Below are 72089 nucleotides of genomic sequence, written 5' to 3'. Positions count from 1 at the left end.
CACAGGAGCTACTACGAGTATTGGTAAGGTACACATCAATTACATGTATATCACATATACCTTTAGTGTTGCCGGCCTTCTTGTCCGCTAAGTACTTGGGGCAGTTCCGCTTCTAGTGACCACTTCCCTTGCAATAAAAGCACTCAGTCTCAGGCTTGGGTCCATTCTTTGACTTCTTTCCGGCAACTGGCTTACCGGGCGCGGCAACTCCCTTGCCATCCTTCTTGACGTTCTTCTTACCCTTGACTTTCTTGAACTTAGTGGTTTTATTCACCATCAACACTTGATGTTCTTTCTTGATCTCTACCTCCGCTGATTTCAGCATTGAATATACCTCAGGAATGGTCTTTTCCATCCCCTGCATATTGAAGTTCATCACAAAGCTCTTGTAGCTCGGTGGAAGCGACTGGAGGATTCTGTCAATAACCGCGTCATCCGGGAGATTAACTCCCAACTGAGTCAAGCGGTTGTGCAACCCAGACATCTTGAGTATGTGCTCACTGACAGAACTATTTTCCTCTATCTTACAGTTGAAGAACTTGTCGGAGACTTCATATCTCTCGACACGGGCACGAGCTTGGAAAACCATTTTCAGCTCTTCGAACATCTCATATGCTCCGTGTTGCTCAAAACTCTTTTGGAGCCCCGGTTCTAAGCTGTAAAGCATGTCGCACTGAACGAGGGAGTAATCATCAGCACGAGACTGCCAAGCGTTCATAATGTCTTGGTTCTCTGGGATGGGTGCTTCACCTAGCGGTGCTTCTAGGACATAATCTTTCTTGGCAGCTATGAGGATGATCCTCAGGTTCTGGACCCAGTCCGTATAGTTGCTGCCATAATCTTTCAGCTTGGTTTTCTCTAGGAACGCGTTGAAGTTGAGGGTAACGTGGGCCATTTGATCTACAAGACATATTGTAAAGATTTTAGACTAAGTTCATGATAATTAAGTTCATCTAATCAAATTATTTAATGAACTCCCACTCAGATTAGACATCCCTCTAGTCATCTAAGTGATACATGATCCGATTCGACTAGGCCGTGTCCGATCATCATGTGAGACGGACTAGTCATCATCGGTGAACATCTCCATGTTGATCCTATCTTCCATACGACTCATGTTCGACCTTTCGGTCTCTTGTGTTCCGAGGCCATATCTGTACATGCTAGGCTCGTCAAGTTAACCTAAGTGTTTATGCATGTGTAAATTTGTCTTACACCCGTTGTATGTGAACGCTAGAATCTATCACACCCGATCATCACGTGGTGCTTCGAAACAACGAACTTTCGCAACGGCGCACAGTTAGGGGGAACACTTTCTTGAAATTATTAGGGATCATCTTATTTACTACCGTCGTTCTAAGTAAACAAGATGCAAAAACATGATAAACATCACATGCAATCAAATAGTGACATGATATGGCCAATATCATATTGCTCCTTTGATCTCCATCTTCGGGGCTCCATGATCATCTTCGTCATCAGCAAGACACCATGATCTCCATCATCGTGTCTCCATGAAGTTGCTCGCCAACTATTACTTCTACTACTATGGCTAATGGTTTAGCAATAAAGTAAAGTAATTACATGGCGTTGAATCAATGACACGCAGGTCATACAATAATTAAGACAACTCCTATGGCTCCTGCCGGTTGTCATACTCATGGACATGCAAGTCGTGATTCCTATTACAAGAACATGATCTCATACATCACATATATATCATTCATCATTCATCACAACTTTTGGCCATATCACATCACAATCACATGCTGCAAAAACAAGTTAGACGTCCTCTAATTGTTGTTGCATGTTTTACGTGGCTGTAATAGGGTTCTAGCAAGAATGTTTTCTTACCTACGTAAAAGCCACAACATGATTTGCCAACTTCTATTTACCCTTCATAAGGACCCTTTTCATCGAATCCGCTCCAACTAAAGTGGGAGAGACAGACACCCGCTAGCCACCTTATGCAACTAGTGCATGTCAGTCGGTGGAACCTGTCTCACGTAAGCGTACGTGTAAGGTCGGTCCGGGCCGCTTCATCCCACAATACCGCTGAAGCAAAATAAGACTAGTAGTGGCAGAAAGTTGACAACATCTACGCCCACAACAAATTTGTGTTCTACTTGTGCAAAGAGAACTACGCATAGACCTAGCTCAGGATGCCACTGTTGGGGAACGTTGCAGAAAATAAAAAATTTCTACGCTTTCACCAAGATCAATCTATGAGTTCATCTAGCAACGAGAGAGAGGAGTGCATCTACATACCCTTGTAGATCGCGAGCGGAAGCGTTCAAGAGAACGGGGTTGAGGGAGTCGTACTCGTCGTGATCCGAATCACCGTTGATCCTAGTGCTGAACGGACAGCACCTCCGCGTTCAACACACGTACGGTTGAGGAAGACGTCTCCTCCTTCTTGATCCAGCAAGGGGGAAGGAGAGGTTGATGAAGATCCAGCAGCACGACGGCGTGGTGGTGGATGCAGCAGTGATCTCGGCAGGGCTTCGCCAAGCTTCTACGAGAGGGAGAGGTGTAGCAAGGGGAGACGGAGGCGCCAAGAGCATGGGTGCGGCTGCCATCCCTCTCCCCCTCTTTATATAGGCCCCCTAGGGGGGGCGCCGGCCCTAGGAGATGGGATCTCCAAGGGGGGCGGCGGCCAGGGGGGTGGCTTGCCCCCTAAGGCAAGTGGAGGCGCCCCCCACCCCTAGGGTTTCCAAACCTAGGCGCAGGGGGGCCCAAGGGGGGCGCACCAGACCACCAGGGGCTGGTTCCCCTCCCACTTCAGCCCATGGGGCCCTCCGGGATAGGTGGCCCCACCCGGTGGACCCCCGGGACCCTTCCGGTGGCCCCGGTACAAATACTGGTGACCCCCAAAACTTTCCCGATGGCCGAAACTTCACTTTCTATATCTAATTCTTTACCTCCGAAACATTCTGGAACTTCTCGTGACGTCCGGGATATCATCCGGGACTCCGAACAACTTTCGGTTTACTGCATACTCATATCTCAACAACCCTAGCGTCACCGAACTTAAGTGTGTAGACCCTACGGGTTCGGGAGACATGCAGACATGACCGAGATGCCTCTCTGGTCAATAACCAACAACGGGATCTGGATACCCATGTTGGCTCCCACATGCTCCTCGATGATCTCATCGGATGAACCATGATGTCGAGGACTCAAGCAATCCCGTATACAATTCCCTTTGTCAATCGGTATGTTACGTGCCCGAGATTCGATCGTCGGTATCCCAATACCTCGTTTAATCTCGTTACTGGAAAGTCACTTTACTCGTACCGTATTGCATGATCTCATGACCAGACACTTGGTCACATTGAGCTCATTATGATGATGCATTACCGAGTGGGCCCAGAGATACCTCTCCGTCATACGGAGTGACAAATCCCAGTCTCGATTCGTGCCAACCCAACAGACACTTTCGGAGATACCCTTAGTGTACCTTTATAGTCACCCAGTTACGTTGTGACGTTTGGCACACCCAAAACACTCCTACGGTATCCGGGAGTTGCACAATCTCATGGTCTAAGGAAATGATACTTGACATTTGGAAAAGCTCTAGCTAAACGAACTACACGATCTTTGAGCTATGCTTAGGATTGGGTCTTGTCCATCACATCATTCTCCTAATGATGTGATCCCGTTATCAATGACATCCAATGTCCGTAGTCAGGAAACCATGACTATCTGTCGATCAACGAGCTAGTCAACTAGAGACTCACTAGGGACATGTTGTGGTTTATGTATTCACACGTGTATTACGATTTCCGGATAACATAATTATAACATGAATAACAGACAATTATCATGAATAAAGAAATATAATGATAACCATTTTTTTATTGCCTCTAGGGCATATTTCCAACATGGGTGTCCACCGCCCGCGACGATACCCGTCGGGCGCTATGGTTCTAGTTGTATTAGTGATTCTATATTAGTGATAATATTTGACGATGTACGAACACCAAGAGATGATGTATTTTTGCTTATAATTGAATGCATGCTAATTTAAATACTACTTTATTTTATGATTTGGTTTTGCTTATTTTATGATTTGGTTTTGCTTATTGAATGCTCATATTGGAAAAGTTCTCCTTCATTCCCGTGTGCTAGGCAATTTGGTGTAATAATGCACTCGAGAATGAAAGAAGGAGCTACGTACCATCACCGATAGTCAACCCGTGATTAATAATAATGATCTAGTTTAATATTTGAATTATGAACATAGGCCGGAAATGTCGTACTCGGACGACGAAAACCGCTTGGGGGAGTGCGACTGGTGCCACGACGACCGAGTTATGTGCGATAGGTTCATTGAGCTGGACGAAGATCGGCGCTTCAGCATTAAGCTCGAGGAGACCTTCGATGTTCATATGGTACGCAACGACGACAATAGTTTTTTTCATAATTAAGCACGACTTCAACTATTTTAACGTGTATTTTTCATCTTTTCCAATTCGACTAGCTTATCCCATGCTATGCAAGACGCTATGTCTTGGAGAGGATGGGTTTTGAAGACCATGAAAGTATGGAAAACCAAAAAAAATCTCCTAAGGACCCATCATGGTGTGGATTTTCAAGTAAAGTTGTACAATGCTGAGAGTGTAACCCATTTTGGTTGCAAAAATTGGAAAGCACTTTACAAGATGTATGGTTTTGATGAAGGTATGCTTGTCACCATGGATCTTGTGATCCTACAATCGAGCAAGACAGACCTTCGATTTGGGTCCTTGTGGATACACCTCCAATTCTCCCCCCATGTGAGCTTAACATAGTTATTAAGTAATTTATATTGTTTATTTCAAAATAATTGACATCTTATTTTCATTGACAGCTTAATTTCATTCTTCAAAGAATGTGCGGAAGATGGTAGACAAAACCCACTACACCGATGGCTCCGAATTAACTTATAGGGAGAAAAATCATCTGATCGCATTTTGTACTGATCTTGAGAATTACAATGTCTACAATCGAACTCCTCAACATTATGGTCAATACGTGCCACTAGTGCATGTGTTGAACTACGGTAACTACCATGGAGATACTTTGGTAAGATTTTTACTATTACGACATCCGTACATCTTTTTGCACACTTCTAAAACTAGTACATCATTGCTAACTACGAAGTTATTACTATGTTTTTCAACAGATAATCCTGAATGATTGTGTGCCTCATCTGATGTATACGCACGGTAGCCTTCATGTTTTGAACATACAACCAGGTCTTCCTACGAATCTGAACTGTCCATACCGGGTTTCTAAAAGAAATGGAGACATGACAATCAAAAAAAAAGAAAAAAATGTATGGACAGTCGTAAGAAGCTTCTTGGAAGCAAAAGGCAGCGAAGCGCAAGAATTGGAGACAGGATGATCTCCATTCTTCATAATGAAGAGTCAGGGTCTATATTATTTTATGCTATTTTACCTTAAGGGTGTTTAGGTCCTACCTGATACTGATGATCATGTGCTAAGAACAATTATGTAGGGGTGGGTTCGATGATTATGAGGATGATGATCGTATGACTTATTATTAATAACGAGTAGAAGTTGTATGATGATGCATGATTAGTAGGACTTGTTATTATATATGATGATGTATGATGCGAGCATGCATGAGTTATTATATCAGCGGGTGAAATGAACATAGCAGCAGCGTTGGTAAACCAAGGACGAAGATATAAGAGAGGACACTTCTCTCTATTAGCTAGCTAATAACAACCTAAAAATAACCCCCAAAACCCCTAAATCAGCCACTTTTTCTTTAAAAAAAGAAAAACATCGCCTTTTGGTCCCGGTTGATGCCACCAACCGGGACCAAAGGCCCCCCTGCCTGGGCTCGGCGCACCGGCCACGTGGAGGACCATCTGTCTCGGTTCATGTTAGAGAACCGGGACTAAAGGGGGGAGGTATTAGTAACGACCCATTAGTCCCGGTTCATGAACCGGGACTAAAGGCCCTTACGAACCGGGACAAATGCCCCCTTTTCTACTAGTGCTAGTTGTGCACGCCCTTAAGTTCAACCAAGGAACTAGGCAGGCATGATTTCAGATGTAATTCTTTCTCCTCTAGATTGAAACTGCCACATAAAAATTTCTTGTTATCAAAGTATGATGTGGCCGGGAGGTTTAACCTTCCTTTTGGAAGAAGCAGCAAAAATAAGTCAGTTGTTATCGGTACTGCCATTATCCAGGCCGGGTATCTTACTAGCACTGCACAAAAGCTAGGCGTTGAGCCGTTGACGGCTTGGCTCCATAAACCATGTCCAGGTCCAACATCTCATCCAGAAAAGAAGCCAAATGGTTCTAAAAAAGCCAAACACTTAGGCAGTTTCTGCTAAGATAATTGAAGTACAACTCCTCCAGAAAGACCCCATGGATTCAAACAGGGCACAACAGCCCTATTTAGATTACTGATAATGGAAACATAGCAATGTTCTGACCAACCATGACATTACGAGGTCAACAAGCCGAAAACCGTATTGCTAAATCACACCAAACAACCAGCAAAGCAAAGTTCCAGCATATAGGACCGAAATATGCAAGGCAAGAAACTAAACATAGCAGTAACGGCCAAGACAGAACCACGGTTACAACCTTATTTAGAGAAACACATAAGGCTGTAGACAAACATCATGGCGGAGCACACATCTCAGGGGCCACCAGTGATAGAAGCACCCCATACTTCTCGAAACTGAAACCTGCAAAAAAAACATGACAATAAACAACAAGTTTGGCATGAAGATGGCCTCAAGTTTTATAGATAGATAGGAGAATATCATGCAGCTTGACCAAATTTCTTTTATTTCAAACAAAAAGTGGGCTTGACCTTTTTTTTGTTGACATAGAGTTACTCTTGTGAGAGCAAGACACATATGACCGACCATTCAGATGCCTCATGTGACTAAAGAGGGACTTCAGACTGACAACAGGCAGGGAGTAATAGTAAAACTGAAAACAGGGAGGCAAAGGCAGTTCTCAATTCTGAATAGATGCCAAGCGTAAACTACCAAATGGGAGCACAAATAAAGTTAATTCCAAAAAGGGAGCTTTTCCTGTCTTCATTAGTAATGAACAGTAAAAAAATAAGAAGAGAACCAAGCCCAAATAATTCTGCATGGATGACACCGATCATTTATAGGAACGAATGGCAGCATGTGGTTACCATTGTATTTGCCACCACTAGAACTTAGCAGCAATTCTCAACTCCACCAGCATGCAGTAAGTACAACATAAACAGGTTGTAAAGGGTTTCATAATGGATGCTGAATATAAATGGGTACTAAATGTACTCTTGTTAATGTGTAAGTGCAGCAAACATTTTCGTGCAAGAAGGAAAATTGCAAAATTATACGAAGGATGAGGCATGACAAAGGTAACTTACGATATGAGTGAGAACATTTTTCCTTGATGTTGATTTTCTTATCATCTACGCCAAATGTACTCAAGATATTCAAAATTTTGCGAATTCCCACATCAACCTTTCTACATTCAATCTTCACAACCTCCAGGTGGGAGCAGACAAATGATTGGTCAATTGTTTCTGGGGATGTTGTTGCTCCTACGAGGTTCTGTGAGATATAGAGAATATTTAGTAAGATCAGTTGAACACACATGATATTTCCTTTAATAACACAACAACATTGTTATATGTACATGATATACCTTAGTGTCACAAAGCTGAAGAGTGAGCCTCTCAAGAAGTGGAGAGCATCGAAGAATGCAGACTAGATCAATAGTCGTGAACCACTCATTGAGGAGCAGGGTCTTTAATGTGCCAAATAGGGGGCAACATTCTAAATCCCATTGGTAGATAAACTGAAAAAATTACAAGTGAGCAAAAAGAGAAGTCAAAACTCAAAGATAAAATAACTTAAGTTAGTAGGAACTTCAGGTTGATATTATTAATTTCGAAAGTGTAATGAAGAAAAGAGAAAATTACACCTCAAGCACAAGAAATACCACACATTATTGATTAAGATTATATGTTATTAGATCGTTAATATGAGAACCATTTGTACAGATAAAATTACCAAACAGTGGTAATGAAGAAAAGCAAGTTGCTTTTACGTGACTACGCCGGGGCAACAGTGGATATTACAAGAGAAACGGTTGGTGGCAAATAACACTAAGGGTAAAAAAGGTAGTAAGTGCAAGCGTACCATCATAGGATAAGCTATCAACTCCAAATGGACAGCATTGGACAACCCATTGAGAAGCACACCCCCCTCAGCAGGATAAGCATGACAACCACACTCATCAAAATCACAACCCCTCAGGTTCTTCTCACAGGAATCATGACATCCATCACAAAGACCAATATAGGCTGTTACTAGAAATGGCATATCCCCAAGGAAAGGGGTCGCACCATGAAAATTGCTAATTTGCAATGAGATAAGATCAGGGGCAAAAATCTGAATGTGGAATTCCTGAGGGACACTACATTGTTCTGTGATGCAGAGACGCTTTAGTGATTTGGATGATATCTTATGTGCATAAATCTCGCAATGTTCCATCTTAAGTTCCTCTAATACTTGGCAACCAGAGAAATTCAGAGCAGAGCATGTAACATCTTCAAGGTGTAAGATCTTCAAGTGACGGGAGATGAGAGGCATATCTAGTATTATTGCGCCATCATCAATGTGATCAGCTTTGAGCAGGAGCTCCTTAACTTGGCACTCTAGAGCGTAATCGATCAACAGCTCTGTGTTGGTGTATATAAAGTCGGCATGATGCGGATGATCATCAGAGGAGGTACTGATCTCGCACTTGGGGAGAGGTGAGTTTCCACGGAGTTGGATGAACAACTTCACCAACTGTTCGCATCGCTCACAATGGGTAGCATCAAAGTGCATGCTGGTGGTGCGCCTCCATAGTTCGCGCCACCTGGTGTCTAGCACACAAGTCTTGAGGGCATCTTCTGGCGGAAGAAGGGACAACACATGACGGAGGAGGTCGTCGGTGAGGTCACCGAGGCGGTCCTTGCTACCCTTTGCAGCCATCACAAACTTTCCATCGAACAGGTGATGGGTGTTGAGGGAGCGGGCTAAATAATCAGTAGACACATGAGAAAGGAGGGAACCGCAAAGTCGATCAAGGTCTAGAGAAAAAGGAACCTGAGCAGCAAGCTCCGTCCGCCAATGGCAGCATGAATAAATAAGGAGAGGAAGACGCCTCCTACCATTCCTCCCGTATTTAAACCACAAGGGAAGAGCATACGAGTCGGCGCCATCCCTCAATTCCCCATGTGCCATTATTGCCGAGATCATCTCTCGCAATCGTACTATAATCCGCTAATAATTGTCGTGATCGGAAAAAAAATCGTATCAGATAAGGGCTTTGTCCTCTAGACCCACTAAGCACATGACGTGTGTCCCCACTGATTTCAAAGCAGCCTTTTTCTACAAAGACTATGTTCCACTTTTCTCTTTCTCCCCAAATCCACAAGATCGTGGTTCAAGAAACAAAATCCAAACGATCATCGGTGCTATTTCCGCAAGATCTTCAACGGTAAGGCACTTATCGGCCAGAGCAACCTTCAGCAAGACAAGTCCGACGAGCGAGGTGTTATCATCTAAGAACCACGACCGTGTGGTCTATCCTGACATGACGCCGTTGGCTCCGGCGTTCACTGTGTGCAGCTAATTTCAACATCTCATCCAAAAGATAGTCCCGTGTCTAAAACATTTCTAGCAAAACTAAATAGAGCGAGAGATGATCTATAAAGAAATAAAGCAATACTCTGGGGAAAATAAACTCATGCAGTCAAAGGGGGGCGCACGGACCCGATTTCCATTATTTTGACCAACCATTACGACTTCATCGAACTGCAAACCATTTTGCTGAGTTGCACCACACAGTCAGAAAACATTTTCTAGCACATCACCAAAAGATAGAAATCTAGAAACTAAATGTGGCGATAACAGCCAACAGGACCACCATCACATTCTTATTCAGAGAACCACAGAAGGCTTTAGACCAACATCACACGCGAGCACGCATTGCATATCGGCTCTCAGTTGCGGTCACTGGTGGAAACTGCAGCTAGCTAGTGCCACAGTAGATGGAAGCAGCGGCTACAGAGGCTTCTGGAAACTGAAACCTACACACAACATGACAATGAAATAAGTTTAGTTCCTACTTCCAAGATCTCAACTATCAGGTGACATTGAACAGATTTTTGTCCCCTCAAAGTGGACTGACCAAATTTGTTTGTTTGCTTGGCAGTCTAGCTTTGTGAGAGCAAATATATAAATATGACCATTCAGGCGCCTCAAGACTCAGAGGTAGTGTGGTACTGTGGTACTGTGAAACTTCAGAGGTAGTGTGGTACTGTGGTATGCATGCAATTTGGCATCAATTTCTACTCATCAAACTAACAACTATCTAGGAACAAAAGTGAAAACAATGAGGAACTATACTACCCCCCATCAGTTGAAGATTCTTAGTAAAATTGACTATACCAACTGGACAGCAAAGATAAAGATAAATTTCAAGACCAGAAGAACTGCTATTTCCATCAGTAGTTAAATGGTAAAAAATCACAGTATCAAAACCAAATGATTTATCATGGATGGAACAGATTTACAGGCACACAGATTTATAGGCACAACAGCAATGTGTGGTAACTATTCTGTTGTAACCAGTAATAACTAATAACAGAGCAATTAATTTTGGTGAAACTTAACGGCCATTCTGAACTACACCAGCAAACAATACAATAAAGGATACTGATATAAATAGAATTCAGAAGGGTGTCACAACAGACATGATAGGACAAGTAGGAAGATCGCACAAACAAAGCATGAAGAGTGACAAAGGTTAATTACGGTCTGAGTAACGTAATTGCTCCTTGATGCCAATTTGCTCACGAGGTATGCCACATGTACTCAAGATCGTCAAAATTTTGCGAACTCCCTCGTCAACCTTTCTACATTCAATGTTGACAACCTTAAGGTGCAAGCACACAAATGATTGGTCGATCATTTCTTGGGCTCCTGTTGCTCTAACGAGTTTCTATGATACAAAACATTTAGTAAGATTGACAGAATATATGTCATAATTCCTTTAATAATGCAACAATGTCTTTATATATATAGGAGATACCTTAGTGTTATCCAGCTGAAGAGTGAGCATCTCAAGAATTGGAGAGTGTTGGAGAATGCACACCAAGTCAACAGTTGTAAACCACTCACTGAGTAATAGAGTCTTCAGTTTGTCGAATATGGGGCAGCATTTTAAATCCCATGTGTAGATAAACTGGACAAATAGCAAGCGAACAAAATGGAACTCTGAGACTCCACAAGACAAAATCATTTAGGGTAGTAGAATCTTAATTTCAAACTGTCATAGCAAAAGAACAAAAAGGAACCATGATACTCAAGAAATGAAATACTAATTTAAGTTGAAAGTTTGGATAGATACTTTAGTTTCAGACGTAAGTAAGTAAAGGCAAAACTGCACCTCAAGCTTTGAAAATATTACATTTACCCAATTATGCTTCTGTGTTATTAAATTGTTGATCTGAAATTTGTGAAGATAAAAAATAGCAAACTGTGGTAATGAGAATAAGTATTTGCAGGTCTAGCAATGGATGTGATACTACAAAAGAACTATGGGTGCCAATAGCAATAAGAGTGAAAAGGCAGCAAGTGCAAGCGTACCCTTTCAGATCCATGATCAGCAATCAACTCCAAATTCACAGCATTGGACAAACCATGGAGAAGCACACCTTCGCCAACGGGATAAGCATGACAGCCACAGTCATCAAACTCACAATCCTGCCGGTTACTACGACAGAAATCATAGCATTCATCGCGAAGCCCAACATAAGCTATTTCTAGAAATGGCATGTATTCAAGGGAAGGGGTCAAGCCATTAAAACCATCAAGTTGCAAAGAGATAAGACCCGGGGCAAATATCCGAACGTGGAAATCCTCAGGGAAGTAACAGAAGTCGGAAATGCACAAACGCTTTAGTGATTTGGAAGATATCCTGCGTCCATCAATGCCGCAACGTTGCATCTTTAGATCCTCTAATACCGGGCAGCGCGAGAAATTCAGAGCGGAGAATTTCAGGTTAACCTGTTCGAGGTGTAAGAGCTTCAAGTGCTGGGAGATGAGAGGCGCATCAAGTATTATTGGGTCGTACACAGTGTCATCATCTTCAACAGCAACACTGAGTAGGAGCTCCTTAACTTGGCACTTTAGAGCGTACTTGATCAACAGCATGGTGTTTGTGTATGTGCACCCCTCCTCATCATCAACACAGGCAACGATCTTGCACTTGTCGAGAGGTGAGTTTCCCCGGAGGTGGATGAAGAGTTTCACCAGCTGTTTGAAACGCCCGGAGCTCGGGAAACTGGTCTCATCAAAGACTAGGAGGAGGTCGGTGGTGCGCCTCCAGAGGTCGCGCCACCGGGTGTCGAGCACGCAAGTCTGCAGAGCATCAGCCGCAGGCAGAAAGGACAGCACGTGCCGGAGGAGGTCGTCGGTGAGGTCACCGAATTGACCCTTGCCGCTCGCCGCGGTCTTGTTGAGCATTCCGTCGAACAGGTGACGTGCCCTGCGGGAGCGGAAGAAAGAAGGAATTAGCAGAAAAATAAAAGAGGGGAATGTGGCATCCCAAATCGGGGAATCCAATAGGCAGCCTCACCTGAGCTCGAACCTGGAATCCAGGAGCAGGCGCGCACTGATCTCCGGCGCAAGTCAGCACCGGCGGCCGGCCGTAGTCTCCCGGCTCCCGCAGCCAGGCCCTGCCCCTGGCGTCCACTCCCCTCGGAGTCTTCCGTATTCTTCCGGTGCCGCCGGAGGTCGTCGTGTCCGGGAGCGAGAGGGCGGCGGCGCCAGTAGACGAGCAGTTCGAGCGGGAGAGCAGGTGTTCTTCAAAGACGGGGAGGAGCGCGGCGCCGGCGCGGGTGGATACTGGAAATGGCAGCCGAGTTGCGCTGACGGAAGGTTGATATTTTCTCCTCTCTTTTTCGGAATCGATAACTCCCGAACGGGCTGCGTTTTGTTGTTCGGTCCGAACGTCCTTTTCACCGCTCGATTTGATTACGCATCTTAAAGCAGGGGACCAGAGCCACGTCAGCAATCGATATCGTTCGGAGAAAACAGAAGTCGTCCCGAACAAACTAGATATTCGCACCACTCATCCCCTTCTCTCTCCCGTTGCTCTCCATTCCCCATCCCGCCGTCTCCCATCTGCTCCCCACCACAGCACCGCCGTCCCAAGCTCGCCGGCGCCGCCCTATCCTATCCTCGCCACCGCGCGCGTTTGCTGCCGCACCGCAACATCGGCGGCCACGTCGCCGGGACTCCGCCTGGTCAACTCTGGTTGGCAGGTGGTGGCGCGTCGGTACCGCGGGGAGGTGGTGGTGGGGGCGCAGCCATTTGTGAGCAGCAGGAGTGGTCGTGGTGGCCAGGGCCGCATCATGGCCGGGGAAAAGAGGGCCGCAGTGAGGAGGCGCCGGCGCCGACGACAGGGTGCGGAGGCGCACCTCGATTCAGGAGAAGCGCGCGCAGGAGGAGAGGTTGTTGCTTGTCCGGTGAGAGCCGACACAGGCGGCGGCGAGCGCGTTGTCGGTCGCGTCGGGGACGGGATGCCCCCTCCCCCTCCCGCTTGCTCGAGTCGCAGCGCATCGAGCTTGAAATGGCCGCGAGCTTGCTGGCAAGGTAGGGATGCGGGGTGGTGCACGCCAGGGAGAGGGCTGGGCTCGCCATCGACTATGCCTACCTCGCTCTGCAGGGACACCGATTTTTAGCAGTGTCATCGGCGTCAGCCAGATACAATTTATCACTACCCCCTAATTCTCACCCTCTAACATTTTTTCCCTCTTAATGTTTTCCGTGATGCATCAGTACTCCCTACTCGCCTTGATACTACATTTTCTGGCTGAAACTAGTTGCCATGTTGTCATAATTTGCAATCAGAATATGTTCCTTCTTTTAGCAGCAAACAAAACTGACCAAACTAGTTGTGTTTGTGGCATGTGCGTCTCCGTCTTTTTGTTAGATACATCATTTTTTCCGTGCAAACTTCTGAACTTGTTAGTTTGTTTGTTCCACGACATAAGTAAGAGATAAACGCTACAAAAACATGGCATTTTTTTACTAAAATGTTGTGGTAATTATTAGAAAACTCATATGGCAAATTTCAGAAATTCACAAGTTTATCAAAAATACTTTTATTCACACGACAAATTTTATTTTAAGTTGCCATGGCAATTTTTAGTTTAAGATACCGTGACAAATTTATTGTAAAGAGCATCGCAAGTTTTTGTTTTAAATATGATGGCAAATTTACATTTTTCAGAACATGGCAATTTTAACTATGTAGCACAATACATATATTTGTATAGCCATGGCATTTTTCAATTTATTTCCATGACAAAAGTACTCCCCTTTTGCCATGGCAAAAATCAACCCATTTTTCGCCATGGCAAATTTTTACTCCATTTTTGGCATGCCAAGTTTAGCTCCATTTTTGTCAATGTCAAAAATATGTTTATTTTCACATGGAAATTTTTTGGTTAAGTCACCATGGCAATTTTTAGTTTAAGTTGCCATTGCAAATTTATTCTAGAGAGCATGTCAATTTTATTGAAATATTATGGCAAATTTAAATTTATACAATATGGCAAATTTTACTATGTAGCATCTTAAATATACTTGTGTAGCCATGTCAATTTTTAATTAATTTCCATGGCAAAAAGTACCACTTTTTTGCCATGGCAAAAAATTAAACTATTTTTGCCACGGCAAATTTTTACTCCCTTTTTGCCATGGCAAATTTAACTCCATTTTATGCCATGGCAAACTTATTTAATTAACATGTTGAAAAACATGTAACTTGCCATGGCAAAGTTATAGTTGTTCAAAAACATGGCAAACTTTGCCATGGCAACTTACGATGTTAAAAAACATGGCAACCTTTTTCTAGATGTTCAAAAATATGAATAATATACCATGGCATTTTAAAATCTTCAAAAACATGGGAACTTGCCAACTTGCCATGGCAAACTTTAGTATGTGCCAAAACATGGTAACTTTTCTTAGAGAGTTTTTCTGGGGGTTTTTTTCGTGTTTCAGTATCTAAATGGGCCTGTTTTTCTTATGTGACTCATCCAACAGGCCTACACTGGCTTTTTGTTGCATTCGTGATAAGTGATGAGTTTCTGGAAGTGTTCGGGCTGAGAGAGCTCCTGGGCCGAACGAAATCGTTCGGTCATTCCCCCTGTCCAATGCGAACGATTCGTTCGGGGCGACCCCTCCCCAGCGCAAGCGTCAACGCGTTATCGACGTCCAGTTTTTAATACGATATCATTTGAAACTTAAGATGCAATTTTTTCATTGCAATATCCCTCTCAATCTTTATATACAAGAATTTTTCCATGACAAAACTTTTTGCATTGTCTACGCCATATCTATTTTCCAAGAATGTTGCCACGGTTTCTTAATTTTTTTCCATGACAAATTTGATCTTCCTAACACTTTACCGCTTTTTAAAACATGGCAATATTTGACTTGTATCATGGTAAATTTACTTTTCATGGCGGTGCTAAATTTAACTTAATTGCCATGGCAAATTTACTTTTACACACATGGCAAATTTACATTTACAACAATGACATTTTTACCTTTCCTTTTTTTGCCATGGCAATTTTACATTTTCAAATTTGCCTTGGACATTTTTTAACTTAATTTCCATGGCAAATTTACTTTTCCATACATGGAAAATTTTCAATTACAACATCGACATTTTTTATCTTTTTATTTTTGCCATGGCAAATTTTTTCCTTTCAAATTTGCCATGGAAAATTTATCTTAATTTCCATGGCAATTTTACTTTTACTTACATGGCAAATTTATATTTACCACAATGGTAATCTTTACCTTTTAATTTTTCCATTGCAAATTTTCCATGTCACCCCGTAGTGTAAATTTGCCATGTCAAATGAAAAGTAAAATCGGCATTGGTAATGAAAATTTGCCATGCATATAATAGTAAGGTTGCCATGGCATTTTTTGTGAAAATGAATGGACTAGCCACATGGCAAATTGTATGGATTTTTGTTTTCTCTATGACATGTCAAATTTATTTTTATTATTTGACATGGCAATTTCATGAAATTTGATATATGAAATATGGAAAAATAAAACTATATGTTTGACATAAGTTTATAATTACCATAAACTTTTTAAGGCATCACACCATGTTATTTATTGCGTGGTTGCCATAGTATTTTCTCCATGGATTTTTTGTGTTCTGTTTAAAAGGATTTCATAGTATTTTTTGCAATATGTTTTTGCCTGGATCGAACGTTGTAGAGGGGAGGTTCAGTGGAGCATGTGAATTGTATTTTATATATCATGGCAAATTATTCTTGTTCTGTTTTTGCAATGTTGAGAAATTCCTTTTGGTCTGTTTTTGGTCTTTTTTGGGCAATTTATTTCATGCACTGCAGCAAATTCTTTTTCCCTCGTGTCATGGCTGTTGGAAATATGCCCTAGAGGCAATAATAAAAGTATTATTATTATATTTCCTTGTTCATGATAATTGTCTTTTATTCATGCTATAACTGTATTATCCGGAAATCGTAATACACGTGTGAATATATAGACCACAATATGTCCCTAGTGAGCCTCTAGTTGACTAGCTCGTTGTGATCAACAGATAGTCATGGTTTCCTGGCTATGGACATTGGATGTCGTTGATAACGGGATCACATCATTAGGAGAATGATGTGATGGACAAGACCCAATCCTAAGACTAGCACAAAGATCGTGTAGTTCGTTTGCTAGAGCTTTGCCAATGTCAAGTATCTCTTCCTTTGACCATGAGATCGTGTAACTCCTGGATACCGTAGGAGTGCTTTGGGTGTATCAAACGTCACAACGTAACTGGGTGACTATAAAGGTGCACTACAGGTATCTCCGAAAGTATCTATTGTTTTATGCGGATCGAGACTGGGATTTGTCACTCCGTGTAAGCGGAGAGGTATCTCTGGGCCCACTCGGTAGGACATCATCATATGCGCAATGTGACCAAGGAGTTGATCACGGGATGATGTGTTACGGAACGAGTAAAGTGACTTGCCGGTAACGAGATTGAACAAGGTATCGGTATACCGACGATCGAATCTCGGGCAAGTAAAATACCGCTAGACAAAAGGAATTGTATACGGGATCGATTGAGTCCTTGACATCGTGGTTCATCCGATGAGATCATCGTGGAACATGTGGGAGCCAACATGGGTATCCAGATCCCGCTGTTGGTTATTGACCGGAGAACGTCTCGGTCATGTCTGCATGTCTCCCGAACCCGTAGGGTCTACACACTTAAGGTTCGATGACGCTAGGGTTATAAAGGAAGCTTGTATGTGGTTACCGAATGTTGTTCGGAGTCCCGGATGAGATCCCGGACGTCACGAGGAGTTCCGGAATGGTCCGGAGGTAAAGATTTATATATAGGAAGTCCTGTTTCGGCCATCGGGACAACTTTCGGGGTCATCGGTATTGTACCGGGACCACCGGAAGGGTCCCGGGGGCCCACCGGGTGGGGCCACCTGCCCCGGGGGGCCACATGGGCTGTAGGGGGTGCGCCTTGGCCTACATGGGCCAAGGACACCAGCCACAAGAGGCCCATGCGCCAAGAGAAGAGAAAAAGGGGAGAGTCCTAAAAGGGGAAGGCACCTCCGAGGTGCCTTGGGGAGGATGGACTCCTCCCCATCCTTAGCCGCACCCCTTCCTTGGAGGAGGGGGCAAGGCTGCGCCCTTCCCCTCTCCCTTGGCCCTATATATAGTGGGGAAAAGGAGGAGCAATCAGACCTAAGGCCTTTGGTTGCCTCCCTCTCCCTCCCGTGACACATCTCCTCTCCCGTAGGTGCTCGGCGAAGCCCTGCAGGATTGCCACGCTCCTCCATCACCACCACGCCGTTGTGCTGCTGCTGGATGGAGTCTTCCTCAACCTCTCCCTCTCTCCTTGCTGGATCAAGGCGTGGGAGACATCGTCGAGCTGTACGTGTGTTGAACACGGAGGTGCCGTCCGTTCGGCACTAGGATCATCGGTGATCTGAATCACGACGAGTACGACTCCATCAACCCCGTTCACTTGAACGCTTCCTCTTAGCGATCTACAAGGGTATGTAGATGCACTCCCCTTCTACTCGTTGCTGGTCTCTCCATAGATAGATCTTGGTGATTCGTAGGAAAATTTTTGAATTTCTGCTACGTTCCCCAACAGTGGCATCATGAGCTAGGTCTATTGCGTAGATTCTATGCACGAGTAGAACACAAAGTAGTTGTGGGCGTTGATTTTGTTCAATATGCTTGCCGTTACTAGTCTTATCTTGATTCGGCGGCATCGTGGGATGAAGCGGCCCGGACCAACCTTACACGTACGCTTACGTGAGACCGGTTCCACCGACAAACATGCACTAGTTGCATAAGGTGGCTGGCGGGTGTCTGTCTCTCCCACTTTAGTCGGATCGGATTCGATGAAAAGGGTCCTTGTGAAGGGTAAATAGCAATTGGCATATCACGTTGTGGTTCATGCGTAGGTAAGAAACGTTCTTGCTAGAAACCCATAGCAGCCACGTAAAACATGCAACAACAATTAGAGGACGTCTAACTTGTTTTTGCAGGGTATGCTATGTGATGTGATATGGCCAAAGGATGTGATGAATGATATATGTGATGTATGAGATTGATCATGTTCTTGTAATAGGATTCACGACTTGCATGTCGATGAGTATGACAACCGGCAGGAGCCATAGGAGTTGTCTTTATTTTTTGTATGACCTGCGTGTCATTGAAGAACGCCATGTAAACTACTTTACTTTATTGCTAAACGCGTTAGTCATAGAAGTAGAAGTAGTCGTTGGCGTGACAACTTCATGAAGACACGATGATGGAGATCATGATGATGGAGATCATGGTGTCATGCCGGTGACAAGATGATCATGGAGCCCCGAAGATGAAGATCAAAGGAGCTATATGATATTGGCCATATCATGTCACTACTCTATTTGATTGCATGTGATGTTTATCATGTTTATGCATCTTGTTTGCTTAGAACGACGGTAGTAAATAAGATGATCCCTCATTAAAATTTCAAGAAGTGTTCTCCCCTAACTGTGCACCGTTGCTACAGTTCGTCGTTTCGAAGCACCACGTGATGATCGGGTGTGATAGATTCTTACGTTCACATACAACGGGTGTAAGACAGTTTTACACAGCGAAAACACTTAGGGTTAACTTGACGAGCCTAGCATGTACAGACATGACCTCGGAACACAGAGACCGAAAGGTCGAGCATGAGTCGTATAGTAGATACGATCAACATGAAGATGTTCACCGATGATGACTAGTCCGTCTCACGTGATGATCGGACACGGCCTAGTTTGACTCGGATCATGTAATCACTTAGATGACTAGAGGGATGTCTATCTGAGTGGGAGTTCATAAGATGAACTTAATTATCCTGAACATAGTCAAAAGACCTTTTGCAAATTATGTCGTAGCTCACGCTATAGTTCTACTGTTTAGATATGTTCCTAGAGAAAATATAGTTGAAAGTTGATAGTAGCAATTATGCGATCAGTAGAAAGCTCATGTCCTTAATGCACCGCTCAATGTGCTGAACCCCAAACGTCGTTTGTGGATGTTTCGAACATCGAACATACACGTTTTGATAACTACGTGATAGTTCAGTTAAATGGTTTAGAGTATAGGCACCAAAGACGTTTTCGAAATGTCGCGGAACATATGAGATGTTTCGAGGGCTGAAATTAAGATTTCAGGCTCGTGCCCACGTCAAGAGGTATGAGACCTCCGACGATTTTCTTAGCCTGCAAACTAAGGGAGAAAAGCTCAATCGTTGAGCTTGTGCTCAGATTGTCTGAGTACAACAATCACTTGAATCAAGTGGGAGTTGATCTTCCAGATGAAATAGTGATAGTTTCTCCGAAGTCATTACGACCAAGCTGCTAGAGCTTCGTGATGAACTATAACATATCAAGGATAGAGATGATGATCCTTGAGGTATTCGCGTTGTTTGACATCGCGAAAGTAGAAATCAAGAAGGAGCATCAATTGTTGATGGTTGGTGAAACCACTAGTTTCAAGAAGGGCAAGGGCAAGAAGGGATACTTCATGAAACGGCAAATCAGCTGCTGCACCAGTGAAGAAACCCGAGGTTGAACCCAAACCCGAGACTAAGTGCTTCTGTAATAAGGGGAACAACCACTGGAGCAAGATTACCCTAGATACTTGGTAGATGAGAAGGCTGGCAAGGTCGATAGAAGTATATTGGATATACATTATGTTAATGTGTACTTTACTAGTACTCCTAGTAGCACCAGGGTATTAGATACCGGTTCAGTTGCTAAGTGTTAGTAACTCGAAATAAAAGCTATGGAATAAACGGAGACTAGCTAAAGGTGAGATGACGATATGTGTTGGAAATATTTCCAAGGTTGATCAAATATCGTACGCTCCCTCTACCATCGAGATTGGTGTTTGCGTTGAGCATAGACATGATTGGATTATGTCTATCGAAATACGGTTATTCATTTAAGGAGAATAATGGTTACTCTGTTTATTTGAATAATACCTTCAATGGTCTTACACCTGAAATGAATGGTTTATTGAATCTCGATCGTAGTGATACACATGTTCATGCCAAAAGATAGTAATGATAGTACCACCTACTTGTGGCACTGCTGTGTAAGTCATATTGGTATAAAACGCATGAAGAAGCTCCATGTTGATGGATCTTTGGACTCACTCGTTTTTGAAAAGTTTGAGACATGCGAACCATGTCTATTGGTATATATGCATGAAGAAACTCCATGCAAATGGACCGTTTGAACTCACTTGATTTTGAATCACTTGAGATATGCAAATCATACCACATGGGCAAGATGAGTGAAAAGCCTCGGTTTCAGTAAGATGGAACAAGATAGCAACTTGTTGGAAGTAACACATTTTGATGTGTGCAGTGCAATGAGTGCTGAGGCATGCAGTGAATATCGTTATGTTCTTACTTCACAGATGATTCGAGTAGATGTTGAGAATATTTACTTGATGAAACACATGTCTGAATTATTGAATGGTTCAAATAATTTCAGAGTGAAGTAGAAGATCATTAGAGGATAAAATGTCTATGATATGATCATAGAGATGAATATCTAAGTTACGAGTTTTGGCACACAATTAAGACATTGTGGAAATTGTTTCGCAATTAATACCGCCTGGAACACCATAGTGTGATGGTGTGTCCGAACATCATAGTTGCACCCTATTGGATATGGTGCGTACCATGATGTCTCTTATCGAATTACCACTATTGTTCATGGGTTAGGCATTAGAGACAACCACATTCACTTTAAATAGGGCACCACGTAATTCCGATGAGATGACACCGTATGAATTATGGTTTAGAGAAACCTAAGTTGTCGTTTCTTAAAAGTTTGGGGCTGCGACGCTTATATGAAAAAGTTTCAGGTTGATAAGCTCGAACCCAAAGCGGATAAAATGCATCTTCATAGGAAAACCAAAACAGTTGGGTATACCTCCTAATTCAGATCCGAAAGCAATATGGATTGTTTCTTGAATCGGGTCCTTTCTCGAGGAAAGGTTTCTCTCGAAAGAATTGAGTGGGAGGATGGTGGAAACTTGATGAGGTTATTGAACCGTCTCTTCAACTAGTGTGTGGCAGGGCACAGGAAGATTGTTCCTGTGGCACCTACACCAATTGAAGTGGAAGCTTATGATATTGATCATGAAACTTCGGATCAAGTCACTACCAAACCTCGTAGGACGACAAGAACACGTACTACTTCGGAGTGGTAAGGTGATCCTATCTTGAAGGTCATGTTGCTAGACAACAATGAACCTACGAGCTATGGAGAAGCGATGGTGGGCCCGAATTCCGACAAATGGTTAGAAGCCATGAAATCCGAGATAGTATCCATATATCAAAACAAAGCATGGACTTTGATGGACTTGCCCGATGATCGGCAATCCATTGAGATAAATGGATCTTTTAAGAAGAAGACGGACGCAGATGGTAATGTCACCATCCATGAAGCTCGACTTGTGGCGAAAAGTTTCTCACAAGTTCAAGGAGTTGACTACGATGAGTTTTTCTCATCCGTAGCGATGCTTAAAGTCCGTCGGAATCATGTTAGCATTAGCTGCATTTATGAAATCTGGCAGATGGATGTCAAGACAAGTTTCCTTACTAGTTTTCGTAAGGAAAGGTTGTATGCAATACAATCAGAAAAGTTTTGTCGATCCTAAGGATGCTAAAAGGTATGCAAAGCTCCAGCAATCCTTCTAAGGACTGGAGTAAGCATCTCGGAGTTGGAATGTATGCTTTGATGACAATCAAAGATTTTGGGTTTGTACAAAGTTTATGAGAAACTTGTATTTCCAAAGAAGTGAGTGGGAGCACTATAGAATTTCTGATGAGTATATGTTATTGACATATTGTTGATCAGAAATGATGTAGAATTTCTAGAAAGCATATAGGGTTATTTGAAAGGTGTTTTTCAATAGAAAGCCTGGATTAAGCTACTTGAACATTGAGCATCAAGATCTATAAGGATAGATCAAAATGCTTAATAATACTTTCAAATGAGCACATACCTTGACATGATCTTGAAGGTGTTCAAGATGGACCAGTCAAAGAAGGAGTTCTTGCCTGAGTTGTAAGGTACGAAGTCAAGACTTAAAGCTCGACCATGGCAGAATAGAGAGAAAGGACGAAGGTCGTCCACTATGCTTAAGACGTAGGCTCTTCAGTATGCTATGATGTGTACCGCACCTGAAGTGTGCCTTGCCATGAGTCAGTCAAGGGGTACAAGAGTGATCCAAGAATGGCTCACAGGACAGCGGTCAAAGTTATCCTTAGTAACTAGTGGACTAAGGAATTTTTCTCGATTATGGAGGTGGTAAAAGAGTTCGTCGTAAAGGTTACGATGATGCAAGCTTAAACACCTATCCGGATAGCTCTAAGTAGAGATACCGGATACGTACAATGGGGCAACAATTTAGAATAGTTGCAAGTAGAACAGTTGTTTGGAATAGCTCCAAATAGAGCGTGGTAGCTGCATCTAGGAGATGACATAAAGATTTGTAAAGCACACACGGATCTGAAAGGTTCAGACCCGTTGACTAAAACCTCTCTCACAAGCAACATGATCAAACATAAAACTCATTGAGTGTTAATCACATAGTGATGAGAACTAGACTACTGACTCTAGTAAACTCTTGGTATTAGTCACATGACGATGTGACCTGTGAGTGTTAATCACATGGCGATGTGAACTAGATTATTGACTCTAGTGCAAGTGGGAGACTGTTGGAAATATGCCCTAGAGGCAATAATAAAAGTATTATTATTATATTTCCTTGTTCATGATAATTGTCTTTTATTCATGCTATAACTGTATTATCCGGAAATCGTAATACACGTGTGAATATATAGACCACAATATGTCCCTAGTGAGCCTCTAGTTGACTAGCTCGTTGTGATCAACAGATAGTCATGGTTTCCTGGCTATGGACATTGGATGTCGTTGATAACGGGATCACATCATTAGGAGAATGATGTGATGGACAAGACCCAATCCTAAGACTAGCACAAAGATCGTGTAGTTCGTTTGCTAGAGCTTTGCCAATGTCAAGTATCTCTTCCTTTGACCATGAGATCGTGTAACTCCTGGATACCGTAGGAGTGCTTTGGGTGTATCAAACGTCACAACGTAACTGGGTGACTATAAAGGTGCACTACAGGTATCTCCGAAAGTATCTATTGTTTTATGCGGATCGAGACTGGGATTTGTCACTCCGTGTAAACGGAGAGGTATCTCTGGGCCCACTCGGTAGGACATCATCATATGCGCAATGTGACCAAGGAGTTGATCACGGGATGATGTGTTACGGAACGAGTAAAGTGACTTGCCGGTAACGAGATTTAACAAGGTATCGGTATACCGATGATCGAATCTCGGGCAAGTAAAATACCGCTAGACAAAGGGAATTGTATACGGGATCGATTGAGTCCTTGACATCGTGGTTCATCCGATGAGATCATCGTGGAACATGTGGGAGCCATCATGGGTATCCAGATCCCGCTGTTGGTTATTGACCGGAGAACGTCTCGGTCATGTCTGCATGTCTCCCGAACCCGTAGGGTCTACACACTTAAGGTTCGATGACGCTAGGGTTATAAAGGAAGCTTGTATGTGGTTACCGAATGTTGTTCGGAGTCCCTGATGAGATCCCGGACGTCACGAGGAGTTCCGGAATGGTCCGGAGGTAAAGATTTATATATAGGAAGTCCTGTTTCGGCCATCGGGACAAGTTTCGGGGTCATCAGTATTGTACCGGGACCACCGGAAGGGTCCCGGGGGCCCACCGGGTGGGGCCACCTGCCCCGGGGGGCCACATGGGCTGTAGGGGGTGCGCCTTGGCCTACATGGGCCAAGGACACCAGCCACAAGAGGCCCATGCGCCAAGAGAAGAGAAAAAGGGGAGAGTCCTAAAAGGGGAAGGCACCTCCGAGGTGCCTTGGGGAGGATGGACTCCTCCCCATCCTTAGCCGCACCCCTTCCTTGGAGGAGGGGGCAAGGCTGCGCCCTTCCCCTCTCCCTTGGCCCTATATATAGTGGGGAAAAGGAGGAGCAATCAGACCTAAGGCCTTTGGTTGCCTCCCTCTCCCTCCCGTGACACATCTCCTCTCCCGTAGGTGCTCGGCGAAGCCCTGCAGGATTGCCACGCTCCTCCATCACCACCACGCCGTTGTGCTGCTGCTGGATGGAGTCTTCCTCAACCTCTCCCTCTCTCCTTGCTGGATCAAGGCGTGGGAGACATCGTCGAGCTGTACGTGTGTTGAACGCGGAGGTGCCGTCCATTCGGCACTAGGATCATCGGTGATCTGAATCACGACGAGTACGACTCCATCAACCCCGTTCACTTGAACGCTTCCGCTTAGCGATCTACAAGGGTATGTAGATGCACTCCCCTTCTACTCGTTGCTGGTCTCTCCATAGATAGATCTTGGTGATTCGTAGGAAAATTTTTGAATTTCTGCTACGTTCCCCAACAATGGCAACACTGTTTCATGTGCCATGGCAAGTTTGCCATTTATCAGAGTTAGCTTAATTTCATGGTAGAGAGTTTTCTCACTGTTAGTTTGACGGTTGTACACATTCTCTATTTTTTTGGTGCAAAAGGGATTTTTGTTTGGCCCAGGAAGCTATTGGGCCTATCTGGCAGGCGTTCGGGCTGAGGGGTTGTTCGCACCGAACGAAATCGTTCGATCAATCGGTACTCCCCTGCCGAACGTATCGTTCGGTCTGGTGCCTCCCCAGACCGAACATTCGGCTGTTATCGGTGTCCCTCTTTTTTTCTAATTATTATTAATACTCCCTCTGTCTCAAAATTGAGGACGTTAAAAGTTTTATATTTTGAGACGGAGGGAGTAGTTTCTTTTCTCCTAAATACAAAACAGGTTTATTTTCAGGTTATTTGTAAGTTAGAGCATCTCTAGCAAATCTCGTATAAATTCGTTGAACTGCATTTTTCGGGCCGGTTTACGGGACGTGCCAAAAATACGGTCTGAGCAAGTCCGCTAAAAAGAGCCCAGCCCGTAAATTTTTTACATGCGGCCCGTAAACCCGCCGGCATTCCTCCATATATGTGGGCGTCGGGTAATTTTAGGGTTCCTGTCCCGGTTTCCCCTATTCGTCTCTGCTGCTAAATCCAAACTCCGACGAGAAATCTCCACACTTCCGGCAGTGATTTGCTGCCCATTTGACCACCGGATCTTTCCGGAGATGGTGTCCACGGGTGTAGGCCGTGGCGGGGGGGGAGGGGGTCGGCGAGCGGCAGCCGCAAGCGGCACAACGGCGACGAGGCCGACAGCTTCTCCCTCTACCCTCCCGTGTCGGAGAAGCACAAGGAGCAGGCGCGCACCCATGGCGGATGTCCCGCAGCGCTGGAGCGCCGACGTGGGGGACTTTCCGTCGCCTCAGGCAGCTCTTTGATCCGTCCATCCAATGCCTCCAGGCGGCCAAGTGCACCTACTGGCAGGCGAAGAAGGTCGCTGTTTGCCGGAGATGCAGCTGCGGCCGCGCGCATGCTGGCGCTCCGGGAGGAGTACCAACTCGCCTCGACCCTCTCTGGCACGCTCATCTACCACACCCTCCACAAGAACAAACCCCCGCCCCACGACGACGGCTTCGGGAAGGAGTAGATGCTAGTATGAATTATCTAGTTTTAGTAGTTTAAGTTTGAACTATCTATCGGTGTGCTATGTGCAGAACTATCTTAGTTGTATGATGATCTATGGCGCGAACAAGATTTTCAAATCGAGTAGGAATCCGACAATGTTTAACGGGATCTGTTCTGCCGATCTATCCGTCGTCTCGCAAATTTTGTTACGGGATACTATAAATGAAATTCACAGGACGGCGATATACGGGATATGCTAGAGATGCTCTTACCCGGAAAAGAAATTGGCGTTAGAGCACCCTAAAAAACTACCGTTTACAAGAAGTTGAGACAAAAAAATGCCCCCAACAGTTCCCGTAAACCCGAATACTTTTACTGGATCCCGTATAATCACCTTCTCCGTCCTGCAAGTTTACGTGAAGAAACTTTTCCTGTATAATTTTGATGGATGGATAACCGCTTGAAACTTCACGACAATGAGACTCTTGCGTCGCGTCGGGTCATCGCCACACGGGGCTGCCATCGGATGCCACCAGACTAGGCACTGCGGCCACACCACGCTGCCATTGCCACACGACCACGACATCATCGCCACGCCACCATGTCATCACCGGGCACCGCCACACCGAGTCACCAACTTACGGGTCCTTGGCCATTTCTAGCCTAGTTTAATGAAAAAAATGGAGGAAGATGTTTACGGGAACTGTTGTCATAGGAAAAGGTCCCTCAAATTTTACGGTCATCCTAGAAAAGTGATTTTAGAAAAGTATTTTAGGGGAGCTATTGGAGTTGCTCTTAGTGGACTGATGTCTACTACAGAACCTTCTTCTTATAGACGTTGTTGGGCCTCCAAGTGCAGAGGTTTGTAGGACAGTAGCAAATTTCCCTCAAGTGGATGACCTAAGGTTTATCAACCGTGGGAGGCGTAGGATGAAGATGGTCTATCTCAAACAACCCTGTAACCAAATAACAAAGAGTCTCTTGTGTCCCCAACATACCCAATACAATGGTAAATTGTATAGGTGCACTAGTTCGGCGAAGAGATGGTGATACAAGTGCAGTATGGATGGTAAATATAGGTTTTTGTAATCTGAAATTATAAAAACAGCAAGGTAGCAAGTAACAAAAGTGAGCGAAAACGGTATTGCAATGCTTCAAAACAAGGCCTAGGGTTCATACTTTCACTAGTGCAAATTCTCTCAACAAGGATACATAGTTAGATCATATAACTATTCCTCAACATGCAACAAAGAGTCACTCCAAAGTCACTAATAGCGGAGAACAAACGAAAAGATTATTGTAGGGTACAAAACCACCTCAAAGTTATTCTTTCCGATCAATCCATTGGGATATTCCTATAAGTGTCACAAACAGCCCTAGAGTTCGTAGTAAAATAACACCTTAAGACACAAATCAACCAACACCCTAATGTCACCTAGATACTCCAATGTCACCACAAGTATCTGCGGGTTTGATTATATGATTTGCATCACACAAACTCAGATTCATCTATTCAAACCAACACAAAGAACTCCAAAGACTGCCCCAAAGTTTGTACCAGAGAGTCAAGACGAAAATGTGTGACAACCCCTATGCATAAGTTCACAAAGTCACTGAACCCGCAAGTTGATCACCAAAATATACATCAAGTAGATCAGGCGAATATCCCATTGTCACCACAGATAAGCACATGCAAGACATACATCAAGTGTTCTCAAATCCTTAAAGACTCAATCAGATAACTTCAAAGGGAAAACTCAATCCATTACAAGAGAGTAGAGGGGGAGAAACATCATAAGATCCAACTATAATAGCAAAGCTCGCGGTACATCAAGATCGTGCCAAATCAAGAACACGAGAGATAGAGAGATCAAACACATAGCTACTGGTACATACCCTTAGCCCCGAGGGTGAACTACTCCCTCCTCGTCATGCAGAGCGTCGGGATGATGAAGATGGCCGGTGATGGATTCCCTCTCCGGCAGGGTGCCAGAACAGGCTCCCGAGAGGTTTTTGGTGGCTACAGAGGCTTGCAGCGGTGGAAATCCCGATCTAGGTTTCTTTCTGGAAGTTTGGGGATTTATAGGAGGGTTTGGCGTTGGTCTCATGCCAGGGGGCCCCATGAAGAGTCCACGAGGCACAGGGGCACGCCCCAGGGGGGTGGGGCGCCCTCCAGCCTCATGGGCCCCACGGGACTCCCTCCGATAACTTTTTGTTCCAGTATTTTTTATATTTTCCAAAAAAAACTTCATTGATTTTTAGCGCATTCCGAGAACTTTATTTTTGCACAAAAACAACACAACGGTAGTTCTGCTGAAAACAGCGTTAGTACGGGTTAGTTCTAACCAAATCATACCAAAATCATGTAGAAATATTATAAACATGGCATGAATACATCAAAAATTATAATACATTGGAGATGTATCAGCATCCCCAAGCTTAATTCCTGCTCGTACTCGAGTAGGTAAATGATAAAAACGAAATTTTTGATGTGGAATGCTACCTAACATATTTATCAATGTAATCTTCTCTATTGTGGCAAGAATATTCAGATCCATAAGATTCAAAACAGAAGTTTAATATTGACATAAAAAATACTTCAAGCATACTAACAAAGCAATTATGTCTTCTCAAAATAAAATGGCCAAAGAAAGTTCATCCCTACAAAATCATATAGTTTAGCTATGCTCCATCTTCGTCACACAAAATATTCAAATCATGCACAACCCTGGTTTCAACCAAGCAATTGTTCATACTTTAGTATTCTCAAACTTTTTCAACTTTCACGCAATACATGAGCGTGAGCCATGGACATAGCACTATAGGTGGAACAGAATGGTGGTTGTGGAGAAGACAAAAAAAGGGAGATAGTCTCACATCAACTAGGCGTATCAACGGGCTATGGAGATGCCCATTAATAGATATCAATGTGAGTGAGTAGGGATTGCCATGCAACGGATGCACTAGAGCTATAAGTGTATGAAAGCTCAAAAAGAAACTAGGTGGGTGTGCATCCAACTTGCTTGCTCATGAAGACCTAGGGCATTTGAGGAAGCCCATCGTTGGAATATACAAGCCAAGTTCTATAATGAAAAATCCCCACTAGTATATGAAAGTGACAACATAGGAGACTCTCTATCATGAAGATCATGGTGCTACTTTGAAGCTCAAGTGTGGTAAAAGGATAGTAGCATTGCCCCCTCTCTCTTTTTCACTTATTTTATTTGTTTGGCTTCTTTGGCCTTTCTTTTTTCATTGGCTTCTTTGGCCTCTATTTTTTTCCTCACACGGGACAATGCTCTAATAATGATGATCATCACACTTCTATTTATTTACAACTCAAGGATTACAACTCGATACTTAGAACAAAATATGACTCTATATGAATGCCTCCGGCGGTGTACCGGGATGTGCAATGAATCAAGAATGACATGTATGAAATAATTATGAATGGTGGCTTTGCCACAAATATGATGTCAACTACATGATCATGCAAAGCAATATGACAATGATGAAGCGTGTCATAATAAACAGAACGGTGGAAAGTTGCATGTCAATATATCTCGGAATAGCTATGGAAATGCCATAATAGGTAGGTATGGTGGCTGTTTTGAGGAAGGTAAATGGTGGGTGTATGGTACAGGCGAAAGTTGCGCGGCACAAGAGAGGGTAGCAATGGTGGAAGGGTGAGAATGCATATAATCCATGGACTCAACATTAGTCATAAAGAACTCACATACTTATTGCAAAAATCTACAAGTCATCAAAACCAAGCACTACGCGCATGCTCCTAGGGGAAGGGTTGGTAGGAGTTAACCGTCGCACGATCCCGACCTCCACACATAAGGAGGACAATCAAAGAGATACCTCATGCTTCAAATTTGTTACAGAACGGTTACCATACGTGCATGCTACGGGACTCACAAACCTCAACACAAGTATTTCTCAAATTCATAATTACTCCACTAGCATGACTCTAATATCACCATCCTAATATCTCAAAACAATCATAAGGAATCAAACTTCTCATAGTATTCAATGCACTTTATATGAAAGTTTTTATTATATCCCTCTTGGATGCCCATCGTATTAGGACTAAATTCATAACCTAAGGAAATTACCATGTTGTTTAAGACTCTCAAAATAATATAAGTGAAGTATGAGAGTTCATCTATTTCTCCAAAATAAAACCACCGCCGTGCTCTAAAAGATGTAAGTGAAGCACTAGAGCAAATGACAAACTACTCCGAAAGATATAAGTGAAGATCAATGAGTAGTCGAACAATTGTGCAATTATGTGATGACTCTCTAACATTTAAGAATTTCAGATCTTGCGTACTTTATTCAAACAGCAAGAAAAACAAAATAAAATAAAATGATGCTCCAAGCAAAACACATATCATGTGGTGAATAAAAATATAGCCCCAAGTAAAGTTACCGATGAACGAAGACGAAAGAGGGGATGCCATCCGGGGCATCCCCAAGCTTAGGCTCTTGGTTGTCCTTGAATATTACCTTCGGGTGACTTGGGCATCCCCAAGCTTAGGTTATTGCCACTCCTTATTCCATAGTCCATCGAATCTTCACCCAAAACTTGAAAACTCCACAACACAAAACACAACAGAAAACTCGTAAGCTCTGTTAGTATAAGAAAATAAAAACCACCACTTAGGTACTATTGTGAACTCATTCTAAATTCATATTGGTGCGATATATACTGTATTCCAACTTCTCTATGGTTCATAACCTCCAATACTACTCATAGATTCATCAAAATAAGCGAACAACACATAGAAAACAGAATCCGTCAAAAACAGAATAGTCTGTAGTAATCTGGTAACTTTCCATAGTTCTGTAACTCCAAAAATTCTGAAATAAATTGGTGGACATGAGGAATTTGTCTATTAATCTTCTGCAAAAAGAATCAACTTAAATGCACTCTTCTGTAAAAACTAAGCTATTCTCGTGAGCACAAAGTTTCTGCTTTTTACAACAAGATCGCATTAACTTTCACCCAAGTCTTCCCAAAGGTTCTACTTGGCACTTTATTGAAACAAAAGCTATAAAACATGATTACTACAGTACCTTAATCATGTGGACACACAAAAAAAGTAAGGGTAAATATTGGGTTGTCTCCCAACAAGCCTTTTTCTTTAATGCCTTTTTAGCTAGGCATGATGATGACAATGATGCTCACATAAAAGATAAGAATTGAAACATAATGGGGGCATCATGAAGAATATGACTAGCACATTTAAGTCTAACCCACTTCCTATGCCTAGGGATCTTGTGAGCAAATAACTTATGGGAACAAGAATCAACTAGCATAGGAAAGCAAAACAAGCATAACTTCAAGATTTTCAACACATAGAGAGGAAACTTGATATTATTGCAATTCCTACAAGCATATATTCCTCCCTCATAATAATTTTCAGTAGCATCATGAATGAATTCAACAACATAACTATCATATAAAGCATTCTTTTCATGATCCCCAAGCATATAAATTTTATTACTCTCCGCATAAGCGAAATTATTCTCATTCGGAATAGTGGGAGTATCATAAGAAACTTGAATACTATAAATTGTTTCCACATTAAAAGAGTAATGTTAAGAAAAAGGGTAATCATAATCATGACAAGTTTTATAAATATAATCATCACTACTTTTTATAGCATAAGTATCATCACAATAATCATCATAAGTAGCAACTTTGTTCTCATCATAATCAATTGAAACCTCTTCCAAGATAGTGGAATCATTACTAAATAAAGTCATGACCTCTCCAAATCCACTTTCATAATTATCATAATAAGATTCAATATCCTCCAAAATAGTGGGATAATTACTTCCCAAAGTTTACACTCTTCCAAACCCACATTCATCAATATAATCATCATAAATAGGAGGCATGCTATCATCAAATAAATTTGCTCATCAAAACTTGGGGGACAAAAAATATCATCTTCATCAAACATAGCATCCCCAAGCTTGTGGCTTTGCATATCATTAGCATCATGGATATTCAAAGAATTCATACTAAGAACATTGCAATCATGATCATCATTCAAAGATTTAATGCCAAACATTCTAATGCATTATTCTTCTAACACTTTCGCACAATTACCGGAATCCTTATTTTTCATGAAAGAAATTAAAAAGATGAAGCATATGAGGCACCCTCAATTACTTTTTTTGTAGTTTTCTTTTATATATACTAAACTAGTGATAAAACAAGAAACTAAAAGATTCAATTGCAAGATCTAAAGATATACCTTCAAGCACTAACCTTCCCGGCAACGGCACCAGCAAAGAGCTTGATGTCTACTACACAACCTTCTTCTTGTAGACGTTGTTGGGCCTCCAAGTGTAGTGGTTTGTAGGATAGTAGCAAATTTCCCTCAAGTGGATGACCTAAGGTTTATCAATCCGTGGGAGGCATAGGATGAAGATGGTCTCTCTCAAACAACCCTGCAACCAAATAACAAAGAGTCTCTTGTGTCCCCAACACGCCCAATACAATGGTAAATTGTATAGGTGCACTAGTTCGGCGAAGAGATGGTGATACAAGTGCAATATGGATGGTAGATATAGGTTTTTGTAATCTGAAAAATATAAAAATAGCAAGGTAGAAAGTAACAAAAGTGTGCGGGAATGATATTGCAATGCTTCGAAACAAGGCCTACGGTTCATACTTTCACTAGTGCAAGTTCTCTAAACAATAATAACATAATTGGATCATATAACTATCCCTCAACATGTAACAAAGAGTCACTCCAAAGTCACTAATAGCAGAGAACAAACAAAGAGATTATTGTAGGGTACGAAGCCACCTAAAAGTTATTTTTTCTGATCAATCCGTTGGACTATTCCTATAAGTGTCACAAACAGCCCTAGAGTTTGTAGTAAAATAACACCTTAAGACACACATCAACCAAAACCCTAATGTCACGTAGATACTCCAATGTCACCTCAAGTATCCGTGGGTATGATTATATGATATGCATCACACAATCTCAGATTCATCTATTCAACCAACACAAAGAACTTCAAAGAGTGCCCCAAAGTTTCTACCGGAGAGTCAAGACAAAAATGTGTGCCAACCCCTATGCATAAGTTCACAAAGTCACTGAACCCGCAAGTTGATCACCAAAACATACATCTAGTAGATCACGTGATATCCCATTGTCACCACAGATAAGCACATGCAAGACATACATCAAGTGTTCTTAAATCCTTAAAGACTCAATCCGATAAGATAACTACAAAGGGAAAACTCAATTCATCACAAGAGGATAGATGGGGAGAAGCATCATAAGATCCAACTATAATAGCAAAGCTCGCGATACATCAAGATCATGCCAAATCAAGAACACGAGAGAGAGAGAGAGATCAAACACATAGCTACTGGTACATACCCTCAGCCCCGAGGGTGAACTACTCCCTCCTCGTCATGGAGAGCGCTGGGATAATGAAGATGGCCACTGGTGATGGATCCCCCCTCCGGCAGGGTGCCGAAACAGGGTCCCGATTGGTTTTTTGTGGCTACAGAGGCTTGCAACGGCGGAACTCCCGATCTAGGTTTCTTTCCGGGGGTTTCTGTATTTATAGGAATTTTTGGCGTCGGTCTCACGTCAGGGGGGGGGGGTCTCTGAGTCATCCACGAGGCAGGGGGCGCGCCCAGGGGTGTAGGGCGCGCCCTCCACCCTCGTGGATGGCTCGGGGCTCTTCTGGCCCACATCTTTTGCTTCATGGGCTTCTTTTCGTCTAAAAAATCATCAAAAATTGGCACATCAATTGGACTCCGTTTGGTATTCCTTTTCTGTAAAACTCAAAAACAAGGAAAAAATAGAAACTGGCACTGGGCTCTAGGTTAATAGGTTAGTCCCAAAAATCATATAAAATAGCATATAAAACATCCAAGATTGATAATATAATAGCATAAAACAATCAAAAATTATAGATACGTTGGAGACGTATCATGGACCCCCCTCCCCTCTCCTGTCTCCCAACAGCAGGCCCAACCACCGTTCCACACCACCTACTGACGGCATCATTAGCGTGGCACCCCGCCTTTACAGGGGGGGCTTCCCCGTTGTTTCTCAATCATACCTTGACAACTCATCCCTTAACTTAAATCTTGTAAAAAGTTGTGACTCCCTTGTCAACCCTCGTACTCTCATCCACCGACAATAGTGTAGACAACACTACAAAAAAAAGACACATCCATGACATTTTGGGCCGAACGAAAAAAAATTCTGTCATACATATGACACTTCTATGACGATAATTGTGACAAAACCCGGTATCGTCATAGATGTGGTGGGCTCCTATTTCTATGACAAAAAATTATGACAGAAAATGGGCTTTTCATCCTGGGCGGGCCGGAGACGCTGCTGCATGACACTCTTTGGGTCATCCATGACGGAAAAAATCGTGGTAGAAGCGAGGGCGAGGAAAATTTCGGGGAGTTCCCGGTTACGGTGGGTGGTCGGGGGCCGAGCGATGCGCGTTTCTCTCATACACGTACGCGCGTGTGTGCGAGGCGTTGGCTCTAACTGAACCCGAGCGAGGCGTTGGGTTCTAACTGAACCCGAGCGATTGCACTGCAGGCTACGCGTTTCTGAACCCGAGCGATCGATTCCTTCGCTACTGCTACTAACTGAAGCCGATCGATGCTGCCTCTATGGATGAACAGTGAGCGTTGCGGAGGGTTTGGATGAACAGTGAGCCGTGGGAGTGGATGAACAGGACTCGTGGCGTTGCCTCTGGATGAACAGGACCCCGATCGATCGAGCCGGTTGGGGCTGGATGAACAGGACCCCGTGGAGGGCTGGATGAATAGGACAACCCCGTGGAGGGCTGGATGAACAGTAGACGGTGGAGGGATGCCCGTGGAGGGGTGGTTGAATAGTAGCCGGTGGAGTAGCGCGCGGTGGAGGCTGGATGAACAGTCGCAGGTGGAGGCTGGAGGAGGTCGATGGTGGATGAACAGTAGCCCGTGGAGGCTGGAGGAGGTTGATGGTGGAGATGAACATTATCCCGTGGAGTCCCGTTTTGCGGTACGCCACACCCCTCCCGATGAACAGGACCCCCGTTCCGACCGTAGCGCTCCAACACAAGTTTGTTTCATCCGTTTTGCGGTACGCCACACCCCTCCCGACCAACAGGACCCCCGTTTCGACCGTAGGAGGTCCGTTTTGCAGTACGCCACACCCCTCCCGATCAACAGGACCCCCGTTTCGACCGTAGGAGGTCCGTTTCCTCCGTTTTGCGGTACGCCACACCCCCCCGATCAACAGGACCCCCGTTTTGACCGTAGGAGGTCCGTTTCCTCCATTTTGCGGTACGCCAGACCCCTCCAGATGAACAGGATCCTGTTTCGAACGTGGCCAGTCGAACACAAGGCCGTTTCCTCCATTCTGTGGTACACCAGGCCTCGTTTCCATCGCCTGTTCCGTCCAAGCCCTCCCGATTAACACGACCACGCATTCCGTTCTGACCCAGCTGGTTGGCTCCCCATGAACACGACGACGATGCTGTTTCTTTGTTCTGACCAAGCCATGTACACGAGCCCTGGCCGTACGTATATATGCGCGAGTAGGCGTTCGAGACCCCGCCCGTATGTACACATATGTGGCCGCATTTTCTTTCTTGCGCACTGGCCGCTGTACGTACGTGTACATGCTACGTGCGTGCCTCTACTACGACACGAGCGTGCCTCTACTACGACACGTGCGCGCCTCTATATCCACCAGTATGTACGTACACGTTCGCGACCAGAATGGCAACGCTACATACGCTTCGACCAGGTGGGTCCTGACTGTCAGGCACTTCCTTGCGTGCGAAGATGTAGCTGGTGGGTCCCAGCAGTCAAGGGGGCGAATCGTTTTTTTCCTGGCGCACTTCCTTGCGTGCGAAGATGTAGCTGGTGGGTCCCAGCAATCAGGGGGTGAATCATTTTTTTTGCCCAGACGCACTTCCTTGCGTGCGAAGATGTAGCTCGTTGGTCCCAGCAGTCAGGGGGAAATGTTTTTTTCGTGAAATATGGTGGCCCGTCCAGTGGGTCCCCGCTGTCAGGTGGAGGAATAATTATTTTTCGCGTAATAAGGACGCACTTCCTTGCTGCGGCCGTGGACCCAGTTGTCAGCCTCTCCACGTACATGAAGGAAATATGCCCTAGAGGCAATAATAAAGTTATTATTTATTTCCTCGTATCATGATAAATGTTTATTATTCATGCTAGAATTGTATTAACCAGAAACATAATACATGTGTGAATACATAGAGAAACTTAATGTCACTAGTATGCCTCTACTTGACTAGCTCATTAATCAAAGATGGTTATGTTTCCTAACCATAGACATGTGTTGTCATTTGATTAAAGAGATCACATCATTAGGAGAATGATGTGATTGACTTGACCCATTCCGTTAGCCTAGCACTTGATCGTTTAGTATGTTGCTAATGCTTTCTTCATGACTTATACAAAGTTCCTACAACTATGAGATTATGCAACTCCCGTTTACCGGAGGAACACTTTGTGTGCTACCAAATGTCACAACGTAACTGGGTGATTATAAAGGAGATCTACAGGTGTATCCAAAGGTAGATGTTGAGTTGGCATATTTCGAGATTAGGTTTTGTCACTCCGATTGTTGGAGAGGTATCTCTGGGCCCTCTCGGTAATGCACATCACTATAAGCCTTGCAAGCAATGTAACCAATGAGTTGGTTACGGAATTATGCATTACGTAACGAGTAAAGAGACTTGCCTGTAACGAGATTGAACTAGGTATTGGATACTGACGATCGAATCTCGGGCAAGTAACATACTGATGACAAAGGGAACAACGTATGTTGTTATGCGGTTTGACCGATAAAGATCTTCGTAGAATATGTAGGAGCCAATATGAGCATCTAGCTTCCGCTATTGGTTATTGACTGGAAACAGTTCTAGGTCATGTATACATAGTTCTTGAACCCGTAGGGTCTGCACGCTTAACGTTACGATGACAGTTTTATTATGAGTTTATAAGTTGTGATGTACCGAAGGTTGTTCAGAGTCACGGATGTGATCACGGACATGACGAGGAGTCTCGAAATGGCCGAGACATAAAGATTGATATATTGGAAGCCTATATTTGGATATCGAAATCGTTCCGGGTGAAATCGGGATTTTACCAGAGTATCGGGGGGTTACCGGAACCCCCCGGGGGTTAATGGGCCTACATGGGCCATAAGGGAGAAGAGGAGGGCCGGCCAGGGCAGGCCGCGTGCACCCTCCCCCTAGTCCGAATAGGACAAGGAGGGGGGGGGGGCGCCCCCCTTTCCTCTTCCCCCCTTCCCCCTTCCTTCTCCAACAAGGCAAGAGGGGGGAGTCCTACTCCCGGTGGGAGTAGGACTCCTCCAGGCGCACCCCTAGGGGGTCGGCCGCACCTTCCCCCTCCCTCCTTTATATACGGGGGCAGGGGGCACCTCTAGACACAAGTTGATCTTCGTGATTGTTCCTTAGCCGTGTGCGGTGCCCCCCTCCACCATATTCCACCTCGGTCATATTGTTGCGGTGCTTAGGCGAAGCCCTGCGTCGGTAGAACATCATCATCGTCACCACGCCGTCGTGCTGACGGAACTCATCCCCGACACCCTGCTGGATCGGAGTCCAGGGATCGTCATCGAGCTGAACATGTGCTGAACTCGGAGGTGCCGTACGTTCGGTGCTTGGATCGGTCGGATCATGAAGACGTACGACTACCTCAACCGTGTCATAACGCTTCCGCTTTCGGTCTACGAGGGTACGTGGACACACCCTCCCCTCTCGTTGCTATGCATCACCATGATCTTGCATGTGCGTAGGAAATTTTTTGACATTACTACATTCCCCAACAGTGGCATCCGAGCCAGGTTTTATGCATAGATGTTATATGCACGAGTAGAACACAAGTGAGTTGTGGGCGTTACAAGTCATACTGCTTACCAGCATGTCATACTTTGGTTCAGCGGTATTGTTGGATGAAGCGGCCCGGACCGACATTACGCGTACACTTACGCGAGACTGGTTTTACCGTCGTGCTTCGCACACAGGTGACTAGCGGGTGTCTGTTTCTCCAACTTTAGTTGAATCGAGTGTGGCTATGCCCGGTCCTTGCGAAGGTTAAAACAACACTAACTTGACGAACTATCGTTGTGGTTTTGATGCGTAGGTAAGAACGGTTCTTGCTCAGCCCATAGCAGCCACGTATAATTTGCAACAACAAAGTAGAGGCCGTCTAACTTGTTTGCAGGGCATGTTGTGATGTGATATGGTCAAGACATGATGCTATATTTTATTGTATGAGATGATCATGTTTTGTAACCGAAGTTATCGGCATCTGGCAGGAGCCATATGGTTGTCGCTTTATTGTATGAAATGCAAACGCCCTGTAATTGCTTTACTTTATCACTAAGCGGTAGCGATAGTCGTAGAAGCAATAGATGGCGTAACGACAACGATGCTACGATGGAGATCAAGGTGTCGCGCCGGTGACGATGGTGATCACGACGGTGCTTCGGAGATGGAGATCACAAGCACAAGATGATGATGGCCATATCATATCACTTATATTGATTGCATGTGATGTTTATCCTTTATGCATCTTATCTTGCTTTGATTGACGGTAGCATTTTAAGATGATCTCTCACTAAATTATCAAGAAGTGTTCTCCCTGAGTATGCACCGTTGCGAAAGTTCTTCGTGCTGAGACACCACGTGATGATCGGGTGTGATAGGCTCTACGTTCAAATACAACGGGTGCAAAACAGTTGCACACGCGGAATACTCAGGTTAAACTTGACGAGCCTAGCATATACAGATATGGCCTCGGAACACGGAGACCGAAAGGTCGAACGTGAATCATATAGTAGATATGATCAACATAGTGATGTTCACCATTGAAACTACTCCATCTCACGTGATGATCGGACATGGTTTAGTTGATTTGGATCACGTGATCACTTAGATGACTAGAGAGATGTCTGTCTAAGTGGGAGTTCTTAAGTAATATGATTAATTGAACTTAAATTTATCATGAACTTAGTACCTGATAGTATTTTGCTTGTCTATGTTTGTTGTAGATAGATGGCTCGTGCTGTTGTTCCGTTGAATTTTAATGCGTTCCTTGAGAAAGCTAAGTTGAAAGATGATGGTAGCAATTACACGGACTGGGTCCGTAACCTGAGGATTATCCTCATTGCTGCACAGAAGAATTACGTCCTGGAAGCACCGCTGGGTGCCAGGCCTGCTGCAGATGCAACTGACGACGTTAAGAACGTCTGGCAGAGCAAAGCTGATGACTACTCGATAGTTCAGTGTGCCATGCTTTACGGCTTGGAACCGGGTCTTCAACGACGTTTTGAACGTCATGGAGCATATGAGATGTTCCAGGAGTTGAAGTTAATATTTCAAGCAAATGCCCGGATTGAGAGATATGAAGTCTCCAATAAGTTCTATAGCTGTAAGATGGAGGAGAATAGTTCTGTCAGTGAACACATACTCAAAATGTCTGGGTATAATAATCACTTGATTCAACTGGGAGTTAATCTTCCTGATGATAGTGTCATTGACAGAATTCTTCAATCACTGCCACCAAGCTACAAGAGCTTCGTGATGAACTATAATATGCAAGGGATGGACAAGACTATTCCCGAGCTCTTCGCAATGCTAAAGGCTGCGGAGGTAGAAATCAAGAAGGAGCATCAAGTGTTGATGGTCAATAAGACCACCAGTTTCAAGAAAAAGGGCAAAGGGAAGAAGAAGGGGAACTTCAAGAAGAACAACAAACAAGTTGCTGCTCAAGAGAAGAAACCCAAGTCTGGACCTAAGCCTGAGACTGAGTGCTTCTACTGCAAGCAGACTGGACACTGGAAGCGGAACTGCCCCAAGTATTTGGCGGATAAGAAGGATGGCAAAGTGAACAAAGGTATATGTGATATACATGTTATTGATGTGTACCTTACTAATGCTCGCAGTAGTACCTGGGTATTTGATACTGGTTCTGTTGCTAATATTTGCAACTCGAAACAGGGACTACGGATTAGGCGAAGATTGGCTAAGGACGAGGTGACGATGCGCGTGGGAAATGGTTCCAAAGTCGATGTGATCGCGGTCGGCACGCTACCTCTACATCTACCATCGGGATTAGTTTTAGACCTAAATAATTGTTATTTGGTGCCAGCGTTGAGCATGAACATTATATCTGGATCTTGTTTGATGCGAGACGGTTATTCATTTAAATCAGAGAATAATGGTTGTTCTATTTATATGAGTAATATCTTTTATGGTCATGCACACTTACAGAGTGGTCTATTTTTATTAAATCTCGATAGTAGTGATACACATATTCATAATGTTGAAGCCAAAAGATGCAGAGTTGATAATGATAGTGCAACTTATTTGTGGCACTGCCGTTTAGGTCATATCGGTGTAAAGCGCATGAAGAAACTCCATACTGATGGACTTTTGGAATCACTTGATTATGAATCACTTGGTACTTGCGAACCGTGCCTCATGGGCAAGATGACTAAAACGCCGTTCTCCGAACTATGGAGCGAGCAACTGATTTGTTGGAAATCATACATACTGATGTATGTGGTCCAATGAATATTGAGGCTCGCGGCGGGTATCGTTATTTTCTCACCTTCACAGATGATTTGAGCAGATATGGGTATATCTACTTGATGAAACACAAGTCTGAAACATTTGAAAAGTTCAAAGAATTTCAGAGTGAAGTGGAAAATCATCGTAACAAGAAAATAAAATTTCTACGATCTGATCGTGGAGGAGAATATTTGAGTTACGAGTTTGGTTTACATTTGAAACAATGCGGAATAGTTTCGCAACTCACGCCACCCGGAACACCACAACGAAATGGTGTGTCCGAACGTCGTAATCGTACTTTACTGGATATGGTGCGATCTATGATGTCTCTTACTGATTTACCGCTATCGTTTTGGGGTTATGCTTTAGAGACGGCCGCATTCACGTTAAATAGGGCACCATCAAAATCTGTTGAGACGACGCCTTATGAACTGTGGTTTGGCAAGAAACCAAAGTTGTTGTTGCTTAAAGTTTGGGGCTGCGATGCTTATGTGAAGAAACTTCAACCAGATAAGCTCGAACCCAAATCGGAGAAATGTGTCTTCATAGGATACCCAAAAGAGACTATTGGGTACACCTTCTATCACAGATCTGAGGGCAAGATTTTCGTTGCTAAATTCGGATCCTTTCTAGAGAAGGAGTTTATCTCGAAAGAAGTGAATGGGAGGAAAGTAGAACTTGATGAGGTAACTGTACCTGCTCCCTTATTGGAAAGTAGTTCATCACAAGAACCAGTTCCTGTGACAACTACACCAATTAGTGAGGAAGCTAATGATATTGATCATGAAACTTCAGATCAAGTTTCTACTGAACCTCGTAGGTCTACCAGAGTAAGATCCGCACCAGAGTGGTACGGTAATCCTATTCTGGAAGTCATGTTACTTGACCATGGTGAACCTACAAACTATGAGGAAGCGATGATGAGCCCAGATTCCGCAAAATGGCTTGAAGCCATGAAATCTGAGATATGATCCATGTATGAGAACAAAGTATGGACTTTGGTTGACTTGCCCGATGATCGGCAAGCCATTGAGAATAAATGGATCTTCAAGAAGAAGACAAACGCTGATGGTAATATAACTGTCTACAAAGCTCGACTTGTTGCAAAAGGTTTTAGACAAGTTCAAGGGGTTGACTACGATGAGACTTTCTCACCCGTAGCGATGCTTAAGTCTGTCTGAATCATGCTAGCAATTGCCACATTTTATGATTATGAAATTTGGCAAATGGATGTAAAAACTGCATTCCTGAATGGATTTCTGGAAGAAGAGTTGTATATGATGCAACCGGAAGGTTTTGTCGATCCAAAAGGTGCTAACAAAGTGTGCAAGCTCCAGCGATCCATTTATGGACTGGTGCAAGCATCTCGGAGTTGGAATAAACGCTTTGATAGTGTGATCAAATCATATGGTTTTATACAGACTTTTGGAGAAGCCTGTATTTACAAGAAAGTGAGTGGGAGCTCTGTAGCCTTTCTAATATTATATGTAGATGACATATTGTTAATTGGAAATGATATAGAATTTCTGGATAGCATAAAGGGATACTTGAATAAAAGTTTTTCAATGAAGGACCTCAATGAAGCTGCTTACATATTGGGCATCAAGATCTATAGAGATAGATCAAGACGCTTAATTGGACTTTCACAAAGCACATACCTTGATAAAGTTTTGAAAAAGTTCAAAATGGATCAGGCAAAGAAAGGGTTCTTGCCTGTATTGCAAGGTGTGGAGTTGAGTCAGACTCAATGCCCGACCACAGCAGAAGATAGAGAGAAAATGAAAGATGTTCCCTATGCTTCAGCCATAGGCTCTATCATGTATGCAATGCTGTGTACCAGACCTGATATATGCTTAGCAATAAGTTTAGCAGGGAGATACCAAAGTAATCCAGTAGTGGATCACTGGACAGCGGTCAAGAACATCCTGAAATATCTGAAAAGGACTAAGGATATGTTTCTTGTTTATGGAGGTGACAAAGAGCTAGTCATAAATGGTTATGTTATGCAAGCTTTGACACTGATCCGGACGATTCTAAATCGCAAACCAGATACGTGTTTTTATTAAACGCTGGAGCTGTAAGTTGGTGCAGTTCTAAACAAAGCGTCATGGCGGGATCTACATGCGAAGCGGAGTACATAGCTACTTCGGAAGCAGCAAATGAAGGAGTCTGGATGAAGGAGTTCATTTCCAATCTAGGTGTCATACCTAGTGCATCGGGACCAATGAAGATCTTCTGTGACAATACTGGTACAATTGCCTTGGCAAAGGAATCCAGATTTCACAAGAGGACCAAGCACATCAAGAGACGCTTCAATTCCATCCGGGACCAAGTCAAGGTGGGAGACATAGAGATTTGCAAGATACATATGGATCTAAATGTTGCAGACCCATTGACTAAGTCTCTTCCACGAGCAAAACATGATCAGCACCAAGACTCCATGGGTGTCAGAATCATTACTGTGTAATCCAGATTATTGACTCTAGTGCAAGTGGGAGACTGAAGGAAATATGCCCTAGAGGCAATAATAAAGTTATTATTTATTTCCTCATATCATGATAAATGTTTATTATTCATGCTAGAATTGTATTAACCGGAAACATAATACATGTGTGAATACATAGACAAACTTAATGTCACTAGTATGCCTCTACTTGACTAGCTCATTAATCAAAGATGGTTATGTTTCCTAACCATAACATGTGTTGGCATTTGATTAAAGAGATCACATCATTAGGAGAATGATGTGATTGACTTGACCCATTCCGTTAGCCTAGCACTTGATCATTTAGTATGTTGCTAATGCTTTCTTCATGACTTATACAAAGTTCCTACAACTATGAGATTATGCAACTCCCGTTTACCGGAGGAACACTTTGTGTGCTACCAAACGTCACAACGTAACTGGGTGATTATAAAGGAGCTCTACATGTGTATCCAAAGGTAGATGTTGAGTTGGCGTATTTCGAGATTAGGTTTTGTCACTCCAATTGTCGGAGAGGTATCTCTGGGCCCACTCGGTAATGCTCATCACTATAAGCCTTGCAAGCAATGTAACCAATGAGTTGCTTACGGAATGAGGCATTACGTAACGAGTAAAGAGACTTGTCGGTAACGAGATTGAACTAGGTATTGGATACCGACGATCGAATCTCGGGCAAGTAACATACCGATGACAAAGGGAACAACGTATGTTGTTATGCGGTTTGACCGATAAAGATCTTCGTATAATATGTAGGAGCCAATATGAGCATCCAGGTTCCGCTATTGGTTATTGACTGGAAACAGTTCTAGGTCATGTCTACATAGTTCTCAAACCCGTAGGGTCCGCACGCTTAACGTTATGATGACAGTTTTATTATGAGTTTATAAGTTTTGATGTACCGAAGGTTGTTCGGAGTCCCGGATGTGATCATAGACATGACGAGGAGTCTCGAAATGGTCGAGACATAAAGATTGATATATTGGAAGCCTATATTTGGATATCGGAATCGTCCCGGGTGAAATCGGGATTTTACCGGAGTACCGGGGGGTTACCAGAACCCCCCCGGGGGTTAATGGGCCTACATGGGCCATAAGGGAGAAGAGGAGGGCCGGCCAGGGCAGGCCGCACGCCCCCTCCCCCCTAGTCCGAATAGGACAAGGAGGGGGGGGCGCCCCCCTTTCCTCTTTCCCCCTTCCCCCTTCCTTCTCTGACAAGGCAAGAGGGGGGAGTCCTACTCCCCATGGGAGTAGGACTCCTCCAGGCGCACCCCTAGGGGGCCATCCACACCTCCCCCTCCCTCCTTTATATACGGGGGCAGGGGGCACCTCTAGACACACAAGTTGATCTTCGTGATCGTTCCTTAGCCGTGTGCGGTGCCCCCCTCCACCATATTCCACCTCGGTCATGTCGTTGCGGTGCTTAGGCGAAGCCCTGCGTCGGTAGAACATCATCATCGTCACCACGCCGTCGTGCTGACGGAACTCATCCCCGACACCCTGTTGGATCGGAGTCCGGGGATCGTCATTGAGCTGAACGTGTGCTGAACTCGGAGGTGTCGTACGTTCGGTGCTTGGATTGGTCGGATCGTGAAGACATACGACTACATCAACCGCGTTGTCATAACGCTTCCGCTTTCGGTCTACGAGGGTACGTGGACACACTCTCCCCTCTCGTTGCTATGCATCACCATGATCTTGCATGTGCATAGGAAATTTTTTGAAATTACTACGTTCCCCAACAGTACAGTCCACGTCCGATGGAAGTCGTTCCTTGACCACGTTGACCACGCCGCGCCGAGATCACCAGGGCGGTGGACGACGGCGAGGCCTAGGAAGGGGACAACGGGGAGCCGGGGAAGACGCGGCAGTGGAAGCCCGTGTGGAGAGGAGTATGAGGGTTCACTGGTTCGGCTGCGGTGTGAGGCTGCCGTCGCCGCAGGGCATGGCCAGCGGCGGGAATAGTAGGGGGCGGTGAGGCCTCCGCGGCAGCACATCCGACCACGAGAGGCAGGAGTGTGCGGCACGACCGGTGCTGCTTTGGGCGGCTGGAGCAAGAAGACCAGAGGTTGAAGAAGCACTATGGCCGTTGGATGGACATCGTACGGTCACTGGAGCTAGAATCGTTTATATTGACTAAGTTGACAAAACCCTCCGTCCCCGTCAACTTAGCAGGCCCACAAGTCAGCCTCCCACCAAGGCGGGTCCCAGCTAGCATGGGGGTATTCAATATTTTGTGCGTAATAAGGAGGCACTTCTGGTGGGTCCGAGCTGACAGCAGGGGGAACGTTTTTTCGCGAAATACGGTGGCCCGTCGGGTGGGTCCCAGTAGTCAGGGGCAAACGTTTTTTCGTGAAATACAGGTGGCCCGTCTGGTGGGTCCCTGCTGTCAGGTGGAGGAATAATTATTTTCCGCGTAATAAGGAGGCACTTCCTTGCAGCTGCCGTGGACCCAACTGTCAGCCTCTCCACGTACGGTATTCTTCTGATGGAATTCGGTCATTGACCACATTGACCATGCCGCGCCGAGAGCACCACGGCGGTGGACTACGGCGAGGCCTGGGAAGGGGACGACACGGAGCCAGGGAAGATGCGGCAGTGGATGCCCACGCAGAGAGGAGTACGAGGGTTCACTGGTTCAGCTACGCTGCCGTCGCCACAGAATAACAGGGGGTGTGGGTGAGTGGACTGGAGGGATGGCCTGGCCACCGGTGGGAGTAGTATGGGGGCGATGAGGCCTCCGCGGCAGCACAGCCGGCCACGGGAGGCAGGAGTAGGTGGCACGATCGGCGCTGCTTTGGGTGGCTGGAGCAAGAAGACCAGAGGTTGAAGAAGCACTACGGCCGTTGGATGGACATCGTACGGTCAGTCGAGCTAGAATCGTGCATATTGACTAAGTTGACAAAGCCCTTTATCCCCGTCAACTTAGTAGGCCCACTATACTGGGTCCTAGCTAGCAGGGGGAGTATTCATTTTTTTGTGCGTAATAAGGAGGCACTTCCTTGCGTGCAAAGATATAGCTGGTGGGTCCGAGGTGTCAGCGGCGGTAACGTTATTTTCGCGAAATACAGAGGCCCTTTCGGTGGGTCCCAGATGTCAGGTGGAGGGATCATTATTTTGCGCGTAATAAGGAGGCATTTCCTTGCGTGCGGCCGTGGACCCAGCTGTCAGATGCATGTCGGTCGTTGACCACGTTGACCACGCCACGCCGAGAGCACCAGGGCGGTGGACGACGGCGAGGCCTAGGAAGGGAACGACACGGAGGCAGGGAAGACTCGGCAGTTGTTTCCCACGTGGAGGGGAGTATGACTGTATGAGGGTTTACTGGTTCGTCTGCCGTCGCCGGAGAATAACAGCAGGTGTGGGACTGTGGATGAGTAGAGGGATGGCTAGGCCAGCGATGGGAGTATGGTGGGGCAGTGAGGCCTGCGCGGTAGCACAGCCGGCGGGGAGGAGGGAGCAGGCAGTCCCGCCGGCGCTTGTTTGAGCGGCTGGAGCAGGAAGAACAGAGATTGAAGAAGCACGACGGCCGTTGGATGGACATCCAACAGTATACAGGCCATCTGTGGAAAGCCTCAAATCTGTGGAAAACAGCATACATCCCATCTGCCATTATTTCAAATAATTTACAGCCCATTTGCTAATTCTTACGGGTTTTTTTGGAGCCCATGTTCTTTTTGTTAGCATTACAGCCCATATTGTGGCCACGGTTAAAAAATTATATGAAATTTTGCATATTTCGGTGCGGTCTGAACTGTTTTTAATCCCGAAATTTCGAGTCACATTTAGACTGATTTTAAAAATAAATGTATATCAATATAAAATCCAATAAAATTTTCCACGCATAAAAATCAATGCAATTTAAAATCTCGAAATGAAAAAAAGATATTTGAAACTAATTGCCGGTTTGATGTGTTTTAAAAATGTACAGCCCATTTCTCATTACTGATAGGCCATTTTCTCGGCCAGCCAAATGAAGCTCTGCTCGTTTGAAAGATTTGCAGCTCAACAGGCCTGATAAAGCGACTTACTTGACAAATCACAAAAAAACTGGGCTAGCCATTTTCAGAAAGAAAAAAAACTACTGGGCTGGTCTGTGGTAAACATAAAAGAAAAGGCTATCTAGACATGCCAGAGTGTCCCGCACAGCCCAGTTGACACCCTGCTTCCGTCTCAAAAACAAATTAGATAAATGCCACTCCAATTATGGCGATTCATAAAAATGCCACTGCAATTTCCAAACTTTGAAAAATGCCACTGCAATTTTTGCAAACTTTGAAAAACGTCACTGCAGTTTGCAAACTTTGAAAAACGCCACTCCAGACTTCGAAAAATGCCACTAGAAATGGCATGAAATGGCATTTTTCAAAGTCTGGAAATTGCAGTGGCATTTCTCGGATACACCAGATTTGGAGTGGCATTTATCAAATTAACCCAAAACAAAAATAACTGGGCGAGCTGCTGGGTCCCTGGTGTCAGCCGCTCGTTGTGCAATTCTCTCGTTTATTGACTACGTTGACAATGGCATGGGACCCAGATGTCAGAAATCCACTAGGAGGAGCCATTTTTTTATTGGCTTGAAATAAGGAGGCACTTGCTTGCATACTGCCATGACCTTGGCGGGTCCCTGCTGTCATCCTCTCCACATACAATCAGCTCCTGATTGTGTACGCGTCAACTTGATAGGCCCACAAGTCAGCCTCTAAACCCGTGGAGGACAAATACAACCCATTTAAAAAAATAACAGCCCATTCCATACGTTCAAATGGAAAGTTCAACATTCAGTGCAAAGTAACAGGTCTGATCCACATATAGAGTACTGAACTTCCACGTTGACAACCATCATAGCCAAGTTAACTATCTACTCCCACTAATACTCTAGTAGCATACAAGTACTAACTTACTCTTAGCTAACGACGATGCCGGTCGCCATCTGTGGTACATGCTAAACGCCGGCACCGGCGTCCTGCGCCTCGCCTCGGACTTGCAAGAGGTGCAATATGGCGCGTTGCTCGCGCGCGTTGGCCCTTTCCATGTCGGCATGGTCCACCGAAGCTTCAGCTTCCAAGCGGGAAACCCACTTGATGAGCTGGTAGTAAAAATCAGCATCGCGAACGCGTGCGTGCCCGACAGCCTCCAGGGCTATTTGCCGGGCGCCGCCCTCCATGTAGTCGGCCCAGTTGTAGTCGCTCTGCTCGCGACTCAGAGCGTCGGTGCGCTGGTGCTCCATGTCCCGCTGGCGGCGCAAATCGGTGATACGCCGCACCTCCGCCAGGCGGTCGTGCTCCAACAACTCCTGCTCCTCCGCCATGCGGTCACGCTCCAACAACTCCTTGATCTCCACATTGCCATCTAAAGACAGAGAGAATGCCTCCTCCCTCCGTCTGCCTTCCGGTGAAAAACCGAACACAAGTTCTGGCGGTGACCGCCTCCGGCGTCACCTACCGCAGACGGGCGGGGGCATGGCGGACGTGGCGAGCGATGTCGGGTCGGTGGGGGCTTATGAGGATATGGCGAGTTGGGTCACTGTGGCACCGGAGAAGGCCGGGAAACAGTACTTATAGGGGGAAGGTAGCGCGATGGTCATCGGAATTCAATGCATAATGGCTTAGCGCGCCAGCTTGACGTGGAAAACTAGAGAAACTGAAATTATGACTGTGTCGTCCCGTCCCATCTGGGTCGCACGCCGGCATGGCGGTCAAACAAGTGCACTCGAATCATCTCCCTCCTTGTCTATAATGATTCCACGGATTTAAAAAGCCCGCAACAATTAAAGCGTATCTTTTTTCGCATCAGTTAGCTGCCTTAATTACGGCCGGCTGCATGCAGGCACTCAGAATTGCTCACAGGCAATACGTGAAGCAGCATGCAACGAGTTGCAGCCGAGGGCACACATGCAGCCACTTAAATCGATGGAATTAATTAGGCTTAAACTTCTGTATGCCGTTAATTATTTCCATGCCTTGGTCTTGCTGCTTTGCTCACAGGACTAATAAACCCGGACGGAGGGAGTACCTTGGTTGGTGAGAGGTTTGATTTAAGCCCTGCAAACCGAAAAGGAGGTACTAGTACGTGCGTGATCTACTATTTATTCATATAGGATCGAGTAGGTCGTTTCTTGAATTGAGCCCTGCAAACCGGAAAGGAGGTAGTACGTGCGTGATCCACTATTTATTCGTGTAGGATCGATAGTGTAGCTTGTCAGTTTCTTCAGAGGTAGGCATTTTTATCCGTGTATGATCGATAGTGTAGCTTGTCAGTTTCTTTAGAGGTAGGCATTTTTATTCAAAAAACTACCACTTCGCATCTTGCGTCGCAAATAAAACTACCAGGAGCGCATTTGTAGGCTAGCTAGTGATCGATCAGTAACTTGTAAACACTGAGCGAACAGAAATAAGTAACTGTTAATGCATCTCAATGATTCACAGATCATATGCAAATATGTAGCTCCAAAAGCAAAGATCAGCCACTTCGGATCTTGCGTCGCAACTAAAACTAACTAGTACGATTCCCTTACATAAGATCAACATGTTAATGCATCTCAATGATTCACAGATCATATACAAATATGTAGCTCCAAAAGGAAAGATCTAGAAAAAACATCTGTTCTTCCTACTAACATGGATGCTTCTCTTGGCCAACATTCAGTACAGACTGGAAGACAAATTTGTTTGTGAAGTCTACAATTCCTCTTGCAAACGTAAGTGATTTCACCAATAGCTGGAACCATGAGAATGAACCACACATGATGGAGGAACATCCACTACAATATGATTTGGTCTTATCTCGATCACACCGCAAGACTATTTTTGGAATACAAAATTTAACTTAGCCAAAATGATGCCCATTGTATAATCAGACCAAAGCAATGAAGCACCTAGTGTTGGCCAGTAAATAGTACAGTACTACTTTTCTGTAGTCCATGAAGTGACTATCCAATCGTTGTGTCTATTTTCAAATGGCACTGCATGCAGTGACTATACTATTATCTTGTGCAGTTCAACCAAAATTGAGGACACTTTGTTTGTTTGCCAAATAGCAACGGGCAGACATCTCTGTCTACACAAATATCAAGCAGCTAGTAAACATATACCACACCATGTATTTTCGGTTTAAACATGTATCTTCCGCTTAGCATCTGTCATGTTCTGCACTGGACAATCTGATACAGTTATGTTTTGCCCTGGACAATTTCATACTGAATTGATTTGTTGGTTCAGAGCAGAAATATAGCGCCTATTCTTCATCAGACCAAGGATATCCATGTTCGTAGTGATGGATGAGATGAAATCGATACAACCGAAATTGAGCATCCAATCATTGAATCCTATCCTGCACCTCCAATGTAGGTCCACCCTGCCAAAAAATTCACATGCAAACCACTAGTATTACTATCTGATGACAATACAAAAAGAGTAGCAAGATAGTAGCAAACCATGTACCTTCGTAATGAATAGCTCATAGTGCCACCAATTGGATATAAAGGTTTGGAAAAAACATGCTCCTAATGTTGGACCAGTTGGACTTTTTGTGCAGTTCCACTAAAATCGAGCATCCCTGTTTGAATAGATATTGAAAGTGTGATTACTATAAAAGTGGCACTAGCTGAAGCATAGACTCACAAATATAAGCATTCCAATTTCTTAGTGGGAAAAGGTAGCAAGACTGTTTCTAACCACCTGTTTGAAGGAATAAATAAAGCAATAGCGGCTGATGTCAAGAAGGCATACATAGTTTTTTTCTGAAAAACTGAGCCATTCCTGACCTTTCCTCTTCTTTTAAACAAAATTTGTGCAGTTCTACTAAAATAAAATGCCATCACCGCCTTGACATTTCAGTTACACTGTACAAAAGGAAATGACTTAACATTACATCATGATGTCAGGTATGTAGTCGACAGGCATTAGAGACAAACATACAGACCTCCTGCGATAACATAATGAACATTAATTTTAACAAAGGTGTGACTAGCTTTACACTACTAGGGAAAAGGCTAGCAGCAGCGCGGGTTTTAGATGTATCAGTAGCGCGGGGATAGGCGCTACTAATAAGGGGCTACAGCTAACAGATAGCAGTAGCGCGTGCTCACCGGCGCTACTGCTACACAAGTGTAGCAGCAGCGCTGTTAGCGGAAGCTCGCTACTGCTAGTAGCTCTAGCGCGCTTTACCTTGACGCGCTACTGCTATCGCGGCGCTGCTGCTAACTTTTATACACTCGCTACTGCTAATTTAAGTAGGTTTTTTTGTTGTTTTTTGGCATATTTGTTTTGTATTTGAACAGGCTTTATAGAAGAATCTTTAGCACATAGAAATGTCATCATGATACACATACAAATGCCTGCGAGACCACAAATGTAATCTAGCATGTACATACAAATAGTCTCATCATAATCATCATCCAACACAAAGTGATATCTTGTCATCATCTCGAAAATAGCGATACATGCAAGTCTCGAATACTTGCAACTGCAACAACGTCATCCATCTAAACAACGGTATACGCAAGAAGTGCTATCACTATGAGTGAGAGCGGAACTATGCAGTACATGAGGTGGCGGTTACGAGTCCTCTCTCGCGCTAGCGTGAACCTCAAGTAACTAGCTTCTCCTTCTTGTCTGCTTTTGAAGCCTTTATGGCTGGCGCCCGTGAACCCATTCACTTGCGCCTGACACTCATGCCACTCGTTGTACACCCCCGGAACCTTCCCTTTGTACATGACATAGCAATTCCATCTCGCCATCAAGAAACTAGGTACCTGTTAGAGATGCATGTTCATGAAGAGGATGTACAATCATATATATGCAACCAAATATACTAGAGCAACACTGAAAAAGAAAGGGTTAGCAACTAGATGCAACATATAGTATGCAAATTAATTAACTAGAGGTACGCAGGTCATCGTACGAAAACTAACAAAGTAGCGTTACGCAAGTTCGGCATGGACCGTGGACATCACAAAGTTTCATCGCTAAAAAAAGTATACAAGTTCAACCGACACATATCATCATCATCCGCATCATAAATCACTAGAAGTTCCATCCTTCCATATCATCAATGACGAACCCTAGCTTCTTGAACGGCGTGAGGTCTAGACGTTGCATGCCTATGCGAGTTCGGACGTCAGCTCGCGATATAGGGCCGTGGTGGAACATCCCCTTCTCATCGACGACTTCTTTCATGATGATCGTCACAATGTCGCTTTGGATGCGAAAGAAGTCATCTCTAAGTTTATAATCCGCTTCTCCATGAGATTCTAGCCACTTGTGGATACGATCATCATTTCTGCTGTTAATGCAAAGCTTTTGGTGATCCGTGTTGAACTGAATCATGAGATGGACGATGTAGAATCCATCCTTCTTGCTTGGTTTTGGGACATGGATGCAGGAGAAGTTAGTTTTATGCACGAAACCCATCTTCTTGTTCCTTTGTTTCTTGATCTGCACGTGGCCACCTCTAAAGCTGTAGCCTTGGAGAGCATCATCTAGAATATTCATTATGTGGGTGTAGTCTTTTTTCTCGTAGTCTCTGGAAGGGTCAAAATACACGGCGTGGGAGACTTGCGGGTACAGAACGATAAGGACGGCGCGCCCGTTGCTGCGGGGAAAAGACACCTCAAATTATTCCCCATATGAGAGAGAAGGAATGATTGAAATGTACGAAAGGTTGTCCGGAACTGACTTACTTTGGATGATAAGGCACGAGGACAATTTCCCGGTCCTTATTCTGTACCATGAAGTTTTGGAGGTACTCCCTAGCAGTTTCACGCTCAAAGTCGCCAAGACTCAAGAAAGACTCGTGCATGTAGTACGGATCCGCCACACAGATTTGCGAGACTTCTTCACTCTTCATGACAGAGCTCATATGTAGCGCAAAAGGCGGACGATAGTAAAATCAAGCCGCCTTGTTACAAACATCTCAAAGATATGGTCAAACCGCAGGAAGAACACCTCCGTGGGCCGTGTGTCGACGTAGCACTTCCCCTCAGGCACACGAGCCGCGTATGTCGGATATCCAGGATCCTTTGAGGCTAGTAGGCTTTTCTCAGTCGACAGCACATGGTCGTGCAGTCTCCTAAGATCCCCTGATAGTGCCTCCAGTGGTTTCGACGGTAGCATCGGCTCGCCCGTGAGATGGAACATGACCGCACTTTTCACGGGTACACGCTCTTCAGAATGCATCGTCTGGCTGCTATGTGCTCTGGCTTGTTTGGAGGCAGTTACCTTCCCCGATCTCTTCCTCTCCTTTTTCTTGGGCACACCTTCCAGACCCTTCCTTAACCCCTGCCCCAGTGTTCCCGGGCTAAGTACTGTACGATCCTCGCGCCCGGCTAGTTGAGCCTGTGTTGAGGCGGCATCTTCAGGCGTTTCCTGTGAGGATTTCATGAAGAGAGACTTTTTGCAATCCATGGTACGACCCTGCCCGGGAATATCATCCATATCCTCATTAGCAAGCTGATAGCCCGATTCGTCATATGGTTGACTCATCATATCTATGTCACAGTCATACGCGTTTGTATTGAGGTAATCCATAGGGTCGACCTACGTCTCATCATCCATTCTCTGTTCTACAGGAGAAATTACATCAGCCATAACTATGGTCAATTGTAGGTACAACGGAGTTTTTACGCCCCAAACTACGGATGTCGTGTTCTCCATAGGGACTAGGCGACGAGGACTATGCTCGGCTAAAGCTAAGTAGCACAATTTTAAGAGATAAATGCAGAAAATAAGAATCTAAACTAACAGTGATTGTACCCGAAGATAATCCACCAAGAAAATGCAAAATAGCAAAGGGAGGTTAAGATATTACTCACTATCTTTTTGGTATTTTGTTTTATTTGAGGAATTAAAATACTAACACAAACAGGAGTCAATATCAAGTAAAGCTACAAGACAAGGACACATTAGTATCAAACATATAACAGTAGGAAGAAGCGACAATATATGACAGAATATAATTGTTTCTAATCAAACACACACACACACACGCACATTCATATATCACAGGTACATAGCTGATACGGGGACTACAGAACACACAAAACCACACATATGCGAACAGCATACTACACCACGGTTCAGGTTACACAAGTGACAACAGAAACGAAATCTTACAAGCCACAAGATTAGTACCCACAGATCAACACAACAGTATTTAACAACTAAAAATTACTGATAGAAATTAACTAGTACAGCGAGAAGAAATACACAGGGTGAACACACATATATGCTGACAAAACACTAATTACCAAAGTAACAAAATATTACATATTTTTATGACATGATATTTAACAAGTACAAACTGAACAAACTAGTTGGTTGCAAACACTTATCAAAATCTGAACCTTACAAGTGCTACACATCTCAATTCTGAACATTTCAAAGTAATGAACATTACACTACTCAAGATTACAGAAAATTAGAGAATAGAGAGAGGGAGAAGAAGCAGCAGTTTTGAGGTTTCAGAGAAGAGCAGCAGCAAGACGTTGAGAGGAGGAGCAGTAGGGGTGAAGCAATAGGGAGGAGCAGCAGCAGTTTTGAGATTTCAGAGAAGAGTAGCAGCAAAAGGGGTGAGGAGAGGAGCAGCAGCAGTTGGGAAGAGGCAAGGGAAGGAGGAGGAGGAGCTGGTTCGAGTTGAGAAGTGGAGGAGCAGCAGCAAGGCGAGGGAAGAAGGAGGAGCAGCAAGGCGTAGGACAAGAAGAGCAGTAGCAAGGGGAGAAGAAAGGCAGCAGCACAGGGGTGCAAGCAAGAGCAGCAACAGAGGCAAGGAAAGAAGGACGGCAGCAGGGAAACTCTCGCACGGAGGTGTTCAGTGGGGAGGGGGTGATGATGGCGCGGTGAAGCGGGGAGTGGTGGTGATGGATGGTGGCGGTGTGGAGCGTGTGGAGGTGTTGGGTGGCGCTGGGTGTTGGTGCTGGTGATGGATGGCGCTGGTGGGTGGATGGGCTGCGGAGGCGCACCACCACGCCGGCCTGGCCGTGGCGGCGGCCGGAGGTGAAGAAGGACTGGTGAGGGGAAGAGAGATGAAGATGTGGCCAGGCCCAATTTGGGAATGGAGCAGCGCTAGGGATTTTGACCCCCTCCCTGATCTGTCTTTTTTTTTACTTTGGCCCTTCTCCTTTCTTCTTTCTTCCCAAGTAGAGCCCTTCCTTCTTTAGTTTTGGCCCCCGGTTTCTTCTTTCCTTCATGCTCAGGTCCCTTTCTTCACTTCTTTCCTGCCCTTCTCTCTTCTCAATGGCCAATTCGTCCGAATCTTGAAGATTATAGTGCCTTTGCGCACTTTTCTGCAAAATAATCAAATGATGAGTAAATGATCTTTTATATGATTTTCATTCAAATATATCATAGTTCACAGCAAGAATGGATCGTCGGATCACAATAAATGGTGTGTTTATGTGCCAAAATTATATATATGAAATGTGCTTATCAAGTTCCCGCACACTTAAACTTTTGCTTGTCCTCAAGCAAAGGTATATGACAAGAGCAAGAATGTGAACAGTGAGCTGACTAGAGAATACCAAGTGAAGTAGATGTCTAAACAGTGCATGCTTTGGACTTAGCTAGTGAAAATTAATGGTTAGGAGTGCTTCAAAGCGGTAAGATACTAGTAAGCATGACCATTTTAAACTTTTACAATGATAAAAGAGGATCAACAAGTTTAAATGATGACTACGCCAAATGATTCCTAAAGAGAGCATGATCCTGAGAACAAAAAGAACTGGAATTAAATCTCTTATTTGCAGAAATATGACTTTGTGGTTGAACCACTTATTGAATTTGAAAGAAACACACATATTATTTCATTAGTCTCACCGAAGGAACATACCACCGATCCCGAGAACATGGTATACACCTGGCTCAACCAATTTTTATTAAAAAAAATTGTTTGTCTCCCCAAAGGAACATACCACCGATCCCGAGAACATGGTGTCGGTGTCAAAACCGGCGGATCTCGGGTAGGGGGTCCCGAACTGTGCGTCTAGGCGGATGGTAACAGGAGACAAGGGACACGATGTTTTTACCCAGGTTCAGGCCCTCTTGATGGAGGTAAAACCCTACGTCCTGCTTGATTAATATTGATGATGTGTATTACAAGACTGGATCTACCACGAGATCAAGGAGGCTAAACCCTAGAAGCTAGCCTATGGTATGATTGTTGTTCGTCCTATGGACTACAGCCATCCGGTTTATATAGACACCGGAGAGGGCTAGGGTTACACAGAGTCGGTTACAAAGGTAGGAGATCTACATATCCGTATCGCCAAGCTTGCCTTCCACGCCAAGGAAAGTCCCATCCGGACACAGGACGAAGTCTTCAATCTTGTATCTTCATAGTCTTGGAGTCCGGCCGATGATGATAGTTCGGCTATCCGGACACCCCCTAGTCCGGAACTCCCTCAGTAGCCCCTGAACCAGGCTTCAATGACGACGAGTCCGGCGCGCATATTGTCTTTGGCATTGCAAGGCGGGTTCCTCCTCCGAATAATTTATAGAAGATTGTGAACACCAGGATAGTGTCCGGCTCTGCAAAAATAAATTCCACATACCACCGTAGAGAGAATAATATTACACAAGATCAATCTGCCGACGTATTCTGTGGCGTGACGTCACACCACTTCCAAGCCTTTACTCGAATTGTTTTTATTGTTCCACCTCAGCGCGTTTAGCGAGGCGGTTTCCTTGGCACGTCTTGTCGAAGCAGAGATCGTGTTCCCCTTATTCCGGGATTCCCATTAATACGGACGTGGGTAACCCAATGGCGCCATTGATTGTGACGCTTGGGAGATAAGCGAGTTTTACCAGGCCGGTGGGGACACATGTTTTCGTCCGCCCATATAAGGGGATAAAGATCCAACCCTTTTACCTGCACCTTCTTCCTCCTTAGCTTATCCATCTCCGCGAACTCGAGCTCTAGCGTCCAAGCCCGCACATCTCACCTCAACCTTCTCCAAATATGTCTGGAGCGGGAGGCAAGTGGATGGCCTCCTCCGTCACGGAGGGGCATATCCAGAAGCTGCGCAGCGCCGGATACTTGTCCAGCGACATCGCGCATCGGCTCCCCGACGAGGGAGAGCTCATCCCCACCCCCAGGCCCCATGAGAGGGTAGTGTTTCTTCCCCATTTCCTCCGCGTACTAGGCTTCCCACTTCATCCTTTTGTCCGGGGGCTCATGTTCTACTATGGCCTAGATTTCCATGATCTGGCCCCAAATTTTATCCTCAACATCTCGGCGTTTATCGTCGTGTGCGAGGCTTTCCTCTGCATCCAGCCCCACTTCGGCTTGTGGCTCAAGACCTTCAGTGTCAAGCCGAAGGTTGTGAAGGGCAGCCAAGCGGAGTGCGGAGGCGCCATGGTGGGTAGGATGTCCCAGGTTACGTGGCTGGAGGGCACTTTTGTGGAAACCATCAAGGGGTAGCAATCGGGGTGGTTCTACATCACCGAGCCGTGTGACCCTGAATGGGCAGCGGCCCTCGAATTCAGATCCGGCATCCCCACACGGCTCACCTCTTGGAAAGAGAGCGGCCGAATTTGGGGCGATTCGGAGGAGCTGACCGGACTCCAAGCCTGCGTCCAAAAGCTGGTGGACAAGAAGCTCAAGCTCGTCAACGTAGTCCAGGTCATGCTCATCCGCCAGATTCTCCCGTGCCAATGACGGGGCTTCAATATGTGGGAGTTTGATCCGGCGCAGCACCAGACTCTGAATGGGCTCTTCGGCACTACGTACGAAGAGGTCTGGAAGGTGCTGTTCAAGGGCGCCGAGGCTCCCGCATCCGCTACCGAAGATCGCGGATTCAGCTTGGAGCGTCCAGCTGATGAAGTAAGTTATTCTGTCCTTTAAGGGACGCTTGTTTTCCATAGTTTGACTCTATGCGGGATCTAAACTCCCTTTCCTTTGACAGGACTGGCTGAAGAAGGCCGCACAGGCTATTTGTCCGGCCCCATTGCCAAAGGACCCAGCTGACGCCCGCCTAATGGGGCTGCTGGCTCCGACACCCCACGTGGTGCCGGAGAAGAAGGCCAAGAAGAAGGCCACGGGGACTCGGAAGAGTTCCCGTTTTCAGGTGCTATCGGATGATGAATCCGAGGCCGACTCCTCCCACCAAGGCGAGGAGGAGAAGAAGAAAGCCTCTCCCCCAGCGGGGGGAGGGAAGAAAAGGAAGGCCTCTCCTACAAGGGAGGCCGAAGGGTCCAAGAAGGGAAAAACTCTTCCCCCGGACTGTTCCGCCAACGCCAGTGATGACGACAAGGACTGGCCTCCAAGGGCCAAGCCTCAGGCGAGATCGTAAGTATCCGGACTCCCGAATAACTTCAAGGTTTATATTTTTCATCACATAATGTCTTTCTAATGCCGCATACAACCCTGTAGTCCGCCTAAGGATGATCTTCCCGCTTCATCGAGCGGGTCCTTAGGTGCGTCGGATATGGATTCTCTTCCGACTGCCTCTACCCCCCGTGCCGCGGACGACGCCGAGGTGGGGTCCCAGGAAGGGACCTACCAGGAGGAGGAGTCCCTGGAGGTGTCGCAGGACAACCTCCCGGACTTTGCACCGGACTCAGCCCCGAAGGCCACAATGGCTCCGGAGTCCGGAGGGCGACCCCTTCGTAAGAAGGGCAAGACCGTGACGCCGGCAACCTCCGTCCAACCGGAGGCGCCGGACAATTTGCTGGAGGCGCTTAACGGCGCCTCCATCAAAGAGGACCACCGCACTGTTATGAGTGCGGTGATTCAGAAGGTGCAGCTTGCCAAGAGCGGGCTGACCGAAGCCTGCAGCAGCCTTCTATCAGGCTTTGAGGTAAGAATTTCAATATATGTAAAATAGTACCGCATAGACAGTAGCCCCTGATGCTCGGTTTGGTGTTCGGAAAGAAAAGCCGGACTGAGGATCTATAGAAAGATAAACGCAGGAGTCATGAAAATATGTCAATATGGGATTGCAGGCTGTGCTGCTGACCTCTGCCGCACTGACTGCGGAGGTCAATATTTTGAAGGAAAACCTCGAGCGGTCCGAGAACGAGCTCGGCCGTGCCAAGAAGCAGCTCGAGGAAAAAGAAGGTTAGTAATACCTTATGAAAATTGTACCTTACAGAAAAGGATTTGGTTGCAAAAAATGACAAGGATAACTTGGGTATTGCAGGGGTCACAAACGAGGTGGCGACCCTGAAGGAGGCAGTGGCCGCGGCCGAATGCAATGCGGCCGCGGAGCGGACCGAGCGAAAGAGGCAGGAGGCGCGGGTGGCGGAGGTACAGCAAGAGCTCCAGGATCTCATGAAAAAACATGAGAGCTTGGAGCGTGACTCGAAGACTCGAGAGTCTGAGCTTGCAACGGCTCGTGAGAGTGCCAAAGCCGCTAAGGCCGAAGCCTACAAGGCCCTCCAGGAGATTGAGGCGGTGAAGAAAATAGCAGCGGGTAAGGCATTTTTCATGCAAAGTAAGCATGTGAGTGTTAATTACCTGTTGCTTACCCGAATTCGGAGCTCTCCAGGAGCGTTCGCAGATCTTCCTCGCAGCGTGTACGACGCTGCCGCATTCTACCGGGCCGAGGAGGGGAGCTCGACGGAGAAGGTCTTATGGTCTCAGTATGCTGAGGCCGAACATCCGGCGCCCCTTAGCGACCAGCTGAAGCAGCTGGTCGAGCTTCACAAGGCGGCCGAACAGGCCATGAGAGGCCTCATAGTTCGGCTGTGGCCTAAGGAGGCCATGCCTGGGAGCTACTTCGGCCTGGTGCGGCGGCTGGTGGATGCGTGCCCATGGGTTGAAGTCATCAAGCACTCCGCCTGTATTGAGGGTGCCCATCGGGCCCTTGCCCGCGCAAAGGTGCACTGGGGCAAGATGGATGCCCAGAAGCTTGTGACGGACCCACCACCAGAGGGCAAGGAATATCGCACGCCCGAGATGTATTATAAGAGCGTGCTGAAGGGCGCCCGCACTATTGCGGGAGAGTGCTCCAAAGATGTAATTTTTTAGTAGACTCGCATTTTGTTATCCTGTGCGCTGAAAACTTGGTTCATATGCACTAAGCAACGCTTGTTAATTTAAAATATTACCTTCTGTGCGGCTGTTTATCAAATCTGAGAGATGGCAAGTCATCGGCTTCAGCCCCCATGCCACGAGTGGTGGGGTGTTCGGGATAAACTTGAGCACTCTTGTTCCCATTTTTGGGTCCATCGAGGGAGGCGCTCAACACAGCGAACAAGGCAACCGGACTTATAATGCTTGAACACTCTCACTTAGCCAGAGAATTCTATAATTTTAAATTTCGGCGAAGCCCCTAGTCTTCGGAAGGCCGAATTTGGGGCGCTATCCACGCCTGGGCCGGACAGGATCCAGCTCCTCGCTCTAAGCGGCATAAGTCTTTAAGGACTCGCAAAAAACCTCTCCAAACAGCGACCGGCTCTCGCCTCATCATGACGGTCAGTTTTAGCTTTCTCCACTGAGGCGTTAACCCATCTCAACTGGGGCGCAATCGCAGTGGTTCTCCCAGTGCTACCTTAGCCGATATAACGGAACATAAGGTACCAAAACATGGGAGCCGGGAAAACCCAACTATTGACCCAAGACATGATTCGGAGCCGATGCATATAGTGCTATAAGTTCGGGGTGTCGCACTTGTGAAAGTGTTCGGACTTATCACACCATGATGCGGGAAGCATAAGCCCCTGGTGTATTGTGGCCGTACCAAAGTGTACGGGTGCAACATGCCATAAATGAACATATGTATAAAAAGAAAATGCAATTATAAGCAAAAAGGTACTGCATTGTTTTATTCAATAAGTGCTGCTATGAATGCAGAACGATAAAAATAGTGCGATAAGCAAAGGATGGGACTGTTAAACATGTCCCCCTCCAGGGGTAGGCTGCGAATTGGTGTATAAAAATGCTCGTAATGGAGACCACCTGTATTTTCGTCTGTAGCTTTTATCCTTCCCTGGCTGTTGCATCGTGAGTTCGGCAGGTCTACTGCCGGACAAGGCCTCTGACGAATGGAGTCCTGTGGGTAAAAAATCAAAGGTAAAAAAAAAGAACGACACACTTGAGAGCCCCTGGTGTGGTTAAACCGCAGTCTGGGTTTATCGTGGTCGTGCCCCTCTCCCCATGCCCATGGTATCTTCAGAGCGTAATGGTGTACATGAAGGACTTGCTTTGACGTTTTGCAGGGGCTGGGGTTGGGGCCGCACTGCTACGTGTGCTCGGAATGTGCCAGATGGTCTTGTTGTAGGTTACTCCGGGCGCGCTTAGCTGTGTCCGGCCGTTTAACGGACGGACTCGAGAATTGCCTTAAGAGGCTGCTTTGTACTTCTGTCGCGAGAGCCGCTGTGTGTTCCTCCGTTCGGAGAGAACGTTCAGTGTTTTCATTGACCGTAATGACTCCTCGAGGGCCTGGCATCTTGAGCTTGAGGTATGCATAGTGCGGCACCGCGTTGAACTTTGCTAACGCGGTACGTCTGAGCAAAGCATGATAGCCGCTGCGGAACGGGACTATGTCGAAGATTAACTCCTCGCTTCGGAAGTTATCCGGGGATCCGAAGACCACTTCCAGTGTAACGAAGCCTGTACAATTGGCTTCTACACCTGGTATGGCGCCTTTAAAGGTCGTCTTGGTAGGTTTGATCCTTGAGGGGTCTATGCCCATTTTGCGCACTGTATCCTGATAGAGCAGGTTCAGGCTACTGCCACCGTCCATCAGGACTCTGGTTAGGTGAAATCCATCGACGATTGGGTCTAAGACCAGTGCGGCGAATCCACCGTGACGGATGCTGGTGGGGTGGTCCCTTCGGTCAAAAGTGATCGGGCAGGAGGACCATGGATTGAACTTCGGGGCAACTGGCTCCATCGCGTAGACATCCCTGAGTGCACGCTTCCGCTCCCTTTTGGGTATGTGCATTGCGTATATCATGTTCACCGTCCGCACCTGTGGGGGGAAACTCTTCTGTCCTCTATTGTTCGGCGGTTGGGTCTCGTCCTCGTCATCGCTATGTAGCCCCTTGTCATTATTTTCAGCAATTAACTTGCCTGGCTGCTTGAATACCCAATAGTCCCTGTTGGTGTGGTTAGCTGGCTTTTCGGGGGTGCCATGTATCTGGCACAAGCGGTCGAGTATTCGGTCCAAATTGGACGGACCCGGAGTAGTTCTTTTGAATGGCTTTTTCCGCTGACCGGGTTTAGAGCCTCTGAATCCGGCATTGACTGTCGTATCCTCAGTATGATCGCCATTAATGCGGCATTTGTTTTTGTTGCGACGCGGCCTGCCATTTCGGTCCTTGAAGTCTGGACTGCCAGAATTTTTGCTGAGGTTGTTACTGCGTGCTAGCCAGTTGTCCTCACCCGCGCAGAAGCGGGTCATGAGTGATGTGAGGGCTGCCATGGATTTCGGCTTTTCCTGTCCCAGGTGCCGGGCAAGCCACTCGTCGCGGATGTTATGCTTGAAGGCCGCGAGGGCCTCCGCATCCGGACAGTCGACGATTTGGTTTTTCTTGGTTAAGAACCGTGTCCAGAATTGCCTGGCCGATTCGTCTGGCTGCTGAATTATGTGTCTTAGGTCATCAGCGTCTGGTGATCGCACATAAGTGCCCTGGAAGTTATCGAGGAATGCGGCTTCCAGGTCCTCCCAACTCCCAATTGACTCCGCTGGCAAGCTGTTGAGCCAATGTCGGGCTAGTCCTTTAAGCTTGAGGGGGAGGTATTTGATGGCGTGTAGATCGTCACCGCGGGCCATGTGGATGTGAAGGAGATAGTCTTCAATCCAAACTACGGGGTTTGTTGTGCCATCGTAGGATTCAATATTGACGGGTTTAAACCCTTTGGGGATTTGATGATCCATTACTTCATCTGTGAAGCATAGTGGGTGTGCGGCGCCTCTGTACTGGGCAATATCACGACGGAGCTCAGAAGAACTTTGCCTGTTTTGTTCGACCCAGCCGGACTTACTGTGTCCGGCGCGATGATTATCGTCACGTATCATGGGACGCCCACGCGATCCATAGATCGATCTTGATTGTCTTGCCTTATCCTCCAATATATCTCGCAAGTCCGGAGTGTTCCCCTGTGGCCTTGCGCTTTTCGAGCGATGCCGGGGTACGGGTCTAGTGAAGGGCCTACAGGCCTCTCTGTCTCGACCACGGGGTGGTCGGTCAGCCGTATTATCTCCTGGTGATGCGGGTTCATATGCTTCCTCCTCTAATCGGGGGAGCAACTTGCGCTTAGGGTAGATTTTGGAGGGCCGTTCGAGCTCATGCTCTTCGGCCGCGAGGACTTCAGTCCATCTGTCGGCTAGCAGATCTTGATCAGCTCTAAGCTGTTGCTGCTTTTTCTTGAGGCTGTTCGCCGTGGCCATAAGCCTGTGTTTAAAACGCTCTTGTTCGACGGGATCCTCAGGCACGACGAATTCGTCGTCGTCGAGGCTTGCCTCGTCTCCGGAGGGAGGCATATAATCCTCTACCTCTTCTTCTGCCGCTCTCTCATGGGGGCTGGCGTCTCCGTCCTCCTGCGCTGCATCTTGCTGGAGTGGGTTATCTTCGGCACTGTTCGGTGTATTGTTATCTCCGGTGCCGGAGTCTTCATTCTTGCTATGGCAGGATTTAGAGCGGCGCCGCTGACGTCGGCGCTTGGGCTGCTTCTTGGAGGGGTCATCCCCCGCTGTTTCTTCGCCATTCCCATCCTTTGGGATATCCACCATGTATATGTCATATGATGAGGTGGCTTTCCAGTGCCCAGTAGGCGCTGGTTGTTGGTCGTCTCCGACATCTTCGTCCATACCGTCGATGTCTTCGGAGTCGTAGTCTAGCATGTCGGTTAGATCGTCGACAGCGGCTACGAGGTGGGTGGTGGGTGGGCTTTGAATTTCTTCGTCGTCCGCATCCCAACCGTCCTAACCGTAGTCCGGCCAGGACTCTCCCAATAACGAGAGATACTTTAGCGAACTCAAGATGTCGCCAAAAGGTGAGTGTTGAAAGATGTTCGCTGCGGTGAACTCCATGATCGGCGCCCAATCGGATTCGACCGGAGGGGGCGCGGGAGGTTCGAAGTCCGGCAAGGAGTCCGGCGCCTCGGAGTCACAAGCTTTATGAGGGACGAGGTCACTGTTCGGCTCTATCGCCGTAGAGGTTGCAGCCCCCGAGGCGGTGTCTAGCCATCCGTCCTCAATCTGCGCAGCCGGCTTCGAATTGAAGATCAGAGCGGGTTCTAGTGCGGCCTCCAGGGTACTGTCCGGCTGCAGAACTAAATCATGCTCGTCGTGACAGTGCGGCACGCTTGGCTGTGGCTCAGATCCGTCGAAGATCAAGTCCTCGCGGATGTCGACCGTGAAGTTTAAACTTCCAAATCTGACCTGACGGTCAGGGGCGTAGCTTTCGATCTGCTCCAGATGGCCAAGCGAATTGGCCCGCAGTGCAAAGCCGCCGAATACGAAGATTTGTCCAGGGAGAAAAGTCTCACCCTGGATTGCGTCATTGATGACGATTGAAGAAGCCATCGAGCCTATCGGTGACGACACAGAGGAACTCTCAATGAAAGCACCAATGTCGGTGTCAAAACCGGCGGATCTCGGGTAGGGGGTCCCGAACTGTGCGTCTAGGCGGATGGTAATAGGAGACGAGGGACACGATGTTTTTACCCAGGTTCGGGCCCTCTTGATGGAGGTAAAACCCTACGTCCTGCTTGATTAATATTGATGATGTGTATTACAAGAGTGGATCTACCACGAGATCAAGGAGGCTAAACCCTAGAAGCTAGCCTATGGTATGATTGTTGTTCGTCCTATGGACTACAGCCATCCGGTTTATATAGACACCGGAGAGGGCTAGGGTTACACAGAGTCGGTTACAACGGTAGGAGATCTACATATCCGTATCGCCGAGCTTGCCTTCCACACCAAGGAAAGTCCCATCCGGACACGGGACGAAGTCTTCAATCTTGTATCTTCATAGTCTTGGAGTCCGGCCGATGATGATAGTTCGGCTATCCGGACACCCCCTAGTCCGGAACTCCCTCACATGGTATACACCTGGTTCGGCAATTACATTTTTATTACTATTAATTACTGCCCAAGCTAACCTGATTTCACATGCCACCGATCCCGGGAACATGACATGCTACTGTAGGTAGCCAGACTTATTTATTCATTATTACTTATCTTAAATGAACAACGCATAAGAACAAAAACAGGAATCATCACTTCTCCACGTCTGGTTCACATGCTACAGATCCAGGGAACATAGCATGCTAATCCATAGTGGTTAGGTGATTGCTCTCAATGGGAAGACACTTGGCACAAATTCAGCATCTAAACGTGGTGATCTAGGTGTATCAAGGTAAAAGCAGAAAATGATTAAGTTTTCTAGTGTACTAGGGATTTGAGCACTCAAAACTAATAACTTTCACAAATTTCAGCAAAGCAAGCAATATGTAGATCACTAGTTTACATGGCATTCAACAAACAGTTCGCATATTCTCATCAAGCACCATATGTCAAAAAAATTCAGTGGGGCAACATTTAAGACATGGCTTAAGCAAACCAAATAACATTTGATTTCAGCATGTATCAATGGATGATATACTCGGAATGGGTCATGAAACAGCTCACCGGGCTTTGATGATGTAGCACTCGCTCGATCACCTCACCAACTGCAGCTCCTCTCCTTTTGCTTCTCTATCCTCATGCCTGCTCCAGCTTCTCCCTTCCTCGTGTGTGCCCCCTTGCTTCTCCTCATCCCCATTCTCTAAGTCCACCAGGGTCCCAAGGAATGTCACCTCGAACCTGGTCAGCATGTAGTGGATCGTGCACAAGCAAAAACCTAAAAGCACTCACAACAAAAGAGACAATGCAAGTGGTAGGGATAATACCCTCCAAGTCATCAATCGAATATCCAATTACATAAGCATAGCTATAAAGCACATGTTTAGGATGGTAGAAATCAGCAAGGTCAACACTAACATGAGGATGATATTTACCATTAAGCTCAAGACTAGCATGGGAATGATATGTTTCATAAAGCATAGGTCTAGCACGAGGAAAGTAACTGTGATCATCACTAATGTGAGTAATGCCACTAACAGGGTATATATGATCATATCCAAGCAAATACTTTTTCAAATCTACTTTAACAGATGGCATCATGCAATGCAAGGTAGTAGCAAACAATTCATATGGGGACATGCCATTGACAGGATTAGATAAACCTGCAATGTCACACTCTTGTATGATGATAGGCAATTGAATTTCTGGTTCTTCATCTTCAACTACAACAGCTTCTTCTACTTCTTCAGGAGTTGTAGATGATGAGTCTTCGACTTGATCACTTGGGCATTTGAGCTCTGGATCATCTTGTGCCTTGGCTTCGAGTACATCTTCAATCCGAGGTATCTCTTCATCTGGGCTCTCGCTATCTTGCTCAGCTAAATGTGACGGTGTTGGAACCTCACATGTATGACTAGAAATCTTAGCAGCACTCAGCTCAAGGAGAGATGAGATAGTACTACCAGCGTTGATGTTCTTCTCAATCTTCCTTACTTCATTCACTAGCTCTTTTCCACTCTTGATATTCTTCATTTCATCTAGTATCATCGGCCTAATTGGATCATCCTCAGCACTCCAAGTGAACTCGAGACTAAGCAATGTGAGCTTGTCTATATCATCAAATTCATCTTGTGTGGGCACTTGCACATGAGATTGCTCAGCAGTTGCTGGAGTTGTTGGTTGACCAAATGGAGGACCATTTAACTCCATTGGCAACATCTCCTGGTGTTGAGGTATATGAGTAGGAGCTGAATAAATCTGTTGTGGAGCATAGTTGTAGCTCTCCTCATTGTACCTAAATCCCTGCATATGATTACTAGAAGCAAATGGTGAGATCTCAGGGTTGTTGCTCCTATATGACATATTCGGGTTTTCAGGCCACCTATATGAGTAATTGTTTTGGTATGAGCTATGCTGTTGAGCGAAGCTCATGCCAAAACAATCTGGAGTGTGAGAGTAACCACGCTGACATTCAGCGAGCGAATGGCCCTGAAATCCACAAATATGGCAAGTAGGAGCAACATAAGGATGGCCTCTAGAACAAGGATCATAAGAGCTAGGCCTATCGTCAAAAACTACTTCTCGCTGCCGAGCTAAATCATCTAATTGATGGGAAATCTTACTTATCAGTTCTTGAATACTTTCCGTGCTGTTTGTAGTGTTGCTCGCATAAGCATGATGATCTGAATACTAAGCCATATCCGAGAAGATGGTTCTAACCTGCAAAAAGGAAAAGAAAACAAAGAGGAAATAATCTGGAACAAGGGTTAGGAGTTAGAGATATATCACAAATATATGGCACAAAATAGAAAAAGAAGAAAAAACTAGTCTATAGCCTAACACGGTCACTCGACACTAGTCCCCGGCAACGGCGCCAAAATGGTCAATTGTAGGTACAACGGGGTTTTTACGCCCCAAACTACGGATGTCGTGTTCTCCACAGGGACTAGGCGACGACGACTATGCTCGGCTAAAGCTAGGTAGCACAATTTTAAGAGATAAATGCAGAAAATAAGAATCTAAACTAACAATGATTGTACCCGAAGATAATCCACCAAGAAAATGCAAAATAGCAAAGGGAGGTTAAGATATTACTCACTATCTTTTTGGTATTTTGTTTTATTTGAGGAATTAAAATACTAACACAAACAGGAGTCAATATCAAGTAAAGCTACAAGACAAGGACACATTAGTATCAAACATATAACAGTAGGAAGAAGCGACAATATATGACAGAATATAATTGTTTCTAATCAAACACACACACGCACGCACATTCATATATCACAGGTACATAGCTGATACGGGGACTACAGAACACGCCAAACCACACATATGCGAACAGGATACTACACCACGGTTCAGGTTACACAAGTGACAACAGAAACGAAATCTTACAAGCCACAAGATTAGTACCCACAGATCAACACAACAGTATTTAACAACTAAAAATTACTGATAGAAATTAACAAGTACAGCGAGAAGAAATACACAGGGTGAACACACATATATGCTGACAGAACACTAATTACCAAAGTAACAAAATATTACATATTTTTATGACATGATATTTAACAAGTACGAACTGAGCAAACTAGTTGGTTGCAAACACTTATCAAAATCTGAACCTTACAAGTGCTACACATCTCAATTCTGAACATTTCAAAGTAATGAACATTACACTACTCAAGATTACAGAAAATTAGAGAATAGAGAGAGGGAGAAGAAGCAGCAGTTTTGAGGTTTCAGAGAAGAGCAGCAGCAAGACGTTGAGAGGAGGAGCAGTAGGGGTGAAGCAATAGGGAGGAGCAACAGCAGTTTTGAGGTTTCAGAGAAGAGCAGCAGCAAAAGGGGCGAGGAGAGGAGCAGCAGCATTTGGGAAGAGGCAAGGGAAGGAGGAGGAGCAGTTGGTTCGAGTTGAGAAGTGGAGGAGCAGCAGCAAGGCGAGGGAAGAAGGAGCAGCAGCAAGGCGTAGGAGAAGAAGAGCAGTAGCAAGGGGAGAAGAAAGGCAGCAGCACAGGGGCACAAGCAAGAGCAGCAGCAGAGGCAAGGAAAGAAGGACGGCAGCAGGGAAACTCTCGCACGGAGGTGTTCAGTGGGGCGGGGGTGATGATGGCGCGGTGAAGCGGGGAGTGGTGGTGATGGATGGCGGCGGTGTGGAGCGTGTGGAGGTGCTGGGTGGCGCTGGGTGTTGGTGCTGGTGATGGATGGCGCTGGTGGCTGGATGGGCTGTGGAGGAGCACCACCACGCCGGTCTGGCCGTGGCGGCAGCCGGAGGTGAAGAAGGACTGGTGAGGGGAAGAGAGATGAAGATGTGGCCAGGCCCAATTTGGGAATGGAGCAGCGCTAGGGATTTTGACCCCCTCCCTGATCTGTCTTTTTTTTTACTTTGGCCCTTCTCCTTTCTTCTTTCTTCCCAAGTAGAGCCCTTCCTTATTTAGTTTTGGCCCCCGGTTTCTTCTTTCCTTCATGCTCAGGTCCCTTTCTTCACTTCTTTCCTGCCCTTCTCTCTTCTCAATGGCCAATTCGTCCGAATCTTGAAGATTATAGTGCCTTTGCGCACTTTTCTGCAAAATAATCAAATGACGAGTAAATGATCTTTTATATGATTTTCATTCAAATATATCATAGTTCACAGCAAGAATGGATCGTCGGATCACAATAAATGGTGTGTTTATGTGCCAAAATTATATATATGAAATGTGCTTATCAGTCGACCTCCGTCTCATCATCCATTCTCTATTCTACAGGAGAAATTACATCAGCCATAACTATTGCACCCCCTTCATCATGTCGTCCGCCGCTCTCACCCGGCACTACAGGAGCTGGTAATTGCGTAGGCGGGGTGGTGGTCTTCGCACATGCTTATTGATGTGTGGTAGTTATTGGTGTGCTCTCGGCCGGCTCCAGACGAATAAGATTATTCGGCCATAGCAGCACCCAATTCTTGCAGCTTCCAATCCGCGGCGGGGTCTCGTCGTCCGCTCCCACGTGCTGTACTGGAGGAGGCAAATCCTCGTGCCCCGGTTTCACACTGGTCAAGCTAACCCTGAAGTGCCTAGCGGGGATCAGCTGGTTGTGGAACGTGCGTTGAGAGGGGTCCATTATCATCCCCTTTCTCACGTCCACCTTCTGGCCTTTGATCAAGTAGAGTATGGTGCACGGGGTTTTTTTCGCCTGCAAACACATATGTCTGTGGCGTAAAACAACCGAAAGGCAACAAAAATGGAATATTATATATATATATATATATATATATATATGTGTGTTGGTGCGACATGTAATTACCGTGACGGCGTCAAGCTCAGTCAAAGACGAAGGCCCACCTAGCGCGCCTGAGACTGAGGACGGGCTGCTATGAGCGGGAGCGGCTGCGAGAGGAGGCCCGCTTGCGTGAGCAAGTGATGGTGCGATGGTGTTGTTGTTCATGGAGTTGCTCCCGACGAAACTAGGCATCGGGAAATCATGTACCGTCTTGTCTGGATTTTCCTTCGCCCAGTTGATGATAACTGGAACCAAGTTAGTAGCGAAATCATTTCTGCAGGCAGTTACAGCTGCATTGACTGCCTGCTGTAGCAACTCATATTTGTCCTCGGCTGCTTTTTTCGCGTCCTCAGCTGCTTTTTTCTCGACCGCAAGCTTCACCTTCGCGTCGATGTCCGCCTGACTAAACTTCTTTTTCAGCTTCTCGGCCTCTGGGCCCTCGTTGTAAAACACCTTCCACGTGGCGCCGTCTCCAGCGCCGTGCACACGACCATATTGCGGCCGCTGATCCAAAGGGAGTCCCTTAAGTTCGTTCAAGGCCCGGTTGAGAGGGGTGTCCCACTTGGGCCTCATCGGAGAAGTAGGGCTTTCAGCTGCAAGCTGGTGTTGCTTCTCCAGTAGTCAAATCAATTTCCTCGTGATCTTGTCTATGTAAAAAACCTTTTTCTCCTTGTCCCACTTGTAGCGGGCCCTGATGAAGTCATGCTCCAAGGGGTTGGTGAACTTCGCGAAGGGGTCTGGGAGACCCGCGGCTTCACGTTCCGCGTCCTCCTTATCCCATATGGGCCTTTTACCAAGGTAGCCATGGCTTCCGAGGCGATGCTTCCCCGTGTTCCTTTGCTGAAGGCTCTTGAATTTCGCAGCCTTAGCCTTGGCTGCCTCGGTAGCGCAAGTGTCCTTGAACTTTTCGAACTCCTCTTCCGTAAGTGTCGGATTTTCCTCCAGAATCTTGGACAGGGGATCATCAGCCTCAATAGCTTGTTTCAACCTCGTTTTCCAGGAGGCTAAATCATTGCTGAACATGCCCATGGCGTGATTGTTAATCTTTTTCATCTTCGGATCATCCCACGGTTGTTCTATGTTATCATCCCGGTCGGGGAACTTGAATCTCTTGTGCAACTTTGTTAGGAGCAACTGCGTCAAATGTTCTTTACTCCTTAAGTCATCATCGTTGATGCTCATGCATTCCCGTAGGATGCATCCTACTTGGTTCCCATAGCACTTGCGAGGTTCTTCCGGCTCTAACGGCTCAAACTTGCCAGGTGCCATCTTTGTGATCACAAGTCGTCCAATCCCTAGTTTGTTAGGTTTTCGTATCCTCTGCTTCTTATGCTTCCTCTTTTCGATAGCAGCATCGGGGCCGGTACCTTCCCTGCCAGTAACTTCCCCACCGGTCTCGGTGCCGCCATCGGTGCCGGCGTTGTCGGTGTCGATGTCGGCGTCAGTACCATCATCGAGGCCGACCTACAAACCTTGCTTAGCAGTCAAATAGTCGAGGTACTCTTGTTCACCCTCATAATCCATCTCGTCTGCATCTTGGTCAGAAGGCCCAGTTTCTTCGTTGTTTGACATGTTTCCTATGATTAAGTGTCCTCATTTATTTCTAAAAGTATGAATAAATGAGAAATGACATAAAAAAGAAATCTATGTGCCAGCACTCGATATGCCAACTATGTAGCACAAAATCATGCCTTTATTCACGGGAAATTTCGGCATGACCTTTGCTAAAAAATGGACATATCGAGCGCCTGAAATTCACCGGAACAAAAATGAATCAACATTCCGGCGTAACATAGGCCACTCGGATCATTTTCCAAACATGACATGTCCAAAACATGACATATGCACATATCACATGTCCAGTTCAAATTTGCACATATCACATGTCCAGTTCAAAATTTGAAACCTAGCTAAATTCATAACTAAATAGATAGCCTAATT

General features: G+C 45.5%; 2 protein-coding genes across 3 annotated transcripts; both read right to left on the bottom strand.

The window, feature by feature from the left end:
* Positions 1-9736: 9736 nt before the first annotated feature.
* LOC123139288 (F-box/FBD/LRR-repeat protein At5g22660) lies at positions 9737-12998 on the bottom strand. Of its 2 annotated transcripts, XM_044559085.1 has the most exons (5): positions 12669-12998; positions 11678-12578; positions 11121-11273; positions 10844-11030; positions 9737-10116 (listed from the first exon to the last, which is right to left on the bottom strand). In XM_044559085.1, the coding sequence occupies exons 2-5, from the start codon at positions 12554-12556 to the stop codon at positions 10091-10093; spliced, it is 1245 nt and encodes a 414-aa protein (XP_044415020.1). In that variant the 5' UTR covers positions 12557-12578; positions 12669-12998; the 3' UTR covers positions 9737-10090. The 2 variants fall into 2 exon arrangements, with proteins under 2 accessions (XP_044415020.1, XP_044415021.1); XM_044559086.1 differs by lacking the exon at positions 10844-11030.
* Positions 12999-54718: 41720 nt separating this feature from the next.
* Positions 54719-69195, bottom strand: LOC123139284 (uncharacterized). Its single transcript, XM_044559082.1, has 2 exons — positions 65952-69195; positions 54719-55655 (listed from the first exon to the last, which is right to left on the bottom strand). The coding sequence occupies exon 1, from the start codon at positions 67314-67316 to the stop codon at positions 66075-66077; it is 1242 nt and encodes a 413-aa protein (XP_044415017.1). The 5' UTR covers positions 67317-69195; the 3' UTR covers positions 54719-55655; positions 65952-66074.
* Between the last annotated feature and the right edge of the window lie 2894 nt (positions 69196-72089).

Source organism: Triticum aestivum, chromosome 6B (assembly GCF_018294505.1).
Source record: "Triticum aestivum cultivar Chinese Spring chromosome 6B, IWGSC CS RefSeq v2.1, whole genome shotgun sequence".
Classification (NCBI taxonomy): domain Eukaryota; kingdom Viridiplantae; phylum Streptophyta; class Magnoliopsida; order Poales; family Poaceae; genus Triticum; species Triticum aestivum.
The sequence above is the reverse complement of the archived record's forward strand: the minus strand, read 5'-3'. Positions and strand labels throughout refer to the sequence as shown.

Bases quoted from the DNA above. Each gene is read 5' to 3' on its own strand.
- LOC123139288 (XM_044559085.1), bottom strand. From the start codon at position 12,556: ATGCTCAACAAGACCGCGGCGAGCGGCAAGGGTCAATTCGGTGACCTC. The intron at 11,031-11,120 runs GTATCTCCTATA...TTTGTATCATAG, and splicing joins TTCAGCTGGATAACACTAAG to AAACTCGTTAGAGCAACAGG. The intron at 10,117-10,843 runs GTAATTAACCTT...TGTTGTGTGTAG, and splicing joins GCAATTACGTTACTCAGACC to GTTTCAGTTTCCAGAAGCCT.
- LOC123139284 (XM_044559082.1), bottom strand. From the start codon at position 67,316: ATGAGCTTCGCTCAACAGCATAGCTCATACCAAAACAATTACTCATAT.